We start from the raw sequence: 72,089 nt of genomic DNA, 5'->3' as shown, positions 1-72,089 counted from the left end.
TGCTTCACACTCAAAAGGAGTTAGCTATATTAACAATAGATAAGCCTAATATCAAGGCCAAATTAATATAGATACAGTCTGCCATTACCCCACACATGGAAGTATTGCATAAAGAGATGGCCTATGTAGAGAATGTTTTGAAGAAAGATCCAAATATTTCTACATTAGAAGGCCTAGTACATCTTGTAGTAGAGATAGCCATCTAGCTCAAAGAACTGGAAATAGCAATAGACAATTGGGATGCTTCTCTAAAGATTATTATGGAGGTAAATAAAACCTTTTTGGCTAAGTATTCCATTCATTCTTAAGACCCTTTGACATAAGTATCAAAAAGTGGGAGAAATACATTTTTGAGATGAGAAATAAAGAATGGGAGATATAATAAATTGAAGGAGATACCCAAAGGGGGAGTTAATAAAATTTTGAATTTTGAGGAGAAATAAGGTGATGTATCAAAAGGATACAAAAATTGCAAGGAAGATGTGTGAAAGGGGGAGAAGAAATAGATAAAATAAGCCAAAGATAAAGAGTATCAGATAAACCAGCATGAGACAAATTTAGCTTAAGGAATTTTGAATATAGAAATGCCACATCAACTTTGGGGGAGTTACAAGTTCTTGAGGTATATAGTTTTCTACAAAATTTTGAACAAGTTTTTGAAATCTTGTACATATGCCAAATAAGATGTGTATTATACTCATAGAGATCAAATCCATAATGTTTAGTTAAGGGTTTTTGACACTCAAGTCAAGGGGGGAAATTGTTGGTCTTAGATTGGTTTTCACAATTGAGTGCCAACACACTTAACCAATTTCTAAGATGATGACAAGTATGATATAGATGTTGAGCTATAGTAAGTATTGAGCTAGTAATTCAATAGGTGCCGAGTAAATATCAAGTGCTGAATGATAAGTGATGCCAAGTCACTATAGGTATTGAGTAGAGTATTGATGCCAAGCAAGACAAAGTTACTATAGGAGCTGAGTGAGATAAAAATCTTATATGTGTCGAGCATCAGCAAATAGTAAATGCCAAGTAATAGAGAATTAACATATGAGTTTGTGCTTTCACAAACTCAAATGTAAACTATTTTTGAGCTGACTCAAGATGAATCTCGAAGGATCTTAAAGATAAGATCGAATCTTTTACATTCCCTATGTAATCAGCATGTAACCAATTAGAAAAATGGAGAAAGCATGCACCCAATAGGAAAAGTGAAAGAATTGAGCGAGAAAAGATGGATGAATAATGATTATAGATTCATACCTAACCCTATGTCTTCAAAGCCTTTATAAGGAGATCAAAACCCTATAATTTTTGTGAGTAAGAAAGTTATATGGGAGAATGCTAGAAAAATCCATAGGACTTAGAAAAGGAAGAGCAACATTATAGAATCTAGTTGATCAAAATAGGGCATTAGAACTCTGAGGAGAGACATATCAGATCAGGAAGGATCAGAACAGATTGAGTAGAACAAGGATCTAGAATCAACAATTGAAGATTGTAAGTCATCAAGTCAATACATTCTAATACTCTCTAGCCATTTTATTAGGAATGAAAATCCTATGGAGATAGGTTTGTTTAACAACCATGTTGTAAGCCTTTTATCAAGGTGCTAAATCCTTTAACAGGGTAACATTCCAAGTGAGTGTTTGTAAATCATTTAGACAGGTCACTTTTAACAGAGTGTAAAACCTTTAGTAGGGTAGGCCTTTCATAGGGCAGACCATTGGAAGTGGTCAAAATTTGTAACCTTAAATAGTTACATATTGTTACAGTGATAATTTGTGGGTGTCATCCCCACCCTAGTTTTATCTTCTCATTTTGGAGGGTTTTTGTGTGATCAAATCTTGTGTTATCTATTTTTAGGCATGTCTTTACTTTTATGCTAATTAGATATGGTAGATGCATGTGAATGATCTCAGTTAAAATTTTTAGAGGTTAAAGTTATTTACTTTGGATTCACTCCCGCCTCCCTCCCTCTCAGAAGTAAATCTTCCCACTTGTAAAATTCCAACATTTTACATTTCAAATGTTTACATTCTACAAGTCAGTTATATTAGGACAATGAACTACTAGTTAATATTGTTATTCAAACTATATTAGAGACTAAGTAGTAGCATAGGCAAAACATAAAATTGTGTAAGTGTTTGATTATTTGATTGGAACTAATTGACTTTAACTAATTGACCCTCCCCCCCCAGTTATTCAAAACATTCTAGTTGGGTGAGCCTTTGGCTCTAGTTATCATCCTCCCTTGCATCACACACCAATGATTGTAAGAATTATTTTAGATGAAGAGGTAATATTTTATCTAATGATCATTAGGTATGAAAATCTATTAGTCAAGTCAACTACATAGAATACTAGGAGATGTACAAGTTGCATATGAATTTTTTTCTCTAGGAAAGATGTATGATTTAGTAGAGATGGTAATGAATAAACCATTGGTGAATCTAAGGAGAACCAAACCTTACAAGAAGTAAGAAATGAAATTTGGATCACTATTGGTATGTCTATTTTTCTATTTGTTGATTTGTTTCCCTAGTATTGGTGAAGTAATTTGGAAATTGGATAGACAAATTATATATTATATCATTAAGTACATAAGTAAATTAGGAGGAAATCTCAATTTGGTTATGTAGGGATATGTTAAGGAGTTTCAAGAAAAAATACATAAGAGATATAGGATTTCATCACATTTTATAGAAAAGTAGAGGATGATATATGTTTCTTAGTTGAACCAAATTTATGTATAATCAAGTTTGTAGAGTGAAGAACATCATGGATAACACCACTAGGATATGACACACATGAAGTGAGTTAATTTCAGTCATTGATCAATTTTTAAGTTTATCAAAAGACATGGAAGAAAATAGATTTGGAACATATGAAGAAGTATAAAGAAAGAGTAACAACAAAATTGAAGAAAACAAAAGATGAGAAGAAAAAAATTAAGTTAAAATATAGATATAGGTGAGGGGAGTAATACATAAAGAAGATAGGATTGAATAGTAATCCTTGAGATGTATGCAAAAATGAAATGGAAATTGGACAAACAATGAGCCATTGATAAAGAAGTTGAGGAAATACTTAAAAAGAGGACAAGGTCTATAACTTCCAAAGCTACCACACCCCATGTTGAAAGCAATTGGTTAATTATATATTGTCTTTCATGTTACACAAAATGTCATATATTCACTAGTTAGTATATGCCAAGCTCACTTGGGCATGGAAGATAGTTTCTTGTGTCTGTCGAACATTCAAAAGTTTGCCAAGTTTAGAAGTTAGTGACTATCGAGTTCACTTGGGTGTCAAAGGTAAGTTCGAAGAAAATGAGTGTTAACTAAGCTCACTGAGTCAATGAAGGAAAAATTGGATGGAACCAGTGTTAACCAAGCTCACTCAGTTAGCAAAGGAACTTTGTAAATATGTAGTGTTAACCAAGTTCACTTGGTTAATATAGGAAAATCATTTCTGAGTTAGTGTCTACCAAGCAAGGTTGGCTAACAAAGGATTTTCTTGTTTTGGAATATTGAGTTCAATAGATTTTTTTTTTAGTTCTAGCTGACTGAGGAGATGAATATTAATTATTCTAAGATGTATTCAAGCCAACTTGACAATCCATAAGGTATAAGTATAAGGCCAAGTTGAGGATTGAATATGTGAAAGAGAATTGAAGAATAGAAGATGCTTAGAGGAAGTGAATTAGAAGGATAAGAAGAATATCCTTGTTGAGTTGCAAAGATACATTCAATCAGAAAGGATCAAGTATACAAGCTAGAATTAAGATCTGCAATCAAAAATTTAGTTGCATCATAAATTAGGTCATCTCATTGTTACTCTCTAACCATTGTAGTAGTGATCTAAATCTCTTAATGAAGTTGGCTTAACAACTATTTGTAAATCCTCTAACAAGGTGTCATTTATACTGAAGTGTCTTAAATACCTCTAACAAGGCCACTCCTAAGAGGGTGATTAAATCCTCTAACAAGGTCACACCTAATAGTGTTTTGTAACCTTTAATAGAGTTGGCTCCTAATAGGGCTCACTTCAGGAAAGTGAAAATCAATAACTAGTTGCAATCGGTGGTTTTTCCCAAATCGAGTTTCCACCTTAAGTCTTGGTGTCACTTGTGTTCATGATATTTATTTTATGTGTATGCAAATAAGTCAAGTAAGATTAATCATATATAATATCTTAAGATTTTATGCTAAGAAATTGCCAAGTTATTTTAGTGTTTTCCAAGTTACAACATTTGCTAGTACAAACTGAGTGACTATGTGTGAAGTTTATTCTAACATCTAAGGGATCTGTGTTTTATTTTTGTGGTAAGTAACTCACCCCTCCACTCTTAGTTACTCCTCTTATATTTCCAAAAATTGGTATTAGACTTGTTTGGTGCTTGTAGAGAAAGGTTTTGAGGACCTAAGGTAAAGACCAGGATGTTATAGGAGAGAGATTCCCAAGCTGAGTAGTGATATCTTTAATGATTTAGGTTTGAAATATTTAAACACTACTTTAAAAGCTCCTACTGGTACAATGACTATGGAGGAAACTATTGAAAAGAAAAATTCAAAATATCATGATGATGGACATAGCATCAGCTCTTAACTATGCTAAATTTGATGAGGTCAAAGGATGTGCTAATACTCATTTCATGTGGACCAAACTAAATGATATCTATGGAGATGATGATAATGTGAAAAGAGCAAAGGAAAAAAGATTGAGAGGTCAGTTTGATCAGATGAAGATGAAAAAAGATGAAAACATTGTAAAATATGTTGAAAGAATCAAAGCTAGTGTTAGTGCCATCAACACCTCTGGAGGAACAATTGAAGATGTGACAGTGGTAAGAAAGGTACTCACAACCCTTCTTCCTATATATATAATCAAATTGTCTTCTATTCAATAGATGATATGTGATCCAAATAACAAGATAGAATTGGATACTCTAGTTGGAAGATTGACTACATTTGAACTAGCCAACTATGACATCTATACTCCTAGTTCTAGCAATATTGAGTCTACATTTGAAGCCAAGGTGTCACTCAAGAAGAAAGTTAAAAGATCTAAAAGAAAACAATCTAAAAGTGAAGAGGAAGATAGTTTTTACAATCATCTTGAAACCATTGAAGCATTGCTTGAAAGAAGGCATCTCAAAGGAAAAGGAAAATATAAAGGTAAAATCCCTTTAATCTATTTCTCTTGTGAAGAAGTTGGACACATTTTTGCAAGATGTCCAAAAAAAGAAGACAAAGATGAAGAGAAGCACAACAAGTACAAAGACAAGAAGGATTTCAAGAACTTCAAGGACTACAAGGACAAAGGTAAGAAATTTTGTTTTATGGCTAAAGATTCACATAGTAGTGAAGATGATGAAATGGTTTAAATTGTTGTAAAAGATGAATCTAATGATGAAGGAGATAAATGGAACTTATCTTTCATGTTAGAAAAAATGGTACATGGATTATTGATAGTGGATGCTCACATCATATGACTAGTGACAAAAGAAAGTGTAAACATATGGAACATTATCATGGTGGAAGTGTGAGAGTTGGAAACAATGAACCTTGTTGCATAAAAGAAAAAGGTTGTATCTCACTAACCAATGAACTTAGATGTGATAATTCTTATTTGGTTAAAGGAATAAATCAAAATTTAATGAGTATGGTACAATTGAATAACATTGGATTCGAGGTAGAATTCATGAATGGGAAGGCCAAGCTACTAGATGGAAAAGGAAATCTAGTTGGATCTGGTAAACAAACCAAAGGTAATCTATTCTATCTAGATCTCAGTGAAAGTTCATATTTCATTTCTCAAGTAGAAGAAATTTGGTTATGGCATAAAAGAATATGTCATGTGAACTTTGATAATCTAATCAAGATAAGAAAGAAGAAAAGTGTAAGACAAATTCCTAGTATGAGAAAACCTGATATGGGCCTATGCAAAAAATTCAAATTGGTAAGATGGGAAAGAAAATTTTCAAAAGAAAGGAGTATCATTCGAAGAAGTCTTGGAGCTAGTTCATATAGATTTATGTGGACCTATTGGAATAGGGAGCTACGGTGGAGTTAAGTATTTTATCCTTTTTGTTGATTATTATTCTAGAAAATTTTAAAGCATTTCAAAAGTTTAAATGGAATTTGGCAAGAGTAGAAAAAGAAACTGGAAAGAAGCTGAAGTGTTTGAGGTTAGATAGAGGTGGTGAACTCATCTCTTATAATTTTAGTGAATTTTGCATTGAAATGGGAATTAAGAGACAAGTATCAGCCCTCGATACACCTCAGAAAAATGGTATGGCTGAAAGAAGGAATAGATCCATCATCAAGAACTTTGATGATAGAAAAGAGCATTGCAATCAAATACTAGAAGGAAGAAATCAGTACTACAGTGCATACCTTAAACAGAGTATAGCTAAAGAAATACTCAAATCAAATTCCTTATGAACTATGGTATGGCTACAAACCTAATGTAAGTTACTTGAAAGTATTTGGTAGGAAATTTTATACCTTAAAGGAATATAGGAAAGGTAAATTTGATGTCAAAAGTGATGAATGCATATTCCTAGGATACTCCTAAAGAAGTAAAGCATATAAAATGTTTGAATTTACCAACTCATGAGATCATATAAAGTGCACATGTGAGAATTTATGAGTTTGTAGAAAAGAGTGAAGAAGAGAGAAGTAAAGAACTTGAGGATTATAGAAGGTTTAGTTACTATGAACCTAATACATTTCCAAATCTAATTGAAATTTAGAGGGCCTCACCTTCCAACTCCCCAAAATCTCCAAAAGCTACCAAGTTGCAATCACTACAACCCGAGTCATAGTCAAAAGGATCTAAGTCACAGATAATGGGACCTGAGCTTGATATAGAAGTTCATGGAGAGGCTAGTGGAACAAGTTCTAAATCCAAAGTACATATGTTAGCAAGATGTATCAAAATACACCATACACCTAATCAGATCATGGAGATAAGTTAGATGGAACAATGATAAGAAACAAATTGAAAGGTACATGTTTTCTTGCTAAATTTGAACCTATATTAGTGAAAGATGATTTGGATAATGAAAGTTGGATTGAAGCTATGAATGAAGAGATAGAATAGATAGAGAGGAATATGACTTGGACTCTTGTTCCTAGACCCAAGGATAAAAATGTAATTCGCACAAAGTGGGTTTTCAAAAATAAGCTAAATGAAGATGGAGAAGTTTCTAGAAATAAAGCAATGCTAGTATGAAAAGGTTATTCTCAAGAAAAAGGTACCTTTAAAGGAAAGTTGTCTTCAGACCCTTCATCTAGCTTAGAAGAGGAAAATTTTCATTTAAAAATAAATAAAAGGATCAAATTGCCACTATCACAAAAAGACAAAAGCTTGGTACTTTCTTGCACCCTACAACATAATATCTTTATCAGTTATCAATTTATGGTGGGACCATTTCTGGTGTAGCTTCTTTTTGCTAAGGGGCTTCATTTGATGATTGATCCATTTGTATTTTTCATCCTTCCAACTATGTGAATATATTATTTTCACATGAAGTGTCAGGTTCTAATACCTGGAAATTGATTACAATTGATTGCTCTCCCTCTAGATCATCATGAATGGTCATGTCCACAATTACAATTGGTTGTTGTTTTTTTTGAATCATTAGTTTGAATAACCATCTCTTTTTCTATAGTTAGTTTCTCTTCTTTCCTTTCTTTTGGTGCATCAATTATCTATAACTCATCCAGGTCCACACCATCTTCATCAGTTTCTTTAGATAGCAACTAATTTTCTTGAGCAAGATCTAACATCCACTTGTTGAAAAGTGTATCATCTAGCTAATTGGAGTTAAATATCTCTTGTTGTTTCTTTGGGATATCTTCTCCTAATTTTTCAATTTTACCAAAATCATTTTTGAAATAATCAAATAAAATTTGAAATAGTGTAAGGAAACTTGGCAATAAAGAATATAATCATTTCCACATAACCCATAATAGATTTGAAATAAACATGGAATTAAAATTCACATGCAAGAGAATAGACAACATACCCACAAAATTGTGACACAAGATATACCCTGGGAAACCCTCATTGAGGGAAAAAACTCAGCCTCCAAAAGCATCCATCACCATGTATTATTCAGCAAAAAACACCATTGCCATACAACCATGGAAGTCTTCATGGCCATATCCACAACCGAGCAAACTATGTGAACAAGCTTGAATACACACATCCCATGCCATTCTTCCAACCTTTACAAATGCTCCCTTAGCTAAATTGTCAAGCCTTGTCCTACTTGACTCTTGCCTTTCTCACTCTTACTCTACAACAACTACCCTTGTGGCTACTTATATAGTAGCAAGTCCCACAAAACCACCAAGTGGTATTACATAAATCATGTCCTACCTAACCCACTAACCCCACATTTAATATTGGGAATTTAATTCTTTTCCCTAATATTAAATAATTACATGAAATATTTTCACAATGTTACAATACAACTCATCAATAATATTCTATGGGAATCTTTACATGTTGCACGTCCATCTATGGTAGAACATTACATGATAAAATAAAATAATAAAATATAACAATATTATGAAATGTGTGCAACTCCCATTATCTCAAAAATCTCCCACTTGTTGTATACATTGCATAGGGTCAATCCATAGCCACATAAATGAACAAGGGAACAATCCCTCCTAGTACAGCCACCATCATGGATCAAAGTACACCAATTATTCCATCCTTTTACCCGCAACAAAATAAAAGTATCCACCATCTTAAATATGAATGATCTCACCTCCCATTATGCCATTGTCACTAGACATACATAGAAGCCATCCAAAGGGAAAGCCAACCAACCTGTTGCATTAGAAGATCATAAAATCCTGTACCAATCGAAATTCCAAGCACACAAAAAAAATTGATCCAAAGGTAATCACATGTATCCATAGTTGTCAAAATATCCATAGCTGAAATAGCACCCATAGCAACTGCCAAACCCATCCAACTATCCATACCTCAAAGATATAACAAGTGAATCTCATATCACTGACATATCCAATCTATAACCTGAAATCACAAGCCTCAAGAGCAATACCTACCACATATATACCAAGAAGCTCCCACTGCAAAAGATAATGTCAAATATATAACCAAACCACTCACAACATCTCAAAGAAGTGAATCCATGTAGTATTAAGGACATCCAAAATACATAAACTAATATTCTACAAGAACAACTCTCATAACAAGTCTCCAATGCTCTCCCAACTTCTCCACAACCAACAGAGGAAAGAAATAAAAGAATAACCATGTCATCTCTCACATGACATACATGAGCACAAACTAGTGATCACAATCTCCAACCAATCTCAAATCCAATGTAAGTGAAACTGAACATCCAGGAAGATAACAAAGACCAGAGAAACCATGCAAATTATAACCTGTATCATGTCCTTCTACACACACCTCTAGATGTAAATTGTGCAAGTATGATCTCCTCCATAAAAAAACCCCAACAAGAAGCCTCAACAACACCCAAACCATACCATATAACTAATCATGGATGTAAGCCTCTCACAAGAAGATCAAACTCATAAACCATTCCTAATCCAAGGAATATGCCCAATATAAAAACCATCTCCCAAACTCAACTAGCATACCAACATATGCAAATGGAGATAACTAATGCTAAACCATCTCTCAAATGAACCCTCCAGAACTAACTTATGTACCATAGCTCAAGATCCATATCCATGAAAGACAAGCATAAATAAAATGCAACTGAGAGAAACAATGGGCTATACCTCTCAAGTAGCAAACAGCCAAGTAGACCAAGAGTGGAGAATGAGAATGCTCATCAAGATACCCAAGTCTCCAATCAAGACTCATCTAAGAACAATCTCCTCTCAAGTCCATATTAGGTGACTGCCCCTTAGACTTCTTGCTGAAACTGTCAACTATCCCAACAAATACTTCTCTAATCCAAGAGAAATCAGCATCACCACCGTCTCTAAGTACCCATGAGCACCTAAAACCAATCAATCCATGCCAACTCCAAATGCAACATAGCAATATCATGAAGTATCTAGCTTATGATTAGTGTACTCAATACCAAGAAACTAAACCAAGATCAATGTCCAAGTTCCAACCATGGCCTCAGGAACATAAACATGACAACATGATCTAACCATCTCAACCAAAGAGATAACATGCTCCACATGAACATACCATAACATGTCACAACTCTAAATGCATATCAAGAGTATACCATGACATAATAATAAAACCATCCTCATACCAAGTATAACATGCCAAATAAAAGTATAAACCACACCTTTGCCAAGAACCCTGTCAGTCCTCAAGATGCAACCATCTCCATACACCATGAAGAAAAACATCTCCACATACTATGAAGAACCATCTCCACACAACATGAAGATAACAAGTGCACCATGCAAATCTCAAAGATACTTCTACAACAATAGGATCTAAGACAAACCCCCAACATCTATGAACACTCAATAAATATATCAATGCCAACAACTCTCACTCAACTATGGTACCAAGTCACCCATGGAATCATAAAATTCATCTCCTATATGAAGATCTAAACCAAACCAGGAACTAATCTTGCACTATCACCCCATCACTATCACAAGCTCCTATTAAACCATGTATCCAAGCTAGTCACATTACATCATGATGAAAAAATCCATCCTCTAACCATGAGAATCAACCAAGGTATTAAACCATCAAAGAACTCAAAGTGCACATCATGAGCTCCTTAAAAGAAACCAAATAATCATGATTCTCAACCAAGAAGATATACCACCATAACTGAATAAAAAATCTAAGCTAATAAACATCAAAGATGTACCTATATATCCAATCATGTCATGCCAAAATCTATGACAGCATGATCACATCCATAAACCGAGCAATTAACACTCAATGTGTCCAACCTGTCAACATAAAATAGTCAATCACAATCCTCCACCATGACTATACCTGGTAACAACATCACATCCCTTCTACATAAAGAAAATAGTAAATCATGTGACTTAGGGCATAGACAACCCAAATCCAAGCCACCAATCTGAATATGCATCAATAATGAAAGATCAATGGGCAAAGACAACCCATAACCAAGCCATAAATGTAACCTATAAGTATAGACTGCTTACAACATTGCACAACTTGTAGATCCAACAAGTCATCATACATATCCAAACCAAACATTGATAACCATATCATTATGAGACCAAACAAAATAATGGACTGAGTATACAATGACATCAAAACTTAAATCTCCAATGCGATAAACTCACAATGTTACCATAGTCAAAATATACCTATAAATTGTTTAGATCAATATACACCAAATAAATCATGTCAAACATACACCAAATCTAAACCAATGTGTAGAGCTCTCCAAGAGCTTTCCATTGACTACTTGAAGTCCAAAATCTGACTCTGTATGCCGAAGTTATACCTTAATTCATGCTCAAAATAAACAACATCTACCTTTAGGGCTCTTAAAAATGACCAAAATTTCAAAAGTATAAAACCAAACCTACACCAAGTTGTAGTGCTCTGAATTAGCTTTCCAACACCTATAAGAACTCTAAAATCTAATATTCTGAGAGAAAGTTATGGCCATTTTACTAAGACAGTCTTTTTACCATTTTTCACTGCGATTTTTCACTTTCTTTTTTTTTTTTTTTTTGTGACGAAAATTTTGACGGGATTAAATTTGATAGCCATCATGGGCTAAAACTAAAAAACTCTTTCATTTCTTCTAAACATGGCCAAACTAGGGCATATTATATATTAAAATTTATGAAAATGTCGACCCGGATCCAATGGTGAGGTCTATTTTTACCCAGGAGGTCATTTCTGCAAGCTACCCCACCAAAACCCTCATTTAAATGAAACATCTAAAAAATCATTTTCTCAAACAATTTCACATGTCCAAATCTTTTAACATCCCATCATAATAGCAAACCCAAAGCCATTAGATCTACAATAAATCATTCATATATCGTGCCCTTTCTTTTATCCTCTCATGCATTCCCATGGATTCAATCTAGGGTTACAATAATAAAACTATAACTCCGATACCACTTGTAAGGAAACTTGGCAATAAAGAATATAACCATTTCCACATAACCCATAATAGATTTGAAATAAACATGGAATTAAAATTCACATGCAAGAGAATAGACAATATACCCAGAAAATTGTGACACAAGATATACCTTGGGAAACCCTCATTGAAGGAAAAAACCCAACCTCCAAAAGCATCCATCACCATGTATTATTCAGCAAAAAATACCATTGCCATACAACCATGGAAGCCTTCATGGCCATAGCCACAACCGAGCAAACTATGTGAACAAGCATGAATCCACACATCCCATGCCATGCTTCCAACCTTCACAAATGCTCCCTTAGCTAACCTATCAAGCCTTGTCCTACTTGACTCTTTCCTTTCTCACTCTTACTCTACAACAACTACCCTTGTGGCTGTTTATATAGTAGCAAGTCCCACAAAACTACCAAGTGGTATTACATAAACCATGTGCTAAAACCATGTGCTACCTAACCCATTGACCCCACATTTTATATTGGGCATTTAATTCTTTTCCCCAATATTAAATAATTACATGAAATATTTTCACAATGTTAGAATACAACTCATCAAGAATATTCCATGAGAATATTTACATGTTGCACATCCATCTAGGTGGAATATTACATGATAAAATAAAATAATAAAATATAACAATATTATGCAATGTGTGCAACACCCATTATATCAACAAATAGCACAACTTCCTCAGTTGTCTTGGTGAACCATATGTGATTTTTTTCATTTATAATTTAATCTAATGCACATTGAATCATCCAACTCCTCAGCCAATTCTTCTTTGTCCTTCAATTTATCTAAAACCTTAAGTGTATGAGGGAAAAGCCCAAAATGGTTACCAAGATATTTTGAAAAATAATTGATTATTCTCCTCTATAGCACAATTTCTCATTATCAAAGTTTGAAAGGCCATTAGTCATATCAAATGATTTTTGTACTTGTTCACAAGAAAGACTAATAACTAAACAACATAAAATAGTAATATCACTATCCCTACTATTCCATTTGTTCACAATTGGCTTCAAAGTAGCCTCATTACTTTTTAGTTGATTCCACACATCCATTAATTTTTACAATTGCTCATAAAATATAGGCCAACCTATCATGTTTACCAGATACATAATTATGTCTCTTATTTTGTTTTCATATTGAACACCTAACTCCACATGCATTGACCATAATTTAGTCTTTTCTTCTTCAAGCTCTTTATTTGTATACAATATAGGTTCTTGTGGGGTAGTTGGCATTTCTATAATTGGAATTGTGTTGAAAGGTGCAAATCAAGGAGGAGGAGGAGGATAAGTAATCCTTGGCTAACTAGATTCTTCACCTACCTTTCTTTTCCCTAGTTGTTTCTCCATTTGAGAAATCATACCTTCCATTTGGTGTATTCTCCTTCCTCTTTCTTCATATGCTTCTAAAACTCTTACAAATCTATTATTTAATTCCAAGAATTTTTTCTTACCCTTGGGAATAACTACTACTCCAAAATTCACCACTTATTTGGTCTTCATGGCTACTCTATCACTGACTACCTCATTTTCCTTATAGACCATCAAATTTCCTGAATGCTTAGAATCTGAAACCTCTTGCATTCTGGCCTTATCTTTTTTTGAATAGATCATATTACCAAGGCTTGATGGTCATCACTATATTTTAACCCCTTATGGTCTTGTAAGACTTCTTCCTTAGTCTTAAACTAGGTGTCTTTTGCCTTCCTTAGAGTGTAAAAAATTATGGCATTAGCAATATCCCATTCTAGTAGTAGCATGACTCCTGAGTCTCTCAACAGTTTTCTTCCCCCTTCAAGGATTATCTATACAAAATCCTCAATGAGGCTAGCTTTGACCCATTGATCAATTTCAGAGGCCTGCCTACCAAGTTGCTCTATTTTAAGTTTTTTGCATCTTGCCTTAAAACTATTGATATTAATTCTCCACAAAAATTGGGTAAATGCCCTAGATTTCACAAAACTTTAATCATCTAATAATTTTTTAGATTCTTGTTCCACTACAAGATCTATTTCATTACCTCTGAAATCTCCCATAGTGAGAGCTAATGTTTGCATAAGGGGCTCTTTAGGCACTCTTTCTATGTTTGTTGTGGTTATAACAATATCTTTCTCAACTCCCATTTGTTTTAACTATTCTCTTAAAGAATCTTCTTCATCTATATAGAATGGAGTTTGCATGGGAGAATATTCTTCAATCCTAGAAGAAGATCCTTGTTATAATTTCTATCTTTTTGTAGGAGGCCCAATAGGTGGACTTTCTAAAAGTTATATTTTATAACGAGGTACAGGCAATACACTCTTTGCTACCACATACCTAACTATTCTTTGTAATGTATATTGGCTTGGTTTTATAATTAATCTACTAGCTAACCTATTTTGTACCTCAATGGCCTTGTCTAGATAAGTTTGGGTCAAAATATCCTTCTTTTCATTTAAAGTTTGCATGATCCCAACAAAATTATCCATAAGCATATCTATCTTTGCACCCCATAATTTTTTTCAGTGAGGGGAGTATTTATAAACTCAAGAACCCTGCTATACACTTTCCAATTTTCTTTTCTAGCCTCTTGTTCCTATAATGTAAACTTATTTCTAACTATATCTCCAAGAAAATAAATAATGTGCTTATGTGCTCTAGCTCTTGATCTTTCCCTGAATATTTCATAAAAACCATCTGGGTCTATAAAGCAAGAATGAGATTGGGTCATCTGATATTTGTCTAAAAAAATTTCTATAATTTTTCCATCCCTTCTTGACAAAAAAAAAATTATGAATGAAAGTAATTTGAGGAAGAAAATGTGCCTTTGGATCTATTGAATAATTCACTTTCTTCCAATAATCCTATCCACCATAACAATTCTGCAATTCCTTGTTAGAATTATAATAGGAAAGGTAAACTTCTAAGATAAATGAATTACAACAAAAAAATTCTATCAATGGACTAGTAATTGTATCAATTGTCATGTCTCTCTTGTTCCATATAGCTCTAGTGTTCTTCTTGATCACCTCTTTTGAATCACTTCTTAGTGTCTTAGGCTAATCTAGGGTCGGATAACTAGTAACCCTATGGATTATCCTCTTAGTAATTTTGATAGGTCCATTATCTAGCCATAATGAACTATCATGAATTCAAATGAGCACTATCCTTATCCATTCAATTTTGAATACATTTGGAAAATCTAGGGCTCATGTTAACACTCTCTTCTCTATGATTTTGAATTCTTCCTTCAGTACACCATTATCACATAGTTTGTTGTATGCTTCCTTGATCTCCATATCACCAATGCTACCAATTTTATAGTTATAGCATTTTCTTACATCTTGCACCATTAAAACATTCAGTGGTATCATGGATAACACACTAGAAGGCTCTTTCTTGTAAGCAATATCAAGAATAACTTTGAAAATTGGTTTCTTAACTTCAATACTCACTAATTTAACATTCAAAAGCTCCTTTCCCTCTACATTCTTAGAACTAGATGCCATTGTGTGAAACTAGGGTTTACAAAAATATAAATTGTGTACCTCAACTCTTGATAAAATACCTTATAAGATCTGATGAAATGATGTAGAATCACTACTTAGATCTTTTGCAATTACTTTGGATGAGTTTTTTGATCACCTCTTTTTCTCCTTGCTCTTTCTCAATTTTGAAATGATGAAAAATGAGTAAAAAAATGACCAAATACCCTTTGAAAACCACAAAATAAATGTTGAGTGCTTACATAGCTATAAGCTTGGCATCAACCAATTTTGGGATCACTCAACACCCATTAACATTTTAATCACTCAACAACCACTATGATCTTGACATCAACAAGCTAGTTTGATAGCTTGACATCTTCTAGTATTTCACTTGACACACATAGGAAATATTTTATGCTCGACAATAACATGAAAAACTTAAAGATTTATCTTGGATTTCTAATAACATCTTGCATCTTTATTCATGCTAATTGTAATCTCTTTTGTACTAAGTCCTTTGGAATTAATGTATGATATAACCTTCAAATATCAGTCCCACATGCCTCTTGATTGTATAGTTTGATGAGGTGTGATCACCTGAACTATTGGGTGAAGCGATCCCTTCTCCATTTGATGTACTAGAATAATCCTTTTTCTTCCATGTCTTGTTCATTTCATTTCTAACATTTTCAACATCTACCTTGCCTTTTCCTTTATCAAATTCACAACTTGATGCCTTTGAACTTGTTGAACAATAACAACTAATGCGATCAGTCTTCAAATAGTTGAAACATGTGTTTTAACTCAACCACCTCTTGTAGTCACCTCTAAAGTGTTTCCTAATATAATTCTTAGGAACATGTCCATATTCTTGACAATAATGATAGCTATACCTAGCATTATAATCCTAGTTATAAGAGTTTTCATTGTTTCTTACCTTTTTTTACCTATTTGATGATCACATGGGTTTGGATCTACACTCAAAATCTTTATGCAATACTTTTGATAGTTGTAACAATATCCTTCAAATCTCTAAGTGTGCATGGCCTTGGTTCTACATTCATGTGCCTAATGACCTTGTTTTTTGCACTTGTGATAGTGAACCATGCTCTTATGCTTGAAATTTTGATTTATAGTCTTTTTCTTGCACACATTAGTAGTATTTCCTTTCTTACCATAATTATCAAAATTAGATTTGTAATTCTTATCTTTGTTTTTCCTTTCTTCAGCACTTTTGGACGACTCTTCTTCTTTAGTACTTGTGTATCCTAGTCCAAATGTATCATTATTCGATCTAGGCAATCTCAATAATTTCTTAAAGTATTTGATGGCTTCATTTGGTTTTTTGAAACTTTTAGCAAATTCTTCTTCCCTCTTTAGGTCATTTTTTAGTTGCTCATTCTGTAACTTCAATTTTGTTATCTCAATGTCCTTGACATTCAATTCATAGTTCGCATTCATCATTTGACTTAGAGTATCCAATTGCATGTCAGAAATATCGGTTAGCTTAGTTGACTTCTCTTCTAGTATGTTGGCCAAAACTCTTTTATCTTCTTCAATCATGGTTTTGTCTTCCATGGATTTCTTCTTCTATTTAGTCACCTTACATAGTAGTATGGCTTGTGATTCTTGCTCTAACTTGAGATTTCTGATTTCCTTAGCTTGGGGTCTATTCTTTTCCATTAGATTTGCAATTGTTGTATTAAATTCATTTGAGTCTCCATTAAAAAATACCTTAGTAGTGTCTATCTCTTTGTATTGTGTGTCATTCTCCACAATAGCAATTTCCTTCCTTCTCTTCAAGGATTTCTTTAGTTCTTCTCTTGCTTCACTCAATTGATGTAGAATGAGATGTATTTCAATCTCCTAATTCTCAATAGTCTTTCCCAACTTGTAGACTTCCATTTCAAGATCTTTCTTCAAAGCTACAAATATTCTCTTTTAGAGAACAAGGCTCTGATACCAATTGTTGGAATTACAATAGGAAAGGTAAAATTCTAGGTGGGGGGTGAATCAACAGTTTAAACTTGGACCCATAAAACTTTCACCACAGATCCATCCCATGCATTCAATGTGTAAACTAAAATAACATGTAAAGCATGTACATATAAATCATGTAAGAAAGTAAACATTCATACACATATGACACCAGATATGATTACCTAGATACTCTCCAAGTGAGAAGGTAAAACTTGGGGGAGGGGGGTGGTGGTGTTGCAATGACACCCACAAATCTTCACTATTGTAGTAATAAAGTGTATCTAATGAAGATTACAATATTTTGACCATGAGACATGATCTACCCTATGAAAGGTATGCCTTGTTAAAGGCTTACAAAGATTGTTAGGTCTCACCCTGTTAAAATATTTCAACACTTGATTAGAAGTGTACCTTGTTAAAGGACTTTAACTCACAATTAAGTAAGCACCCTATTAACGGATTTCAATATAGCCTATTAGGACTACTATGTTAAGATATTTTAATTGAAATCACCTATTAAAATGTCTCAACATTGATCCTATGGTTTGGACTTGATTCCCTTATAAAAAATCACCTCTAAACTAATGTCTTCTTGATCCTTCTTGATCAAATGTCTCTTTGTTGTATGCTATCTCCTTTCCTCTATTCTGCTCTAACTAATTCTACATTGCAGTCTCACTTCCTAGCTCCTTAGCCACCATGAATGCTTTGTTTGTGCATGAAAACTTCTCTATACTCCATTTCAACAACTTCCACACTTTCTCATAGAGAGTTTAGGGTTTTTCCTCCTTAAGAAGACTTTCGTGAATTAGGTTCAGGTATGAATCTACAATTGAGATTCATCCATTTTCCACTTAATCCTTCCCATTTTATGATTAGCTGCATGTAATTGCATTGAGAATCTAACTGAAGATTCCTCCTTATCTCAAAAATATCTTAATTCATCCTTAAGTTGGCTCAAAAATGATTTACATAGTTGTTTGTGCCTTTACAAACAAATATGTAAAAATTTTCTTACTCAACATCTAAAGTCTATGATGCTCAGCATACACTGATCTTTCTACTATGACTTGGCATTTGTATTACTTGGTATCCACTATTTTCTTGGCTCTTGAATCACTTGGCATACACTGTCTACTTGGAACTTGAGTGACTTAGCACATGAGTGGCTCAACACTCACTGTGAACTCAACATGCACTATAATATACATGTTGTGCTTGGTATGAAATAAGTATATAAATTAAGTGTGTTGACACTCACTTGTCAAAACCAATCTGAGATCAACATTCCTACCCTCAAGGGTCCTTGATATGGTAACACATGTGGTTTTCCCAAGAAACCATACACTCTGAATACTATGGAAATTGGATATGGCATAATATATCCCCAATTGTGACTTACCTTCAATCCTTTTGCATAATCCTTTGGTCTAATCAGTTCTAATACTGATTGAGGTATTCTAGGAGTATCTCCAACCAATAAAATCCTCATCTTGGAGGAAAAATATATGTCAAATATTACAAAATTGGCATCTATGACCTCCCATGTCATATCAAAAATCTATAGTTGGACTGGTAATCTCTCTCCATCCCTCTCCAATTCCCAACTTCATTTCTTTAGAGAAGAAGGTAACTCCTTTATACAAACATATGTACATTAACATGGAGTAGTAGCAGAATGGTTTATCAACTTTAGCCTTAGCTATACCCATTAATCCATTATGAATTTCTTTTGCTAAAAGAGTATCAAAATAAAAAATAGAGCTCATGCCATATTGAAGTTTTTGAGCAATAATAAGAATAATGGATCCTTGAATGTGATCATGTTCATCCATTCCAAAAATTTTGCAAAGAGAGGAGTACAATGTGTGATCCCTGGGATTGAAAATTTTATTTAGCAATGGCTCTAGGGTAGAAGTAATTACTAATGGAAATGAATCTATCTTGAAAAAATGCTCATGTAATGGTCCTTCTCTTAGGTATACCATCTATTCATCATACCTTTCCTACAAGTCTTCCATATCAATCCTCTCATGAACTATGTGATTAGGTTTTAATTTGAAAATCTCTCTAATTAACTCTAGTGAAACCCTAAAAATATTATCGCTAGCATGATTTTTAACTATCCTTGTTATTGGATCATATTTCTTTGACATCAACACAAGTAGGTCATCATCAAAGAAAACACCTGGGGTGACTGACTTACCAATTTTGAATTCACATACATTGTTTAGAGGAGTATTGAGTTTTCTTTTTGAAAACCATTTGTGGAATAACTCTAAACCTCCAACTAACATTTGAGACTCTCTTAACCAATTTTCCCTATCATAGAAACCCTCACTGACAAACAATCTAGGGTTCTTTTGGATTAATTCTTTTTCTTTATAAATTTCATTGATATATTGTGACATTTGTTCTAGGAAATCATCATGCACAACCCTTAATAGGTAATATACTTCTCCTGAAAAATCTCTTCATGGAGGCATCTTAATTATCTTGTCTTAATATAGCTGTGATTTCTTAATTAACTAGGATTTTTTGATACTTATCCAATTTTCTTGTTTGCTTCACTGAAAAGTTTGTTTGCAACAATTTTTCAATGCTTAGAAATTGCACCTTGAGCTCTGAATATTTCCACTCTCTGAGAATTGTATAACCTTGGTGTTCAATAATGAGAAAATAAGAATTTTATGGTAAATTTAGTCTCACATGAAGTCACATTGATCATAATTAATTTTTGTAACAATCATATTTCATGTCACACCACGAAATTTGAAATCTAGCCATTGATTTATATCAAATCAGACAATTAAGCTTTAAAACATAAAGACTACATTAGACTTTTTGAAACTGAACATGTGTCAAAACCTCGCTTCCCCACTTTGCTTAAAGTTGGTTCAATTTCACAATGTAAGGAAGTGATGACCATCGATCTCCAAATGATCAATGATCATGAAAGATTCATATTATTAATGCATTCACCTTAAGATTTTAGGCCCATTGAGCCAACTCAACATCCACCTCTGCATACACATAATACACCTTAGCTAATCAGGATAAGACATTTGGTATGTACTCCACCTTAGCATTACTTGACAACCTTTGAAACAACTAACCCCACATGTCCACGTGTTGCAATGGTGCTTCCCCACTTTCTTTAAAACTTGATCATCTTCATAATGTAGGGAAGCAACAACCATTGATCTCAAGATGATCAATGGTTCTAGAAGATTACTTTATTTTTTATCTAGTCACCAACTATATCCAATAAGGTAATTTCAATCTACCAACTTGCTTTGAAAATTTTCCAACTATTCTGACATGTTTCCTTTTTGCAGCCCACAAAAGAAATGGCCTCACCAATTGCATGTGGCATCACCAATTCCATGTGGCATCATTGTGCTTCCTTGTTTGGTTAAATTTTGATCAATTTCAAAATTTGGGGAAGTGTCAACCGTTGATCTTCTCAAGATTTGATGGGTAGGAAAATTGCTTGAACTTATAGTACTTCAAAAAGCTAAACGGGACCCATAGGTACAGGTGTCATGACTGTGCTTCCCCACTTTGGTTAAAGTTCCTACATTTTCAAAATGTGGGGATATGCCCATTGTTGATCTTCTTTTGATCAACAGTCAAGAACTAAACCATATAAAGGTTTTAAACCTTTTTAAAATAACACTATGCCAGTTAACTCAAAGTACTACCCATGGTTAAAAAGAAATACACATTGAGGAAAAGAGATTTATGGGGAAGAACTTTAAAAGAAAATGCGTGAAAAATATGAAAAAAGGGTTTTTGAAAGGCATTTAGGGCTTACCAAAATTTTTCCCACACATCTTTTGAAAATTCTAATAAATGCAACCCCATTTCTGAGCTTAGGGCACAAATAACATTAGGAGAACATGAAATTAGAGGTTTTATCTAGGGAAAAAAAATCTAACACACGTAACCCCTAATTTTAGTAAGTCAACTAGATTTTCACCATAAATTGTAGAAATTTTTTGAATGTGAAAAACCAAGCCAACACACACAAGGCCTGATATTCCATTTTTAGTTGGTATGGTGGCAAGATTCTTAGCAAATCCCAAAGAAAATCACATAATGACAATCAAGAGAATCATGAGGTATCTGAAGGGTACTGAAGACTATGGATTATGATACAAAAAAGGAGGCAATTTGGATTTGAAAGCATTCATAGATGTTGATTGGGCTAGAAGTTTTGATGATAGGAAGAACAACATTGATGGAGCATTCTTTCTCAATAAAAGACAAGTATCTTGGACAAGCAAGAAGGATAATTGTATTTCTTAGTCTACAATAGATGTAGAATATGTGGCAACATTAGTTAATTTTTCAAATGTTGTTTGGTTCAACCAACTATTGGTAGGAATGAAGATAGAAATGAAGGATCCATTGGTTATATGTGATAACATCAGTGCAATTAATATATGAAAGAATCTCATGATGCACACCAAAACTAGGCAAATTGCTATAAAATATCATTTTTGGATAGAATTGGTACAAGATAAAGAGGTAAGATTGGAATATGTGAATACTAAAGAAAAAATTGAAAACATATTCACTAAGCCATTACCCAAGTATGCATTTTTGTATCTAAGAGGTAAGTTAGGGGCCATTCCCCTATTTGAAACTCACTAAATAAAGTCTAGTGATGCATCAACCAGAGCATGTTGAAGATCAATCAGTTGATGCAGTATTGAAAATGATAGATTGCATATGAATTAGTACATAAGGTATATTTATATTTATAGAATATTGTATTTGGCATAAGATGTCAAGGAGGGAGAGTTTTCTATCATATAACATAAATTTTATAAAAAGGGAAACTACACATTTTAAAAAAAAATTGTTTAAAGGTGTCTGAGAACATGGTTTGATATCAAATGAGAGTTTTCTATCAGAAGAAGATGTTGAAGACAACATTTTGCTGATAGAGGGAGAAACTGAAGGCAGAGGGATTTCACACTAATAGAGGGATTTCTCATGAATGAAAATCATAATAAAACCAAGGATATGCTCTTTACTTTATTTTGTCTCTAAAATTTCATTGTATTATGACATATTGTATTGCCATCAATGCCAAAGAGGGAGATTGTTGAAAATAATTGGTTAATTGTGTATTGTCTTTGATGTTACACAAAATGCCATTTCTTCACCAGTTAGTATATGTCAATCTCACTTGGGCATTAAAGACAATTTCTTGTGTCTATCAAACATTATATAGTTTGCCAAGTTCATAAGTCAATGACTATTGAGTTCACTCAGGTGTCAAGGGTAATTTCGAAGAAGATGGGTGTTAGTCAGGTTCACTTAGTCAATGAAGGCAAATTTGGATGGAACCAATGTTAACTGAGCTCAATTGGTTACCAAAGGAACTTTGTAAATATGCAGTGCTAACCAAGTTCACTTGGTTAACATAAGAAAATCATTTATGAGTTAGTTTCTACCAAGCAAGGTTGGCTAATGAAGCATTTTCTTGTTTTGGCATATTGAGATCAATAGATTTGTTTTTTGGTTTGAGCCAACTAAGGAGATGAATATTAATTATTCTAAGATGTATTTAATACAACTTGATAATGCATAAGGTATAAGTATAAGGTCAAGTTGAGGATTGAATGTTTGAAAGAGAATTGAAGAATAAAAGATGCTTAGAGGTAGTGAATTAGAAGGATAAGAAGAATATCCTTGTTGGCTGCAAAGATACATTCGATCAGAAAGGATCAAGTATACAAGTTAGAATTAAGATTTTTAATTAGAAATTCAATTGCATTAGAAATCAGGTCATCTCATTGTTACTCTCTAAAAATTATAGCAATAATCTAAATCTCTTAATAGAGTTGGCTTAAGCAAGGTGGCATTTCTATTGAAGTGTCTAAAAGACCTCTAATAAGGCCACTCCTAATAGGGTGATTAAATCCTCTAAGAGGGTCACACCTAATAGTGTGTTTTGTAACCTTTAATAGGGTTGGCTCCTAATAGGGCTTATTTCAAAAAAATGAAAATCAGTAACTAGTTGCAATTGGTGGTTTTTTCCAAATTGGGTTTCCACATTAAATCTTGGTGTCACTTATTTTTGTGCTATTTATTTTATGTGTATGCAACTAAGTTAAGTAATATGAATCATAGATAATATCTTAAAATTTTCATGTTAAGAAGTTGCTTAGTTACAACATTTTCTAGTGTAAATTGAGTGATCATGTGTGAAGTTTATTATGACATCTAAGTGATCTAGGATTTATTTTTGTGGTAACTGATTCACCCCTCCCCTCTTAGTTACTCCTATTATATTTCCAAAAGCCCTAATCTATAATAACAATGAGAACTCAAACAAGAACATTAGCCATTATAGGTAATAGGAAAAACAAAACCAAAATAAGAAAAGGTAAAGAGACTTCCAAAATTCCTAAGATAACTACCAATATTGTCGAAGGCATAAAGAAATGTAGAACTATTAGAGTTATTAGTGACATAAAGTATAGAAGATGGTTTAATGAAGACCAATAAATTATCGAAGTTGAAATCATGTTTAATTTTTATAAATTTGAAAGATTACCTAGTGAACTCAAGCACAATATTCCCAAGGATCTACTTGATAGAATCATGATAAGATGTGAAGAATATATTATACAAGGGAAAGAGAGCATAGAAAGAAAAATACTTATTTGGAAATGAGTGTAGAAGATATTGATGCAGCAATGGAGATATATAAGAATAGTTGTTCTATAGGAGGTAGAACTGCAACGTTATTAGTAAGACTAAATCAAGAAGTTGAAGATGAAGCAATACAAATGTAGAAGTAGATTTTCGGTATTGACATACCACGCAAACCAGAGAGAGATGAATCATTACAAGTTGGAGACATATATGAATTAAGAAATATGATTGGTCATATGAATGTTCACAATGTAAGAGATGAACTACATATTGATATTACATAGGAAGAATATTTTTAAGACTTGAACAAAGTTTCTACATAATCAACTACACCGATTGCAAAAAAACCTTCATTTTGAAGATGAACCACAAGAAGTTAATCCTATTGATATACAATATGATAATGATAATACTAATGCTAATACAATAGAGAACATGGTGAATGAAATAAAAGGATGGGAAGAGAAGCAATTAGAAAAAGAAGAAAAGAAAATCAGAGAAAAAGAAATAGGTACAACCCCTGACATAAAGGATGAATAGATTACTGATCTAAAGAACATGTCCTAGGTACAATCCCTAAAGTATTTGATACTAAATGGAAAAGAGTGAACACAAAGGAAAACAAGGAACACATAGATGAAACACAAGTAATAGGAGAAGCTAGAAATGCAAGCACTTCATAGTCTCTGATTGCAACAACAGATGAAAAGAAAAAAAGAAAAAAGATGATGAATCCAATGACAAAGAAGAGGACATAGATAAAAATATAGAATATTATATATTAAAGTGAAATCCAAATGAATTTAATTATAAATAAAAATACATATATGCAGAAAAGTTCGAAGAGAAAGTAGAAAAGGATAGGTTAACGAAACAAAAACAAAAGAAAATAATTTTAATTAAAGCTATTGATATATTTTAAGAATTACTATTTGGAATATTTTTTGATACGAATGAGAAATTAATAGATCAATTATAGGAATTCATAGATGAAATTGAGATACTAGATCAAGTAATAGAAAATAAATTGAGGATGATAATTGAGAAGAAGTTGTAGAGGAACAAGGATGAGAAGCTATTACAAAAGGTTTCCCACCTTATAAATATATTGTCAGATAAAATACAAGAAACAAAGGAAAATCTAATGGAAGCTAGTAAGATAGATAAGACAATATGTATTGTTATAGACTTTACTGCAAAAATCCATACAAAGATAGAAGAGGTAAATACTAACATTTCTACCATAGTAAATTGAATGGACCCTATGGTTGTACTAACACAAGAGAACACAATAAAAATAAGAGAATTGTTAAGATGTTACAAATCAAGTTACAAATCAACAACAAGTTATAGTGACTATCGAGTCACACCCTATGAATGTGGAGTTGCATTCAGGAACCAAGCTACACTCATATGTTGAGTTACATAATAAAGTGGATGCACATTCTGATTCTAAGATTAGTATACATGAAAGAGATACCAAACTACCTGAAAAATATGCACAATGATTTTGAAGTTGAAAGACAAAATGAAGAAACAAGAGTTGAACCAAAATTGTCTAAGTATGTCAAAATGCATCATCCTATTGCTCAAATAATTGGAGATAAAGATGTTAGACCAATGAAAAGAAATAGATTGATAAGTGAAACATGTTTATTGAGCATGAAGGATCCAAATTAGTGAGAGATGCATTAGAAGATGTTGATTGGTACAAAGCCATGGAAGAAGAGATTGAGCAAATAGAGAAGAACAAAACATGGACTCTAGTTTCTAGACCAAAAGATAAAAATGTGATTGGTACCAAGTGGGTATTTAGAAACAAGCTAGATGAAAATAGTGAAGTCACAAGAAACGAAGCAAGATTAGTTTTTAAGGGATATGCACAAGAAGAAGGAATTGACTATTGAGAGACATTTGCCCTTGTTGCTAGATTAGAAGGAGTAAGAACTCTACTTGCTTATTTTGCATACAAAGGTTTCAAAGTTTATCAAATGGATGTTAAATCTCCATTTTTGAATGGCATATTAGAGGAAGAAGTTTACATATAATAGCCAAAAGGTTTTGTTGATGTTAACAAGAAGAACATCGTATATAGACTACAAAAAGCTCTATATGGTTTGAAACAAGCACATCCCCCCACCCCCCTCTTAGTTATTTAAAGTATTCCATCACATCCCTGCTTCTATCATCTGATGGATCATCCATTTTGCCCTGTGACAAAGAATAAATATAAAAACATCAGAATAATTAAAGGAATAGTTCACATAGCAAAAATACTTATTATTAAAATTTTATATTATATATTAGAGCTCTAATTAGAAGTAATTAGTTTAAGTTTTACATATTTAGTACTTACAAGTCCCATGATAGTAACTTTCTTTGTATCTATGTGATTCAAATTGTAATCTATTAGCAACTCTTCCCCTGAACTTATTGATTTTATCGCACATACAAAAATATTATTTCCCTCACATGCCTTAAAAATTCAATTGGGTCTCTTATTAGTTGACCCAAGATGCCTACTATTTATAAAACCTACAATGTTCCCTATTTCTTTTGGCCTTCCATCAATGTACACAACAAGTCTTTTACTTTGATCATTTTCTTTCCATTGTAGATAATTTGCTGATAGTGCATACCTACACGTATATTTTTTAATTGAACTATCCTCATCCATTTTTTTGTAATTGTAACAAGGTCCTACATACTCCATCAATTTTTTCAAAATTTTATAATTGACCTTTATGCCATCCATGGAAAATAGGCCCAAAACATGTAATGATGATGGAGCTATGTGATATATCCTCTTATTAACACAAAAATCAGTGTTAACTGGAGGTAATTCCTTAGGTACCCATTCTTTCTCAAGATGTGTCTACCTCAAGGGAACCTTGATGTCACCCTTTGTCTCATCATCATAAGAACATGGCCCACCTTGAGCAAGGAAAAATTGCATGCATTTATTGAATTTTCTTCTAATATGTTGCCCTCTAGTTTGTCTCTCTTTTTTCGACCTACTACATGTCTCACTATCCTCTTCTATTCCTACATTTCATAAGTTAAAAGATCTACAAGAATGTGAAAACGATGTACTACAGTCTCAAAAAGAATAAGAGGTTGATAATGAAGAATGTTGGATACAATTGTTAATTGTGTATTGTCTTTCATGTTGCACAAATGTCATATCAGCCAATCAGACAGAGTCTACCAAGCTCAGACGGTTAGCAAAGCATTTTATAGTGACTACCAAGAATTCCTAAACATTACAAAAAAAAGTTAGCTTTTACTGAGTTCACTCGGTAAGAAAAGAAAAGTTAGCTTTTACCGAGCTCACTCGGTAAGCGAAGAAAAGTTAGCTTTTATCGAGCTCACTCGGTAAGCAAAGGAAAGTTAGCTTTTACCAAGCTCACTTGGTAAGCGAAGGAAAGTTAGCTTTCACCGAGCTCACTCAGTAAGCAAAGGAAAGTTAGCTTTTAACCGAGCTCACTCGGTAAGCTAAGAAAGGTCAGTATTCACCAAGTTAACTCGATCTCCGAAGGAAATTGCAAAGTTTGCAGTGTTTACCGAGCTTCACTTGGCTAACACTAGGGAAACCATTCTAGAGTAGTGGTCACCAAGCCGGGTCGGGCAGCGAAGGATTTTATTGTTCCAAAGAATTAAGTTTAACTGTTTTGTGCAACCGACTGATTTTATGTTTTTCAGTTGTTGTAACTTGTAATTGAGCTAACTTGACAAACTATAAGGTATATATGAAAGGTCAAGTTTTGAATTCAAAAAAAAAAGTGTATAAGTGCATAAGAGTGCAAATGAATAAATAAGTGAATGTTGAGGAAGGATTAGATATCCCTATGAAGCTGCAAAGTTGTATTCGATCAATGAGGATCTAGTAAAGCAGAACAGAGATCTGTATTCAGTAAAGATAAGTTGCATATATTTTAGATCACTTCATTGTTGCTTTCTAATAATTGTAACAGTGATTCAAAATCTCTTAACAGAGTTGGTTTAACAGCCATTTTGTAAATCCTCTAACAAGGTGACAATTCAGTTGAATTGTTTCAAAGACCTCTGACAAGGCCACTTCTAACAAGATGATCAAATCCTTTAACAAGGTCACACCTAACAGTGTGTTTTGTAACCTTTAATAGGGTTGGCTCCTAACAAGGCTCACTTCAGAAGAGTGAAAATTGGTAACTAGTTACTTGGTGGTTTTTCCCAAATTGGGTTTCCACGTTAAATCTGGTGTCTCTTGTGTTCATGGTTATTCCTTTATGCATGCATGTTAATCACCTTAAATGCTTAATAAGTTAATAGAATATCTATCAAGTTTCAGCATTTATTTATATGGTTACCGAGTGCCTACAACAATTTTATTTTAAGACATCTAAGGATCTGTGAAAATATTTTGTGGTAACTGATTCACCCCTCCCCTCTCAGTTACTCCATCTCTATTTCCAACAATTGGTATCAGAGCTTTTGGTGCTTGCAGGATAAGATTTCAAGGATCTAAGCCAAAGATCAAGATGTCTTACAAAAGGGAAATCCCAAGACTTAATAAAAATAACTTCTCAGCATGGCAAGGATTGATGAGACTTCACCTAGCATCCATTGGTGATACAGGACTGAAGTACCTTGATGAAAAATATGTAGAACCAACTAGTACACTATCTGTCAATGATATTGTTGAAAAGAAGACTCACAACATTATGATGATAGATATAGCATCTGCTCTAAGTTATGAAGAATTTGATGATATCAAGGACTGCAAACCTGCTTTTGAAATGTGGGAAAAGCTAAAAGAAATCTATGGAGGAGATGATAATGTTAGAAGAGCCAAAGCAAAAATTCTGAGAGGACAATTTGATCAAATGAGGATTAGAGAGGATGAAAACATTGCAAAATATGTTGAAAGAGTTAAAGCATGTGTCAATGCAATCAAAGCTTCTGGGGGAGATATCAATGAAGAGACAATTATAAGTAAAGTTCTCAGAACTCTACTTCCCATTTATGCAATCAGAGTTTCTGCAATTCAGGAAAGAAGATGTCAAGAAAATCATAAGATAAATCTAGAGGCTATAGTTGGAAGATTGACTATATTTGAACTGGACAACTTTGATAACTATGTTCCAGCTTCCAAGAACATTGAATCAGCATTTGAAGCCAAACTTTCACTCAAGGAGAAAGGAAAAAAGAAATCTTAGTTAGAAAGTGAAGATGAATTAGACCAAAGTTCAGATAGTGATCTTGAAGTAATTGAAGCCCTTTTAGCAAGGAAGTATTCTAGAGGCAGAGGAAAATACAAAGGTAAAGTACCCCTAATCTGGTTTTCATGTGAAGAAGTTGGTCATATTGCTGCTAGATGTCCGAACAAGCAAAATAAAAATGAGAAGAAAGATCACAAATGGAATGGTAAGAAAGACTTCAGATCATTCAAGGACAAAGGTAAGAAAACATGTTTTATGGCTAAAGATTCTAATGACTCTAATGATGAAGAAGAAGATGAGATTGTCTACATTACTATGAAAGATAAATCTGATAATGATGAGGAAATGGCACTCATTTCTCATATGTGCAAAAATGATACATGGATTATAGATAGTGGTTGTTCTCATCACATGACTGGTGACAAAACTAAGTTTGAATACTTTGAAGAGTATGATGGTGGTAGTATAAGATTTGGTAACAATGAACCTTGTTGTATAAAAGGAAGAGGAAGAATCTCTCTAACCAAGGAACTTATATGTGATAATGCCTATTGGGTAGAAGGACTAAAGTATAATCTATTAAGTGTGGCACAGCTGCTCAATAATGGAATCAAAGTGGAATTCATGCATGGTAAAGCAAGACTGCTGGATGGGAAAGGAAAGCTGATTGGATCAGGCACTCAAACTAAAGGTAACCTGTTCTATCTTGAACTAGGTGAATGTTCATATTTCATTGCTCAAATTGAAGAAATTTGGTTATGGCATAAAAGGTTGTGTCATGTAAACTTTGATAATCTGGTAAAGATAAGCAAATTCAAGAAAGTAAGAGGCATTCCCAACATAAAAAAACTTGAGGTCGGTTTATGCAAAAATTGTCAGATTGGAAAGATGGGAAAGACTAGTTTTAAAAGTAAAAACTATCAGTCTGAATATATATTAAAAATTGTGCATACTGATTTATGTGGACCCATTGGAATTGAAAGCTATACTAGAGAAAAGTTCTTCATTCTTTTTGTTGATGATTACTCAAGAATGATGATAGTCATGTATCTAAGAAATAAATCAGAAGCATTTGAAAATTTCAAATGGTATTTGGTCAGAGTAGAAAAAGAAACAGGGAAAAGATTAAAATGCTTGAGGTCAGACAGAGGTGGAGAATTCATCTCACATGAATTCAATAACTTTTGCATTGAAAGAGGAATCAAAAGACAGGTATCAACCCTTGGAACACCCCAGCAAAATGGAATAGCTGAAAGAAGAAACAGATCCATCATAGATTGTGCATGAAATTTAATGATTGAAAAGAATATTGTTATCAAATACTGGAAGGAAGCTATCAGCACTGTAGTCTATACCTTGAACCGAGTTCAGCTAAAGAAAGACTCATTCAAAACCCCCTATGAGTTATGGTATGGCTATAAACCTAATGTAAGTTACCTTAAAGTATTTGGAAGTAAATGTTACATTTTGAAAGAATCTAGAAAAGGAAAATTTGATGTAAAAGGTGATGAAGGTATATTCTTTGGATACTCATGCAAAAGTAAGGCATATAGATGTTTGAATTTGTCTACTCACAAAGTCATAGAAAGTGCACATGTGAAAGTTGATGAGTTTCCAGAAAGGGCTGAAGAAGAAAGTAAAAGGGAACCAGAAGATTATAAAAGGTTTGTCTTCAGTGAACTTGATACAATACCAGTTACATCAGACAATCAGGAAACTTCTACTCCCGAGTCATCTGTAACCGAGTTGCAAGAAGTTCAAACCGAGCCACAGCAAACCGAGTTAAATTCAGTGTCTACCGAGCAAGTATCTACTGAGCAAACATCTACCGAGCAAATATCTACCGAGCTAGAACAGACAGAGCCTGAAGTTGAAATGCAAGAAGATAATAATGAAATCCATTCAAAAGGCAATGAACCTGTATTAGCTAAGTATGTTAGGAGACATCATTCAGCAGATCAGATCATTGGAGATAAATTTGAAGGAACCATGACAAGAAATAAGCTGAAAGGTACTTGTTTACTTGCTGATTTTGAACCTAGAAATATCAAAGATGCATTGGTAAATGATAGTTGGATTGAAGCTATGAATGAAGAAATAGATCAAATAGAGAAAAACAAGACATGGACTCTTATACCCAGACCTAAAGACAAAAATGTGATTGCAACTAAATGGGTATTCAGAAATAAGTTGGATGAAGATAGTAAGGTATCAAGAAACAAAGCTAGACTAGTATGCAAAGGATATGCTCAAGAAGAAGGAATAGACTATGGAGAAACTTTTGCTCCTGTTGCAAGATTGGAAGGAGTCAGAACTTTACTAGCATATGTTTCTCACAAAGGATTCAAAGTTTATCAGATGGATGTCAAGTCAGCATTCCTTAATGGTATACTGGATGAAGAGGTTTACATTGAACAACATGAAGGTTTTGTTAATCTAGATAAAAGGAACATGGTCTGCAAATTACACAAGGCATTGTATGATCTGAAACAAGCCCCTACTAGCTTATTCAGATTGGTTTTCAAAGAACTAATGATAACAGTAGCTTGTATATTAAAGAAGGACTAGATAATAAGATTGTCTTGGCAGAAATATTTGTAGATGATATTGTTTTCATAGGGAATGATGATCTGTGCAAAGAATTCTCAGAAAAAATGAACAAGGAATTTGAAATTTTTATGTTTGGTGAGATCAAATTCTTTGTTGGTCTTCAAATTCAACAGAATAAAAATGGTATCTACATCACTCAATCAAAGTACATCAAGGAGATATTGAAAAAGTTTGGAATGGAAGATTGTAAACCAGTTGGGACTCCTATGTGTACCAAATTAAAACTTACCAAGGATGATGAATTAAAATAAGTAGATCAAACATTTTATAGATCTGTGATTGGAAAATTGCAAAATGTAGTTCATACAAGACCAGATATTGCCCTTGCAGTTGGTATTGTAGCAAGATTTTCAGCAAAACCAAGTGAAAATCACATGATGGCAATCAAAAGAGTAATGAGATATTTGAAAGGAACTAAAGAGTATGGGTTATGGTATAAGTTTGGAGGAAATTTGGATTTGAAACCGTTTACTAATGCTAATTGGGCAGGAAACCTTGATGATAGAAAAAGTACAAGTGGAGGTGCATTCTTTCTTGGAAAAAGGTTGGTTTCTTGGACAAGCAAAAAGCAAAATTGCACATCTCAATCAACAGCCGAGGTAGAGTATGTTGCTGCAACAGTAAACTGTTCTAACATTGTTTGGTTTAAACAATTGTTGGAAGGCATGAAGATGGAAATCAAAGAACCAGTTGTTATGTTCTGTGATAATACAAGTGCAATCAACATATCTAAGAATCCAGTGATGCATTCTAAAACCAAGCACATTGCAATAAAATATCATTTTGTCAGAGAATTGGTGTAAGATAAGGAGATTAGATTGGAATATGTTCATACAAAGGACCAAATTGCTGACATATTCACAAAACCATTACCTAAGGATGCATTCTTGTATCTAAGAGGTAAGTTAGGGGTCACTCCCCTATCTGAAGTTCACTAAAATAAAGTTTTAGTGATGCATCAACTCATACCAGATTGAAGATCTATCAATTGATGCAGCATAACCAGGAAATAGTGCATATGAATCAGTACTTAAGGTACATTGAAATTCACTTGAGTTAAGCTGTCTTTGGCATGTGTTGTCAAAGAGGGAGAGTTTTACTGTCATATCTCTCTAAAATTTGTTTAAGATATAGAGTTTACTATGTAATTCCTTCATAGAGGGAGATTACTGTAAGAGGGAGAGTTTTCAATCTTAGAGGGAGAATTTTTATATTGACATGTTGTGTTGCCATATAAGTGAAAGACTTGTTTTCAAATTTCATTTCTGTTATGACATGTTGTCTTGCCATCAATGCCAAAGAGGGAGATTGTTGGATACAATTGTTAATTGTGTATTGTCTTTGATGTTACACAAATGTCATATCAGCCAATCAGACAGAGTCTACTGAGCTCGGACGGTTAGCAAAGCATTTTATAGTGACTACCAAGAATTCTTGAACATTACAAAAAAAGTTAGCTTTTACCGAGTTCACTCGGTAAGAAAAGAAAAGTTAGCTTTTATCAAGCTCACTTGTTAAGCGAAGAAAAGTTAGCTTTTACCGAGCTCACTCGGTAAGCAAAGGAAAGTTAGCTTTTACCAAGCTCACTCAGTAAGCAAAGGAATGTTAGCTTTCACCGAGCTCACTTGGTAAGCGAAGGAAAGTTAGATTTTAACCGAGCTCACTCGGTAATATAAGAAAGGTCAGTATTCACCGAGTTATCTCGATCTCCGAAGGAAATTACAAAGTTCGTAGTGTTTACCGAGCTTCACTTGGCTAACACTGGGGAAACCATTCTGGAGCAGTGGTCACCGAGCTGGTTTGGGCAGCGAAGGATTTTATTGTTCCAAAGAATTAAGTTTTGTGCAACCGACTGATTTTATGTTTTTCAGTTGTTGTAACTTGTAATTGAGCCAACTTGACAAACTGTAAGGTATATATGAAAGGTCAAGTTGTGAATTCAAAAAAAAAAGTGTATAAGTGCATAAGAGTGCAAATGAATAAATAAGTGAATGTTGAGGAAGGATTAGATATCCCTATGAAGCTGCAAACTTGTATTCAATCAGTGAAGATCCAGTAAAGCAGAACATAGATATGTATTCAGCAAAGATAAGTTGCATATATTTCAGATCACTTCATTGTTGATTTCTAATCATTGTAACAGTGATTCAAAATCTCTTAATAGAGTTGGTTTAACAGCCATTTTGTAAATCCTCTAACAAGGTGACAGTTCAGTTGAATTTTTTCAAAGACCTCTGACAAGGCCACTTCTAACAAGGTGATCAAATCCTTTAACAAAGTCACACCTAACAGTGTGTTTTGTAACCTTTAATAGGGTTGGCTCCTAACAGGGCTCACTTCAGAAGAGTGAAAATTGGTAACTAGTTACTTGGTGGTTTTTCCCAAATTGGGTTTCCACATTAAATCTAGTGTCTCTTGTGTTCATGATTATTCCTTTATGCATGCATGTTAATCAACTTAAATGCTTAATAAGTTAACAAAATATCTATCAAGTTTCAGCATTTATTTATATGGTTACCGAGTGCCTGTAGCAATTTTATTTTAAGACATCTAAGGATCTGTGAAAATATTTTGTGGTAACTGATTCACCCCTCCCCTCTCAGTTACTCCATCTCTATTTCCAACAAAGAATGCTCAGAAACATCACCTAATTGTGTGTCTAGAAACTACTCAACAATTGAATAAAAAATAAGTCCAAAAAGTAATAGTCTAACCTAAAGAAAACAAAATATATTTGAAAAAAATACATTAGAGCAATGCTAGAGAGCTTGAGTGTTTGAAGGATGAAATATCAATGAAACCCCTCTCTATTCTTGAGGTAAAATTTTTAAACTTTGAAATCCTTGATGATCACATCAACACTCAAGAACTCATAAATAGAGATAGCAAAGCTTGCAAGAATATTTTTATTCACTTGATATAAAAGTTTGCAATTTTAAAGAGGTGAATAAATCATCTTCACACTTAATAATCTACAACTAGTCCATCAAAGAATTTTTTTTTAATAATTAAAACTAATAGTGATGACAAAGCGAAGCTATAAATTGGTAGGGATTCTGCTCTTTTTAAAACTGCAATTAAAGAAATAAAATCTAAAGAAATCTTGCACCAAGATGATCACACGACTAAAGTACCACATTTATTTGAATCATATATCATCAATTTGGACAATGCTCTTCTCTGCCAAGAGGAAATTATACACTAGTTTTTGTCTTATATCAATCAACAAAAACCCTCTATGTATAACCTAGGTACTAATTTAATCCAAGCTTTAAAATGGGGTTCTAGTTGGAGATTCTCTATTTTAGTCCTTTGAATTTATTATTACTGAAAATGAAGTTCAAAATTATGAAATCTAATAAAAAAATAAGTAGAATTCTTGGTGTGTTTAATGATGCTATCTTGGGTGATCATTTGGGTGTGAAGGTAGATATAATACCTGATATACTTAAAAGTGATCCACCAAGGATATCAAGGATCACTAGTAAGGAGTGTATGATATCAGTGAGTTTTATACTAAGACACACACACACACACACACACACACACACACACACACACAAAACAATAAAACAATAAAACATATTTATATACCCTTATAGTTACATTCCTAATGCCATATATTTATACACAATCTTTAAATGATAGTTCGTATACCAATATATTCATGTTATTGGAGCTTAATGTTTAGTCAGCTATTATCATCACCTAATCTAAATTTCACTATTATGTATTATCAGTTTGAGTTACTACACTAACTATAATCCCACATGATTTTGTTTCCCTTATTCTTGGATTTAACATATGTGTTGGTTTAGTTATTATCCACAATAGCATTGGTTTAATTATGGGTTTCATGCATTTTTTTCTCCATACCCCTTTACTGGTTACTTTACCTTCTTATGAGCTCATGCCTCCATTTTTTAGTACATACAACATTCTAAATTTGATTGGTTCAAGAAAATTGAGGCATACACATAGGTGTAATTCACAATATAGGTAACAATTAATTCCAAAAATAGAACACGTATGAATTCTAACAGTTTTTGTAAGTTATAAATTATCATACATTATTAAGTCAAGAACTTCTTAATAACAATCTCCACAATTTTTATGGATAGAAGGACATTGATCCAAGGTATAAGTGAGAATTCAATTTTCACAGTAGCTTGGACTTATTCAAACCAAAATCTTTGAAATTTTTGCATGCCAATAAATATGACTAAAAAAACTACACAACTGAATCATCATAGAAATATCACAACGATTTCATGTCTTTCAATATGTCTAGCTACAAACTATTTTAAGTAACAAAATCTAAAACTAAGACCCTACATTTACTCCTAAAGTGTTATAACTAACCTCCCTTTAATTAGTCCATTGTCAATCCAAATGTAAGTCCTAACATAAATTTTGAGAAAATATTGAAAGACAATGAACCATTAAAACATGCTTTTGAAATTAGCCCCTAGAAAGTTTTATGAAAATCCTAGTGAATTACATTCTATTCCTTGAGTTTGAAGTGTTCTTAAGCATGGTATCTTACTTGGGAGAGTCTATAATCTCTGACAAATCTTATATCAAATAAGCTCTAAATTTTTGAAAGAAAATAAGTTGGAGAAAGATTGAAACATGCCACTAGTGAAGGGAAAAAATGTATCTATGGGAACTGTATAGATGATTTTTAGAGTAAAATGCCAAGTTTTGGGTCTGCTTTGACATATGTGGAATTTGGATTTTTTGAAATTTTCATTTGGGGGAGCTTCTCACAACTGTAAAAGTATTAAACTCATGGTTTTTAGAGGCCATGAATTGGGTTATATCCCAAAGATACCTCAAAACTCACATGAGATATTGAGTCTATTTTTTTCTTTACAAAACTACTGCAAATTTTTGTCAGCTTGAGCTTAAAATGTTGATACATAATCTAATGTAATTGAATCATTGTTTCCATATATTTTTTGACCATGCATCTATCAATTTTTTGAAGTTCTAGTTTGTTGTTCTCTTGAAAATGAATTAATGGAACCTAATGTAGCATCTTATCAAATATGTTAGTGGGGATTTGTAGGTCATTGTGCATTAGGGTATTTTCTAATTCTTTCCCTCCAACATTTTGACAAAATGACACTAACAACTAACTCATAGCAAAAAACTTGTAGATGCACGATAAATGCAGAGCCCTAATTAATAAGAATGCACAACACATTGGTTGGGGTGAGGTTTGCATAAATTTTCATAAATTTTCTAGGGTCATGCAAAATTTGTGAATAGGAAATGATCCACAAATATAGTAGCTTCCTCTGATAGTATATAAACTCTAGCAGTGGCAAAAAGAAGGGTTTTGTTTAAACAATATGCAATTACTTGTCAATTCGAATTGAAACATCTCAAGACAATAAAATATTTCTAGAAAAGCATTGACTTATCTCAGGTTGTTTAGAAAACCCTTACCTTCAATGGTGATGTAAAACTCTTCCTAAAGCCTCCCTTCTATGTGCCTGCACTTTTTCGCATGAATAAATGAAGTTTCACTTTTCTTTTTCTTTTTTTTTATATCCCTGACAACATTGAAATTTTGATGCTAAACTTAACTGTCATCAAAATTTTGACATTATCGGGATCATTTTTTAAAAAATGATTTTGACAAGCCAAATTGGCTTGTCATAAAAAATTTAGGTCAAAAATGGCCCCCAAATGTACTAGTGAAAAATAGATTTATTTATTTTTTACTACAATTGTAGAAACTTTATAACTCAGTGTGTATCTCTAACAACAACAAATTCTTCAATATCTTCAACATTTCTCCCCCTTAGGAAATAATCTCTTCTATAACAACTTACTCTTGGTATGTTCTCTCTTTATTGTTTCTCTTTTGATTATCTTTCTCTACTTTATCTTCTCTCCCTTTTACAATCTCTACTCTTACTCATTCTCTTCCCTTTCTCTTTTCTGAGTATATACTCCCCCTTTAACAATACTTCCAAAGGTCATTATGAATTTCATCACAAAACATTTTAAACCTTGTAGTTATCCTTGTATCTTGCATTTAGTTGTAATCACAAAAAAATGGTCATCTAGACTATTATTCCCCTTCTTAGCATTTTGGATAAATTATTTAATCATTTACCTAAGCCAAATTGCTAAAAATCAATTTATTTGATTCTAACCTATAGTTTGACTGTATTATCCTAAGTCCATATCTAATTAAAAGAAAATGTCCCCTTTTAATAAAATAAAATCCCCCATTCTTCTAACCCACTCAATGTGCACACATAAACTCCTTTTTCTATTTTACAAATCAAAAGAAAAGGCTTTTGTCTCACTTGAAAAGTCAACTCATCTTCATTGGTTGACTTGCTCTTACACATGGATCATGCCAAAAGTAAGCCCCCACCCTTGATTATCAATATCTTGATCTTGATCTCAACCATCCATCTACCTTTAAAAGAGAGAGTTCTCTCCTTCTCAAAGGATCCCCAATTTTGAGCTATTGTTATGCTACAAGTTTCTCAATAGAATTCTTAGAGCTTTGTGGAGAACTCCTACTTCTTGTCTAAATTCTCTCATCATCATCCTCATATTAGCTTAGTTTCATTTGCAAGTAGTTTAGTTCATTTAGTAATAGCTTAAATCATTCAGTTTAACTAGCATGTCTTGGTAACATTATCATATTGTTAACATAATTTCATTGTTCATCTCATTTTAGTATAGACCATACATGCATTGCATACTTGAGGAATCCTTTTGGACACTTACATTCTTGTTCTTGTCTAATGAAGCTTTCATTTCATGGTTTTCTAGCAAGGGTTGCATCTCTAAGGCTCATTTGAGAGCTCATTTCATACTTGTCTTATGCCCCTTGTACTCCATGGATAGGGAGCTCTAGGTCACCATTCAAGAATTCCAATTGATAGGATATCTTGGATATAATGGTTTACAAGAGTGCACTTTTTGAATGTATAGTACTAATTACATCTATTTTATCATAATCACTTTCACAACTTCATAAATACTCCTAAAGTGTGAACACTTTTGCATCAACTCCATAAAGATTTTACAATTCATCCATGAATTGATGTAGCATGCATCTTCACCTAGTGAACTTTAGATAGGGAAAGGACCCCTGGTTTACCTCTTAGATACTAAAAATCATCCTTAGGTAGTTTCTTAGTAAATATATTAGCAATTTGTTCCTTAGATTTCACATATTCAAGCCTCATTGGTTTCTCTTTAACTTGCTCTCTTAAATAAAGATATTTGATTGATATGTGCTTTGTTCTTCCATACATCATTGGGTTTTTGGAAATATTTATGGAACTTGTGTTATCACAATAAATATTGACAAGCTCAATTACCTCTTCTTGCATTTCTTCTAACAACTAGTTAATCCATATAATATTCAAGAATAATTAATCACAACAATAACATATTCAAATTTAGTAATAGATTGTGAAATACAACATTGTTCTTGCTTATCCATATTATCAATCTTTCTCCTCGAAACAAAGCTTTGTGGTTTTTATGTCATCAACATTACTAGCCCAATAAACATCATTTTATACTTTAAGATTAAATTCATCCTCTTGTTTATAGCATAGGCCATAATCTTTAGTTCCTTTGAGATATTAATTTGAATATCATTTTCATAATTATTCATATGTGTTTCCCTTGGATTAGATGAAAACCTTGCAACAATTCCAATAACTAGGGTAATATCCAATCTACTATTTACAACATATTGTAGCTTTCAAATCATAGACCTGTATTCTGTTTGATCAACCTCACTAGTAGTGTCTTATTTTGATGTTTTTACTCCAATACCATAGTTGTACTAAATGTCTTAGACTCAACCATCCCAAATTTATTCAAGATTTCTTTCACATACTTAGAATGAGTAACATAGATACCTTTCTTTGTTTGGTAGAATTGCAATGTAATGAAATTTTTTAATCTTTTCCAAACATTGACATTTCAAATTTAGTATGCATTTGTTCAAAAAAATGTCATAACGTGTCATTTCTTCCAAATATTATGTCATACACATATATTTAAGCAATCAACACCATATCTTCAAATTCACTCTTCAAATACAAATTTTTTTTTTCACTTGTTCAATCAAATTCAATCTTAATAAGATAAGAGTGTAATCTTTCATACCATTCTCTTGGGTCTTGTTTTAGTCTATAGAGTGCCTTGTTCAACTTGTAGACCATGTTCTTCTTTTCAGGTTTAATGAAACCTTTAGGTTGTTAAATGTAGACTTCTTCTTCAAGTATTAGATTCAACAATGCATATTTTACATCCATTTGATATACATTGAACTTCTGGTATGTAGCATAAGACAACAATGTTCTTACTACTTCTAATCTTTCTATAGGTGCAAAATTTTCACCATAATCAATTCATTATTTTTGTGTATATCCTTTGCCAACTAATATTGCCTTATTTCTAACCACTTCTCCATTCTCATTCATCCTTTTTCTAAAAATCCATTTTTTTCCAATCACTTTTTTGTCTATAGGCCTCAGTACTATTTTCTAGGTATTTTTCTTCTTGATTTGATCAATCTCCTCATTCATAATATTATCCCAAAATTCATCATCTGATGCATCTTTTACCATTCTTGGTTCAAAATTAGTTATGAAGCATGTACCTTCTCTTATCTTGCTTGTTTTTTATACTCCAACACTTTCATCTCTAATTATTTATTGAAGTAAATGGTTTTTCATCACATATTTGGCCAATATAGGTTTGATTCTCTAATTCTCAACATTTCCTTCACTTGATAGAGGTTTAGCTTCCTACTCAAGTTGGACTGTCTAGTGCCACTAGTACGTTTGACCCCATTTTTTGACCAATATTGGTCAAAATTTTGACCTATGTTGGTCAAAATTTGGACCAACCAATTTGTCAAAGTTTTTCCCGTTGAAATTTTGACCTTCCTACTGGTTGGTCAAATTTTCAACCAATACATTGGTTGAAGATATCCTAGAGTCCTAGCGTAGTCCACACTAGGTGTTGGACAAATTTTGATGCAGGAGCATCTAGAGGTGTAAGGGCAATCCTGTGTCAACCAAAAAAAATGTACTTAGACTTAGTTTCTATTTCATGTGTTTTCATTTATGGATACCCATTTGGGTCAAATAAAGGTTCCAACTCTCACAGTTCCACTATTAGTGTTCTAGGATAGATTATTTGAACACCTTGGGATATGTGTAAATGCCAACAAAATAGGAGCATGTAATTGAGCCATCATTTTGGTGAACTAGAATGTATAAATTGTTTGAAGGAATTTAATTTTAATTTAGAGCATTCCAGAAAAAGAACCAGATCAAAAGGCCCCACGATTTGAAAGTTATTGCAGTTTTTCAGTTTCTAGAGACCTCTTAAGAATGCTTCAAAGTCAGGTTAGGGGCATTAAATGACCTCTAATAGGGCCAAAAAATGGGGGACAAGAAAATCTTGTCCATAGAGCTATAGAGAGCTTCAAGAGCTTTCTGAAAATGTAAACGATTTGTCAATCGGAGCTACGGTTCAAAAGTTATGCCTCCTGAAAGTTCGGTTACCGTTTCTAGATTCTTCTAGTTTTGTGTCAGTTTCTAACGTAGCTTCTAGAGCCTTCTATTTGGTTAGTAGATGCCTACTAGCACTTTCTATAATGTATTCCTAATCCTTAACCCTTCAGGGTCTATTTAAGGACATTTTTGGCATTGTAAAAGGCAGTTCGGAGTGGAGTTTGAGAGGAGGTACTAAAAGGAGAAATTATCTCCAAATTTATGCTATTGTAAGCCCATAGGGCATTTTTTGAAGTATATTTTCTCTCTACTAAATGTATTAGCTTATTTACAAAGTTAATAAAATTTCCCTTTCCTGTTGTGTCCATTCTGTGCTTGGGTTGTGTCCCCATCAAATTTTCAACCAACACTTGGTCAAAAACTACAAATAGTGGTCAAAACTTTTGACCAATACCTGGTAGAAAAATTTTAGGTATTGTTCAAAATTTTGACCAATGCCTAGTAGACAACTTTTAGGTATTGGTCAAAATTTTGACCAATGCCTAATAGAAAAATTTTGGGTATTGGTCAAAATTTTGACCACTGTCTGTTAGAAACCTTTTAGGTATTGGTCAAAATTTTGACCAATGCCTAGTTGAAAAGTAGTAGCCAATGGTCAAAATTTTGACCAATTCCTGGTAGAAAAATTTCAAGTATTGGTCAAAATTTTGACCAATGTTTGGTCAATTTTTTTTGAGGCATTGTATAAAATAGTTCACATGCCTTGCCTATGATTTGATATTTTGCATGCATCCTACACTCTCTCATCCTAATTATGGATTACAGAGAGTGATTTAAAATGATGATGCTAAAAAATGCACACAATCAAATCCAAAATGAACTTGCATTGCAAATGGATTATAGAAATCTAATATTTTTAATTTTGCATGCATGTCTACCAGGACAATTACAAGTATATATGTTTAAGTTGTGATTGTCTTGGTAGACATGCATGCAAAATTAACAATATCAGATTTCCACAATCCATTTGTAATGCAAGTCATTTTGGATTTGATTGTGTGTATTTTTTAGCATCATCATTTTAGATCATTCTTTGTAATCCATCATCGAGATGAGAGAGTGCATGATGCATGTAAAATGTCAAATCATAGGCAAGGCATGTGAACTATTTTATAGAATGCCTCAAAGAAGCTAAGAATATTGAAATACTTACAAGGGACTATTCTGTTGCTCTAAATATTATAGGTTTTTTTGTCTTCCAATCATAAGGATATTTATGTTTGTATGCTTCTTCCATGATAAGACATGAATGTTCATCTAAGATCTTGACAATTGTCACATTTAAGTCATGGGACCCTCCTCAGCTTTCACAATTTTGGGTAGGTACAAGTACCTTCCTAAGTATCAAGGCATGTTGGACATTGTTGGTTATAATTTTTTTCATTAACAATATAATGTTATCACTCTTAGCTATATTCAAGATACTCAGGTACTACTAGGAAAATCCTTTATAACTACAAACTGCCTACATACCCTATATCTCCAAAAAAATTGTTCACGAAAAATGCCAACTCATATTTAGTGCACATGTTTAAAAACTTCTGGATGTTTTGATTAAAAGGAAAACACATGTTGAAACAGATTTGGATCTTGGGTTTTTTCTACCCAATTAGTAGATTTTAGAGAGGAGGAGAAAAAGAGAGAGTTTGACAAATTAATAAATTGCATGAATGACAGCAATACAGGAAGGAGATACTAGAAATCAAAGAAACAAACCTAGATCTATATACATGTTACATGTTTTCAGATTGGCAAGAAACACTATATACATATCTAGGGATGGTCAAAAAATAATTATTGCAAATCAATACTAACTTACAAGAATCCTCCAAGAGGAAGGCTACAAGTACATAGTTGAATTGAATTCCTAGATGAATAGTTCAATTGAATCCTCCTCCTGGAGGAAGGCTACAACAAATACATAGTTCAATTGAATGGTCTATAGATACCATCAGGACTAGTATTTTGAACAATCCATGGATGTTGTAAAAGCTTGTGTAAAGGTAGCTTCTTTGAGGAATCTTTCTACAGTAGATGCATAACCATGATAAAGTGTTACCATGATAATTAAAAATTTATATAAGTAGTGAGACAGACATATCTAACAAAATTGTCTTCAGAATATCAAGGAAACATATACTAACTTGAGATATTAGATATTTAGTTGCAACAAAAACAAGTGACTTTAAAGGAAATTTAAAATCCACTTTCACGATCCTACATAAAAAAGCTAGCCATGGTCAAATCCATGCTTGAAATAAGAAAATATAAGAACCCTTCAAATATAAGGCCTAAAACAAACAAAAAAAATACTAAGAACTTAAACATAGTATGGCTTCTCAAACCTTTTGCAAGTGTCTAAATGCTCCTTTGCTTCAAAATGAGGAACCCCATAAATAAACTCATTACATAAGATCCCAAAACTCATATGTCTACCCAAGAATCATGCTCCCTATTTTCCACTAGAATAGACATTTACAAATATGTAAATAATCTAGAAGGAAAAAATGAAGAGAAAAGTAAATATTACACACTAACATACCCATTTCAAGAGGTAAGTAATCCAAGGTTCCACACATTGTTTGCCTTCTATCAAAAGTGTGCATAGACCAACGAAAATTGGCAATTTTCAGCTCACCCTGACAAGTGAATTTGTTAAAATTGTAATGATTAGAAAGAAATCCTTGCAAGTTTAAACTAAACATCATTAAAAATATATTCATCCTTGGCACTTACTTGTATTCCCATTAACAAGTTCTCTGGCTCGATATCCTGGTGTATGACACGCTTTTCATGGCAATATATCAAAGTTTTTGCAAGAGATGCAATGTACTATACAAAAAAAGAGTTAATAGTTTCTAGACTAAAAAAAGAAAAGTAGATTATAAGCCATTTCCAATTGTACTTACAGTAGTTGACCACCTTTCACTGAAGCATTTACAACATTGAAGCTCTTTATAGAGCTCACCTTTTGCAACATATTCAAGAATAAGATAGACCCTACTCTGAATAAATTGATGAATCAAAGAATCAATTAAAGAAATACCAAGGAAGGCTTTGATGAAAAGTAAATTTCATCCAAAATATTAGAACATTGTAGGATATGCACCTGATCATAAAAACATCCAAACAATCAAAGTATATTTGGATGGCAAAATTTCAATCTGCCTACGCAACTGGTGCTCTACCTGTGACTATTGGAGCTAGTTCTTGAATAGAACTTTTAAAGCCACAACAAATTTGCTTTGTTCACACAAGTGAAAATAGTTGGTGAATCATTAAGTGATAGTCCTTCACTAAAAAAAATTATGCCATTCAAAATCTTACTTCTCTTACCATATGATAAATGGGAATCATACATTAAACTTATCATGTCCCTTGGTTGTAAATGAGAATCTCACTATTTATGATAAAATCAAATATAAGAAACATTTTTTATGGATACAAGAGATAAAATATAACCCTAGGGCTGGGATCTAAGCTATAGGGATGTCAGTGTCATGCTATGGAGCACTCCTCGGGCATATTTCTAGAAGCATTTTTTTTACAAACTAGGATCCAAGCTACAAGGATGTCACCATGGATTGAGAGTTATGTGTTAACCCAAGCCCCATTCTAATAATATGGCCATGATCAGCTCATTAAAAAAATCTAAAGCCACTAAGGCTAAGGCTAGGTTTGAAACTCAGTTTCTGTTGATTTCAACATGTATATGGAATTGAGTTTTAGTTATGTGATAGCCTATACTGATTAAGATGGCCATGATCAACTTTTTAGGTAGAATCTTAAACCAATGAGCCTACTCAATTTCAAAGTAGCATTCCCCATATAATCACAAAAACAATAAAAGACACTGGCCAATTTTACCATTGGATTTGGGATTTGGATAATGTAGTCCAATTGATTGGATGTCAACACAAAAATGCATTGACAATAATTGAAAACTAAAAGTGAGCTAAAAATTTGACTATGGTTGAATCAATGAATTCGACAAAGAGATTCAAACTTTCATTGACATTGCAATTTCACCCATAGAAATAACTTGTTAGATAAAATCTAAAACCAATGATGTCATGTTTAAAACTCCATGCAATTTGCCTTTTCTTTTGTCAATGTCTACCTGGGCAGGGATTGAGTTATTGTTGGCATTAAGTTATTATTTCCATTAGTGACAACACTTATCTATATCAGTATAGCCACCGAGCTTCACAATTTACACCAAACTTCACAGTTTACATTGAGCATCTCAGTATCTATCGAGTAGTTAGACTGTGTCATGGGAATCTAGTGTAAACTGAGCATTGGAAGTTGAAATATTTACCAAGTGATGAAAGTGTAATGTTTACCAATTGATGAAAGTGTAATGTTTACTGAGTGATGGAAGTGTAATGTTTATCAAGTGATGAAAGTGTAGTGTCTACCAAGTGAAATCAAGGTAAATGAAGGATTCAGTTCCTACTAAGTAAACCTATATCTACCAAGTAACACTACATCTACCAAGTCACTAGTGGTTACCAAGTTCAGAACTACATTGAGTGATTAGTATGGACTGAGCCTTCACTTCTATCGAGTGCATGATGATGTCGAGTAATGTATTGGACATCGAGTATCAAAAGGTCATCGAGTCAATTCAATGAAGTCAAGTTATTTACGATTGGGCTAAATCAGTAATGTTTTGTTCACTTGTGTTTTAGCTAACCTTGTAATTATAATTATTGGAATGATATATATGTAATGTATTATATCACTTACAATGTATGCATGAGAGTATCAAGGAATGGACATGTAATGCTTTGAGAAGAATAAATGTGAATTAGCACCAGAATAGAATATTTAGCAAGGTCTACAAGGAGCAGTAAAGATTCATTAATCACAAGAGGTGATCTATACTTCAAGGATCTAATTAGCAATCAAGTTTGTAAGTAGATCCACTATTTCATCCTAACAAGTGAATCTGTTTTGTAAATCCTTTAACAAGGTAGACTTAACAGTCTTTGTATAAATCTCTTAATAGAGTGCATACTTCAGTGTATGTTTGTAAATCCTCTAACAAGGTGGACTTAGCAGTCCTCTGTGCTCCTAACAGGGCAAATCACCAGAAGTGGTCAATGTAAGCCTTAACAGGCCAACTTTATACTGCAGAATTGAAGTTTTGTGGGTATCATCCCCACCCCAATTTTACTTTCTATTTGGAAGGTTTCTGGGTTACCAGATCACTATGTACATGTGTTATAGATGTTTGATCTCTCATATATGTAGTAGATTAGATGAATGAATGGTGAATAGTATATATGATTAAAGTGTTGAATTGTTTTAAAGTTTTGAAGTTACTGATTCACCCCTCCCCTCTTAGTAACCTGTCATATCTTGAATATTTTCAAAAATTGGTATCAGAGCTTTGTGGTTCTCAAACTAAAGTTTGATAGCTTGAGCAAAGATCTAAAGGACAAATGGAGATATTTAGACTTGACAAGGCAATTGAAAATGAAAAGCTAGATCTGGAAATGGCCATGGCTCAACTAAAAGAAGCAAAGGAGCATCTTTCCCAATCCCTAAAAAGAAGGAAGGAACTTGCAAGACAAATGAATGACCATCAGTATGTTGAAGAAAAGGTTAAAGACCTTTTACCATCAAGTGGTTCAGATGAAGCTAATGATGCAATCAAGGAACTCCTAGGAAAGAACAGTTATTTGCAGGAAGAAGTAAGAAAGCTTAAAAGAGAACAAGAAATCCAATCAATTAGGCTATATGAAGTTTTGGAATAGAGAAACAAGGCAAATGAAGACTTGGAGGCAAGAAATAATCAATCCAATCAGCATGAAGATCTTATAGATCAACTATCTAATGCAAATAAAGAAATTATGAATCTGAGATTTGAAAATGAAAGCCTGAGGAATGATTTAATCACTAAAAGACAAATCAATGAAAGTTTACAAAGTGATTTAAGATCTAAAAGATAAATCAATGAAAGTTTGGAAAATGATTTAATCACTGAAAATAAAATCATTGAAAGAATGATGAAGTCTCAAGAATATATGAATCAATTAAACCAACAAAATGAGCAGAATCTTCATAGACAAAAGGGTAAAGTAGGACTTGGATATAATGAAGAAGGTGAATCTTCCAAACAAGGTGCTCAAAGGAATCAAAAACCTACTTGCAATCACTATGGTAAGTTAGGTCATACATCAAACAAATGTTGGAGCAATGGAAAAGGTAAATTCAATGGTAAATGCTACAATTGCAGTCAGCATGGTCATAAAGCTAATGAATGCAAGGAAAACTAAAATTTGAAGGCAAATGTCACAAATGCAAGAAGCATGGTCACAAGGCATTCCAATGTAGATCCAAATCATTCAATCCAGCTGAACAACTTGTTAAAGAAATATTTGGATGGGACTAGAATACTTGGTGCAGATGTCATTATTGTGGAGAATATGGACATATTCGTATAAACTATGCAAGATATCACCTAAGGAAGAAGGAAACTATTGTGAGGTGCTATACATGCATAGAACTCAGTCATATAGCCAAGAATTGCATGAATATAGAAAGAATTGAAGATGAAAAGAAAGCTAAAGTTGATAACATTTAGAAATAGATGAGACAATAATGGATTCCTAAATCTACCGAACGGAATAGATCAAATAATGGCCATGTCACTCAAGAAATGGGTGACTCCACCATTTCTAATTAGATTCATAAAAGAGGATCTAGAACTGTATCATCAAGCTATATTTGAAGCAATTCCAAATGAAAGAAAGGAAAAGATCCAATCAGTATTTTAGATACAAAGGGTCTCAAGAAATTAGGTCATATCGAGCAAAGTTAGTCTCAGACTCAACCGAGCTAGGTCGGGAGTAACTAAAGTTTTGTTCAATCACCGAGTTGCAAGCTTCTATCAAGCAAGTGAATGACAGCCTATCAAGCACTATATCATCTTAGCTACTTTCGTACTAAGCATTAATGACAAAAAAAATCATCAAAAAGGCAGAATTTGATTTCATTCTTCATCGTGATTACAGAGCTAAGAGATTTCTAGGTGCACTCAAGAAAATTCCAAGCAATTTCAAGCAATTTTCAAGCAGAGAATTTGTTCAAAAATTTTCTTACACCTACCGAGTAGTGATGGCATCTGGGAGCAGCAACAACAACAAGGCAAAGAAGGGTTTGGAGATGTTGCTAAAGGGTGCAGAATGGAAAGCGCCTAACTTCAAAATTGTTCTGGCCATTGCAGAATCTCTTGACCCTAATGGAGCTCAATCCCAAATTCCACCAAAGGTACTCCTCATAAATGATATTCATACACATTTTAAATGTTCTATTCAAGAGATTGGAAACCTAGAAATGGACAATTCCCTAGGAGAAATGAGTGTTGATGGCTCTTTAAAACATGAGCATAAGCATCTAGAGACCAAAGGATTAACCCATATCTTGCATATGCCAAGAAGTTTCCAAATTAAGTGGATCAGGTACATACTCAGTCATGTTCACAATGGGCAACTATGGTTAGAGCAGCCAGTGTTAATCACCAAGAAGATGATTCATAAGATTACTGGTCTCCCCATACTTAGCAAAGCCAAATCTACCAAAACCCTAGGTCAGGAGGAGTTACAAAAGAAAACCCTAGCTGAATGGGACGGTAGAGGTTTGAAGGTTAGCACTGTTATTGATGTTGAATTAAGGTTTGGAATTCACGTCATTGCTCACAGGATTTATAGCTCTAGTCATTCGAACAATGTGCCCTGTGAGGCCATGGATTTGACATTCAAGATGGTGAAGAAAAATCTAGAATTTGACCTATCAAAATTGTTGTTGAAACAATTGAACAAAGATATGGACAAAATAAGGACCTCAAAGAATAATCCCTACAAATTTGGCTCCCTGTTAACTTGCTTATTTTTCTATGTTCAAAAATTCTTTCCATCAAAGGGCTCAGTTGTATGGAGAAAAGATACCCCAATTCTATATCAGATTAATGAGTTTATTGCTGACATGGGTGAAAACTTTGAGAAGGTTATGGATAATTATTTTGAAGATTTCAAGGAAAGAATGAATAATAGGATCTAAATTCCACCAAAATTGGTTGAAGATTACAAAGATGATGTATGCTTCATGGTTGACTATGATAAGGTATACATTCAAGCAATCAGACCCCGAGTTGCATGGGTGAAACCTCTTCCTTATGAGGTAAATATTGATGAGACCAGGGACATTATTGAAGCACTAGTGAATGAGCCTATAGATCCTAAGATTCCTACCTTTGGCACTTATGATGAAGCCAAGACTAGAATTGAGCTTGAAATCAAGCTACCCCAGGCTATAAGCAAAGGAAAGAGGAAAATAACCAAATTGAAAATTGCATCTAGCCCTCTTATGCTTACTTAAGGTAAAGGAGAGGATGAAGATAAAGATGATGATGATGATGATGATGATGAAGAAGAAGAAGAAGGCAAAAAAGAAGAATGTGAAAAAGAAGAGGAACCGCCAAAGAAGAAAGGGAAGGTGTTTATCACCAAACCTAAGAAGCAGCCAACTACAATATTCTCTAGAAGAACCAGAAAAGGCAAGAAGGAACTTGTACTTGTCAGGCCTCCACTCACATTTGAGGAAAGCCTAAAACAATTAAGGACTGCAGTAGGCATCAGCAATTTTAAAGCTCTCAAATATGAAACTTAGACTTTAGCAGAGAAAAAGGAGATTGAAGAATTGGTAATGGAAAAGTTAGGAACTTGAAAATTCTCTCCTGATCAATTTGCATCTCAAATTCTAGGAGTACTTCTTGAAAAAATAAAACTTAGATGGGAGAACACGGTACAAATTGTCAAAGATATATTTGAGCAAAAATTGAAGGAATTAATACCTAGTCTGACAGATGCAGAAGTCAAAACGGCATTGAAAGATCATGAAGGAAGAATGAATAAGAGATTCAATACTTGCCTCATATTATTAAAAGACATTGAATCAGTTGTCAAAAATGCTATAGATATTTGGAATGATGCATATCATCTCAAGAAGCCATCAGATGATCTTGTTGAAATTAAAGATGATGATAGTAGTGACAATGATGACTTTGATAACAATCCATCTATCATGGTTACACCAAGAGAGCTACATACACTAATCGAAGAAAAAGAGGAAGAAGACAAGGAGGAAGAAGCACTTGAGGAAGAAAAAGATGAAGAAGATATAGTCAAAATTGCAGTAGAAGTTATTGCATCCCTTCCTCACTCTCCACCAAAGACTGTTACATCTACTATAGAGACAACTTCTGCAAGTGAGACTATGAGCACAATTGCCGCATCAATTGCTCAATCTTCACTAGCCACCTCCTAGCTCTAGGTATCTGAAATAGAAGTGCCAAGCACTTTATCTACCGAGTTGCTTGTCACTTCTTCAACTACCGAGTCAGCTTCCTTAGCTCTTTCACCATTAGTTAGTACAACAGTAAGTTCTACAATTTTGTCTTCATCAATTCCAATAAGTTCTACAATTTTTTTTCATCAACATTATCTATATCCACTTTGACTCCAATCAGTTTAGATACTACTATGGGTACTCTACTGAGTGTGATACCATTTTTGGGAAGTGTTTTAGTTTTTGATCCGATTAGTACTTCTATTGGTATTCAATCCTTGAGTCCTATCCTAGTTTTTACTGCTAACCCTTCTATCTCCACTATCATGTCTATTCCAAAGGTCAAACCAGTAATCTCAGAAGTAAAAAAAAAGCATCCATTAAAACTTCTGATCAATGGAGAAGAAATTGAAGAAGACATTGACTTAGACACAAAGATAGTGATACCAAAGATTGACTTTGACACTGCTACCATTGAAGAGATGAGGTTAGCCAATCAACTCATAGAGATGAAAGCTATGCAGAAGCAGTTAAGGTCTGAAAGGGACAAGGTGTACAAAATAATTGAGAATGAAAAGGATATAAGTATAGAAGCTATAGGTGTTGAAGTAGATTCCACTCAACACATTTTGATTCAATTAGAAGAGGTAGTATAGAAATTTAATGAAGATCCTTCTAGACAAGAGAAACTGATTGAAAAGGCTGAAAAGAAATTCGATGACAAGGTGCTAGAGCATATTGCTCAACAAATAGCAATCAAGCAAGTTGAATTGTCCACACTTTTGGGAAATTTTGAAAATTCTTTTAATAATGCAGCATCACTTTTTGCCAAACTTTGTGATGTTTCTAGTTTTACTAAAGAAATAAAGGATAAGCTAAATAAGATTGACATTGATATGCAATCAAGTGCATCTAAGCTAAAGTTGGACTCCTCCACAATCTCTCATCACACCAAAATCAGATATCTGGCAGACGTGTAGGCAGAACTATTGAGAGAGGAAGCAAGGATCCGGTCTACACTAATAGACATCTAGAACATGATCCTTCCTATCATGGATACAATGTAGAAACATATTGCTCATTTTAAAATATTGATCCAAGATTAGAACTTCTTAGTGGCAGATCACATGATCCAATTATCAACAATAGTTCAAATTGCTCTCTCCACCTATCAAATTTTGCAGTAGATTTGGAATAGTACTTTTGCCACCATCCTCAAGGTACATCAAGATTTTCTATCTCACTTTGGTGTAGTCATATAAACTATATATGTAGTCCTTTGGAATTATTGTCAAAAAGGGGGAGAGATTTAGCATAATAAATGAGGAGAGTTATCAGTATAAGTGAAAGGGGGAGCTAGCACTCAATAGAGTTGGCATGTGTAAATAAGTATATAAATAGAAATGTATATGCAGTAGTTCTACAAAGATCAATTTTGAAAAACCAAAATTCAATGAGTCAGGTTATGTACATATGTTTTGGCTTATAAATGTTTTGTCACTAATCCCAAAAGGGGAGATTGTTGGCATTAAGTTATTATTGGTATTAGTGACAAAACTTATCTATATCAGTATAGCCATCGAGCTTTACAGTTTACACTGACCTTCACAACTTACATCGAGCATCTCAATATCTACCGAGCAGTTAGACTGTGTCATGGGAATCTAGTGTAAATAGAGCGTTGGAAGTTATAATGTTTATCAAGTGATGAAAGTGTAATTTTTACTGAGTGATGAAAGTGTAATGTTTACTGAGTGATGGAAGTGTAATGTTTACTGAGTGATGAAATTGTAGTGTCTACCAAGTGAAATCAAGGTAAACGAAGGATTCAATTCCTACCAAATAACACTATATCTACCGAGTAACACTACATCTACTGAGTCACTAGTGGTTACCGAGTTTAGAACTACATCAAGTGATTAGTATGGACCAAGCCTTCACTTCTGTCGAGTGCATGACGATGTTGAGTAATGCAGTGGACGTTGAGTATTAGAAGGTCACCAACTCAAATCAATGAACCCGAGTTATTTACTATTGAGCTGACTCAGTAATGTTTTATTCACTTGTGTTTTAGCCGACCTTGCAATTATTATTATAGGAATGATATATATGTAATGTATTATATCATTTACAATGTATTTATGAGAGTATCAAGGAATGGACATGTAATTCTTTGAGAAGAATAAATGTGAATCAACAGCAGAGTAGAATATTTAGCAAGGTCTACAAGGAACAATAAAGATTCATTAGTCACAAGAGGTGATCTATACTTCAAGGATCTAATCAGCAATCAAGTTTGTAAGTAGATCCACTATTTCATCCCAATAGGTGAATCATATTTGTAAATCCTTTAACAAGGTAGACTTAACAGTCTTTGTATAAATCTCCTAACAGAGTGCATACTTCAGTGTATGTTTGTAAATCCTCTAACAAGGTGGACCTAGTAGTCCTTTGTGCTCCTAATAGGGAAAATCACTAGAAGTGGTCAATGTAAGCCTTAACAAGCCAACTTTATATTATAGTATTGAAGTTTTGTGGGTATCATCCCCACCCCACAAAAGACCGAAACATTAAAATTCCTTCATATCTCAGCTGCCACAAGCTCTTTGTAGATAGAATTTTAAATTTTTTCTTCGGCTAGGCAAGATAATATTGGCATAAACAATAGATAGATGTGAAGACCAATACATGGATCTGTTTGCACTATGCACTTGTTACAACAAAGATCATAAATAGATGTGAGAAATTATATTTACATAATATAATTGTTAACATTAGTGGATCACTGCACAACCCTGTTTGCATTGTGATACTTGCTACAATATAGATCATTTGTAAGGTATTTGACATCACTAACAATTGAAAGCACTATTACATGAATATCTTATGTTTCAACTAAGAGTTTATTTGTATAGTGAGTGCACAAGCATATTCTTTACAATGCATGGTGGTCTTTAACTATTATATTTTGAAATGAATGTGCCAAAATTTGGTGTTAAATACATTTTTATATTCATATCATCTTTTGTAATGTGCTCTTTAAGTTCCTGTCATAGAACTATATGCAAGAGACTTTTAGTATTTAACTTGTTACTAGAAATTACTTTTCTAAAAAATCATATATAAGATATTTGTCCCATTTCAAAGTTTTTTGACTTAATTTATAATCTCTGAGCTAACCAAGCCTACTCAACCATACTCTTGAGCCAAGTCTCACCAAATCTTGGAGAGTACCTAGTTAAGTCCTGCTCCAAAACTTTTGAGTCGTAGGGTTGTCCTAAGCCTTGAGATTGGACAATTCTAATACTTGAACATAATAGCCCTAGTGATTGAAATTTCAAATCTTGAGAGTTAAGGGTCATACGATATGAGTAAGATTTTAATTATATGACAAATTGATAGTCAAATTGGATTTTTATGTTCTCTAAATACTTTGATTTCATTTTTGTGCTTAATTATAGGGTTTTTGTTTTGTTGATTCAGTGCTAAGTTTTTATATCAATTCTATGTTGTGTCCTAAGTTTGAGTCAAAAATTTGGAATGCCAATCAAGTCTGAGTCCACATCTTTGAACTATGTCTTCTTGTGCATTTCAAATACCAAGATAATTTACATATTTGATATTGAACAAAGATCTACTAATTTTTACCTCAAAATCTGTGGTTCAATCATGACTATGTCATGAGATAGTTTTACATATAGGTTCCAATAAAAATACTTGAGACAAATTGATGGAACCAAATTTCTTCATGTATTGACAATAAGGTGACTTAATGAAGAGAAGACGAATTTTATCATTATGTTTGATAAAAAGACAACTAGTCAACAAACTTCCAATTGTTTTCAAGACAAGAATTATAAGAAATAGAAGTTCTAAATAATGCATTTTTCTTTAACTAACAATCTATGAAAGTCACATTTCTTTGAAATGAACACAACACGGAGGAATGAATTTGCACAAAGCAGATATGGGAATCATATTTAAATTGGAAATAAAACACATTTTAGGCTTACGAATAAGGGATGCGTCTTCAACATTGTTATCATTTTGATCCAACTATGACCTTGATAGCAATGTCTTGTTTTTAGCCCAGAAATGTAGTATGCATCACAACAACTGTTGTTGTTACAGAACACTGGGTTATTGCTTCCTAATGTATACTACTCTACCAGGAACATAACTCATTTTACCAAATAGTTGATCAAGTCTATTTATTTATTATATTTATTTTTAATTTATAAATTTGAAAAATGGCTAAGAGATTCTTTCCTAAAATCTTACAAGAATACCATGTTGCTCATTGATGAGGGTAGAATTAAACTGAAATATTTAATAAGTCACCCATTAAGTCTGAATACTATGGGGAAGTTCAATGAATTGAGAGCAATGAGAAAAACATCCCAATTGTTTGCAAATTTTATAAATTCAAGAAGGAAGTAAATGCTGATTTTTTTAAATAAGAAACATAAAAAGAAGTGTACTCTTATAATAATTGTATTTTAGGAAGCATTCATGTATTATATGAAAAAACAAGATTTTTTGCATTGCCAATTGAGATAAAACATTTGGTTGCCTTTGTGCCATGAATCCCATAATCCCTTGTCGGGCTATTGATACCTAAATATCAAGAGTAACAAAATGATCTTATAGATAATCTAAATAAAACTATGATAATTTGCCTCAAGAGTTTCCTTAGTTCTTAAGGCACCTTAGAACATAAGATTATACACCAACATTGATTTATTACAAAACAAAGTATAAAGAATTTGAATCAAATGCAACACTTGGTATCCACTTGATTATTTTTTTGTAGCTCCATCATGATTTTGTGTCCTTTTTGGTAGTCATTTTGGTTATGGGATTTTTTTTGCCAAATACCTAGACCACTTATTGTTTCCACATAAAAGATCACCTAAACAAATACAATTATAAAACAACTACTCAGCTAAATCATATTTCAAGCCCTGTAAACTACAACTCACTAAGACTAGCAACTCACTAGTCAATCAATCACCTATTATCCTATACTTCTAACTAGTAATTGGGGATTTTAAGCTTATTAAGACCACAAAAAGTTAGTTAGACTTGTGTTCTCAAAAAAAAAAAATGAAATGTAACTAAAAATAGCTTTGGAGGGAGAGAAGGAATATCAAGACAGAGAGAATTCAAATGACCAAGGTCAAAAGAGTAGACACAAATGAATAGACACATAAAATAGAAGAAAGAAGGATATTGTGTACAAGGGAAAGAGGGGGGCACTAGATTAGATATTTTTTAGCTAGAACAAAATGGAACTGACTGTTAATGTGAAGCCCACTCCCAAAATGAACAGTCAACAAGTAGTTGTGCAAGATCAATCCATTAAATTGTGGTCTCATTTATAAGAAAACGGCTCAAGGAAAGTTGAATCTAGCTCATAAATGTTACAATTTAAGATGCATACCTACTTATTCAATGATCTTCCTCTTGATTGCCACAAAAATATGCACCTCTTTTAATTAGGAGCTAAGCACAGTCCACAACAACACACTAGTTTCCCCAGTTTGAAGAAACAACCTGAACAACAAACAACAAAATAACTATTAAATTCAAATCTTAACTGCTTATTACTCAAATTTAAGTCTAAAAGCTCAGAAAATCCCTAAGATAACTAAATCAATTGCCCAAATTACTAATTCAAATTTTTGGCAAAGGAATTGTACTTATTGCAGAATGATTTCAACTTGACTCACCTCGACTTGAAATAGGTGATGAAGATTGAGTTGAAATCTTACAATCTTCTTTCTTGCTACTATTTTTTACTTGTTGAAACTTTTTCTTGTGATGGGTTCTCCAAAAATTCTTGATTGTATTTTCTGTCCTACTTGGTAAAAATTTTGTTATTCGAGACCACCTGAGCTTTGAGAAAGAGATGTATAAAATCATTCAGTAATTTTATTAGAGGTCAAAATTAAGATTAATTATTATTATTTATTAAATTCAAATAGACTAGAGTCCAAGACCTTTCATATAAGAAACTCTCAAATTGAGATTGTATTATAAACTAAAATGCAACTCTTAAATGTTATACATTAAGAAATAAATTAAATTTGAAAAATAAATTAATAAACATAAGAAAAAATATTGAAACAGTTACCAGCAATTTTAATGAGTTAAGTTAATACATGTTTCCCCATTGAGCATGAAGGTCAAGAACCAAACATTCTTTCTATGGAGTTATATTGGTGTGGTTCAAATCAAGGTGAAGATAGTTAAGCCATCTTAGTCTACAACTCCTCCCACTTCTATTCAGACCTACCTCATTCTCTAAGAGATTAGATAAGAAAAATTCAAAGGGATATTGAAGAAATTTAAACAAAGACAAAAAAAAAATCTTCAATATCATGCAATTCCATGCAAATAAGGAACTCCTAGTTTTATCCTTATACATTAATACCATAGGACGTGGGAAGAATTACAATAATACTCAAAGAGATATAGATAGATAAGATTATGGCTTCACTTTACATACCTGAAGCTTTGGCTAGAAAGTGCAACTCCCTTCACCATGAAGAGAGATATAAGAAATTAGACGAATTTGCTCCTCAAAATTCTAGGGTCCTCTCTTTCTTTCATCTTTCATCAACCCACCACCACTTTTTTTGGCCATTATACTCTGATTTTCTGCATATTTCACCAAATTAAAATTCATCTTTGCTGCTAATAAAGTTAAAATGACAATATTAAATTAAAAAAATTATATATAAAATTAATATCTATATCCATCTATCAGCAACAAAAAAAATGCATGATTACAAGATTAAATGGTTCACAATATTTATATTTTAAAAGCAAATCATTTGCTGGAAAACAAAGTTGATGTAATGTATATTAGTTTCTGCATTGTTTTCTTTATTTATTTTTTGTCCAGTCACACTCTATGATTTGTCATCACTATGATTTTTCAATTCATTTTAATGATGGATTACATGGTGTAATAAACAAAAAAATTTATGCAAAGAAAACTACAATTAAATCCTTCAAAGTTTTGTCATAATATACCTGCTCTACTGTATGGTATGTCTAGGGAGAATTATGTATTGAGTAGGGTTGGAGCCTTGAACATTGTAGACTTGTTGCTGGAGTTGTTTGAGTTGGTAATCATGTAAGATTGTGTAAGTTCATACTTGTGGTGTATAAGAGGTGGAGTTCGCAAAGAGAGGGGTTGTCGCTCCTTAGGGTTGAAGCCCTTAAAAGTTTAATTGGATTGAAGATTTGTGAGACTAGATTAGGATAGTAGATTGTAGCAACTATTATCATCATTCATTTATCCCTCATTGGGTTTCCACATCACATTATTTCATTTTGTGCTTATTGATTTCATAGGGTAATTTTCTATTGTTATGGTTAGTGATCTAGAGTATACAATTGATTAAAGTGAAGAAGCTTGAATTTGATTATAAAGTTTGTTCACTACTAATTAACCCTCCTCCACAAGTGCCACCCCACACCCCCCCCCCCCAACACACACACAAACACTCTCTCTTAGTAGTGAGCCTATCTTCTAGGAGACTAGTAGAGCAATCTGTGAGTTGCTTTTCATCTACTGTACACCAATGGAAGTGAGGGTGAGTCTCTTATGACATGGATGATAAAAAAAAATTATAGCCTTACCATAGCATTACAACTCTACAAAATCAGAGCTCGGAATCCTTCAATAACCCATTTCTTGAGATGGAAGTTGAGCAGTCATACCATTATATGAGATAGGTGGAATATCACTTGGTTCTAGCATTGCATTTAAAAGAGAATACATGGTATTAGCTTGGATAGATGACTCAGGCCATGGGTTGAAACATGATTGCGAACTTGAGAGTGATACCATTTGACATCATGAGATGATTAGTTACTCTCCAAGGACACCATTACTTGTGATATATGCAAATGAAGAGGTAGACTAAGAGTGCATTATGCATGTTATGGCACTTGGGAATGTAGTTTCCTCATGTGATTCATTGGTCTTGGGGATCAATCTTGGTTGGGTGTCAATGTTGGGATTTCTCAACAAGAAGTAATGGAACTGGTTGGGATTCATTGGAGTGACCTTGGAAGATATAAGGATGAAAGTTTCAAATGTTTAGGTGTTATTCACCATTTTACTAGTCACTTTGTGTCCCTATTTCATCTAGAGATTGATTAGGACAAGATTCTCAATAAGGATTGGAGCATTGATCAAATTGGTACACTTGAGATTGTTGCTTGGCAATCCTTGGTAAAGGAGGGCTCATTCCTTTAATTGTGAGCTTATTGGTTGGTTGTAGACCAGCCACAGCACTCTGTGGTTTAGCCTAATACTAGAGAGTTGGAAAGTTCTTCTTGGCCAAGGTAGGGAGAGTTCATAGTCTTAGACTCGTGTAGGCTTCTTCCAGCCACTTTTGAGGCAATATGGACTGAGGCATTACTCAAAACTCATGCTAAGACTATAGGCCACTCCTATGCTTTGAATAGAGTGTTGAAATTTGTGATATAAGAATTTATTTCACAAATTCATGTTATGGGTAGCACTAGTCCCAAATCATTTTAGACCTACCACATGCAAAGTGTCCATTTTATGTTAGTTTGAGCTTCACTTGGTTTCAAGAATACTATAATATTCTCTACTTAACAAGGTTAACCATGTGAAGGTGGAAGCTCATTTGGCCTCACCCCCCTCCCCCTAACATCAATTTAAATTACCCATTATCATCTAATTACATACTTCATTCATTCATTCATCCATTTATGAACTATAACATTCAATCAATGCAATCACATAACATTCATTAATGTGATATAAAATTCATTAATATACAATACTAATCAAGAATTCATTAACAAATAATAGTATTCATTAACATTAAAAAAAAATCAGTGTTAATACGCATCATTCATAGATAATTACTTAAAACAAATTCCTTTCATTATCCAATAAGGTTTATCAAAGAGCATTTTTAAAACATCATTTCTTCTTTTTGTTTTTCTTAGCTCTCTTAAGAAAAGTGCTCATAGGAGCATCCATATCTGCATCATTCTCCTCCTCTTCTGGCATGTGTAATGTCAAATTATGATGGCTCCTTCTCTTTGGAGGAGTAGGAGACTGTTGCACTAATGGGGGCTCTATTGCAAGAACAAGTAAATGGGATAAATTGGCATACTCTTTTTCTTTTTTAATTGTTACAAGTCTATAATTAAGTACTAGTACAAGATAACATGCATTTTTCTTACCTGACAATGCCACATCATGTACATTAACATTTTGATCCACCACCACATCAACATGTTGAACACTTGGAACATGCTCCACTCCTTTAGCATTATGTTCAAAATGCTCTGAAATATTCAAAAAAAGGATACAAATCAAATTGCAATTGAAGATGTTAAATTGTATTCATAATTGCATAATTAATTTCCAATAGAAAATTAATACCTCCACCACTATAATGTATTTTATGGCCTTTGGCACGAGCAGGTTTTGTGGTAGGATATGAAGGCTGTAGTAAAATGTTATGCAGTCAATTTATGTTCAAAACTAATACCAAAAAAGAATCTTCTCAACTATTCAATTTCATTTACTTTTCATCTGACCAATTTACCTATGAGATATCATTTGGTGCACTGGATTCTTGGGCAAGGCATTCAAATTCTTTATCTAGGCATGTAGCCACAACTTTATAGCCTTCCTTCAAGGCAATTTTTCTATCTTCATCTGTGAGCTCCACATTGAATTCTGTGCCATGTATTTTTTTCTTAATATCGTCAGTTTTCCATGTATGGTTTCATCAAAAAAAAAAATTTGGAACATTATATAAAAATATAAATATGAAATTTCATTGATCCTACTTACAAGTTGAGACTGGAGATTCATATAGCCACCAGAGCCAAGTTTGTGTTGGCCAAACTTTTTTAGTCTCACTTTTGTAGCCATAGATGTGTCCTACAATCTATGAACAATTTCAAACAACTTAGATTATATATTTACAAATATCAATAATTAGTGCATGATTATAATGTACTTAATACTATCATGACATACCTTTTTTTGATCAGTGCTGCTTCATTTACTCTATTTTCACATAGCCTTTTCTCCTTTGCATCTTCTATTATTTCATTCCACTCCATCGGTGGAATCATAGGAGGATAGTTGTACTTTGGGTTATCCTTAAGAGCCCTTCTATATTGATCCCTCACAGTCTTTATATGCTTTGATGCTCTTTTGAGAAGTAGGCTAGTGTCAAAAATATTTTTTCCAAATTTCTCCTCAAAAGATGCAATCAGCTAATTTTTTAATTCCACAACTTGTAAATTCCACCTTTAAAAAAAAAAGATTGTTACATCAATAACTTTAATATATTACAATAAATGGAAGAAAAGAATAATTATGTAGCAATGATATGAAACTATGTACCTTTTACGTATGGTGGGTCCAAATAGTCTCAATGTCATATGAAAAAGATGATCAAAGAAAGAATTATTACCTACAAAAACATAAAGGGTTTATTAGTCCAAAATGAGTAATGTAAAAGTAAACTAAATTTACACTTTAAATAATAACAATTTTAAAGCACCTAGAAGCTTTTGTTCTTTTAACAGAAACATAGTTTTCTTGTTCAGCAACAATGTCGCTTCATATGAACCAGTACTAATCACATAGACTTCTCCAGGAAATGGATTAGCTTCAGAAGTACTGCTCTCTATTTCTCTATCAACTAAAACATCATGACAATTAAAGAAGACACCAAATCAAATGAAAGATAGAGAGACGCCACTAGTCACACTTTTATCAAAATTACAATCTAGATGTACTAAATGATGAATTTTATTTTTTATTGCATTCATAGTAGAAAAGAACATCTATTGAGCAATAGAGAACACGTATGTGAAAGAAAAGAAATAACATTACAACAATAATAATCAACATCTGTGTCATGGAAAGAATCATAAGTTTAGTGCAACAATTAATGTTCAACATTCACAACAATAATGAATACAAGTAAAAACAAACGTATGTAGTGAATATCATGAAATTGAATGGGGCTACTGATGTTCATTTTGATTGTGAGGACTAATTTTCAAAGTTCACAAAGACTTTATTTTCAATGCTTTATTCATATAATTTTTTAATCACAACTAGTATAGTTAGGAAATTTTGTAATAAGGAGAGTGTTAGTTATCCAATGAGTCACCATCTTTAAAATCTTTCCTTAATTTTTTGCCCATCCAGCTATCAAAGTCCTTCTTCTATCACTCCCTGTATTTTTCATCATTCAAAGTGTCATTTAAATTTCTCGAACACTCCCCGTCGTCATCTCTTCATTTGAACCACTTTAAACCACTTTGAACTTTGGTTCAAAGTAGTTCAAATTAGTTCAATCAAAAGATTTTTTCTCTAATGATTATCTTGCAAGAAATGCACATCAAATAGTGAGGTGTTCTTTTGAATCACTTTGAACTACTTTGAACCTTCGTTCAAAGTACTTCAAAGCCATTCAACGATAAAGGCTTTTCGGAAAAAGTGGATCATGTGGTACAATTGAGCCATCATCTCACAAGGAATTGATTGCAGTGTTAAAGATTAATAATTTAAAATGATGTTTTAATTTCCAATGTGAAGAATCATCATTATGATTAAAAGTGGAAAATCTTTCACCGAAAAGGGGATTGGATGTCATAACAAGGCCAATTATTATTAGTATAGCTGTAAAGGGAATTATTAAATGATATGGTTATGTTAAAAGACCTTCAAACATGTGAACCTTAATGAGAAGTGATTTGTCATAAATGCCTCATAATGAGGCTTTACTTTCACACGTAAGTACTGTTTCCTTCTTAAAATAAGCTTGGCTTTAATTTTTTGTTTTTTGTGCAAAGAATTAAGAGTCTAAAGAAGAAGTTGTTAAGGAGGGAAGAAAAGAAAACCAATTTTTTTGGGTAGGTTACAGGTGAGGAACATAGAAACTCTTATTTTTGTTCTGTAATCTCTATGTTTTAGAAGATAATTAGTTCAAAGCCTTGTTGTATTTGATCTAAAGATGAAATTTGTGTTGTATTTCTTTGGTAACATTTAAAGTTTGGAGTATAAATGGCCTATCATATGTGATGCCAACCTAAAGGCTGTTAAGTTGGAGAAATTGCAAACAAATTTTCTTGAGCATGTTGTTGAATCAAATTGGTGTATGGAAATTCTAACTAGTGGTTTAGTTGAAGCTGTAGCTTTTCCCCCAGCCCTTCTGAGTCTTGAATTACTTCAAATTTGTATTGATCACTATAATGTAAGAAGTAAAAGTATTGTAAACAAGGATGGTGAACCAATGTTGTCAATTTCAAGGGAAACCATTACTTTTGTACTGTGATTACCAGACAATATATTTGCTGCATTTTCTCCTGTTCAAGCCCTAGCTGAATATCGAGAAACTCCAAACCAATTCCACAATACCCTAGCTAGGAAATAGATTGAAGCTATGTATGGTGGAGGTTCTAGGTTACCTAAGATAGTCACCAAGGATCATCTTAAGCCTCATATTCATGACCTTGTAGTGTTGTTACATCAAGTCAAAGGTTCAGACGGTGTTTACCTCTTTGAGGACTAGATGTACTATTATATAGAAATAATATTGAAAGGAGAGCAATGGATAGACTGGGCTGAGATTATTGCTAATTCATTGAGGACCCAGCTAAGACATGCCAAAGAATCTAGGGAAAGTTTCTACATGGCCTCATATTTGACATATTGCATTGCCTACATTAGTGATCTTTCTCCTCTCCTCCATGAAGTCTAGAATGAAGAAATAATAGTATATCAATATTGCCCCTTACTGCAAAAAGATAGAGTACTGGAGAATTTTAGAAATGTTCATGATGTACTAATTGAGAATGTGCATGTATCTTTAAAGAAAACACCCATGGCTAGGATGTCTCCTGAAGCTCAGAGATTGATTCAATAATACAAAAGCTATTTCATACATTTTCCCAAGTTCACCTATTTGAGAATAGGTGAGTTCAAAGAGGAACCCATAAAGCTTCCACGATATGCATTGGATTGTTTTGTTTTGGCTGAAATTTGTAGATAGTTATTCTCTATTATTAAAGATAACACACCATAGGAGAATTGGGAAACATTTTTCCCTATCAAACTCAGTTCCTTGGTTTGCAGTAGTATGATCAATGCCTCTATTATAGGCAATAATCTACTTGGATTTAGTTTTGATTCTTTCCAAGGCAGAATAAATTTTGATAGTAAGGGCTTTGTAACTCAAACTCTTAGTTTTAAAGGTCACTCTTCAACAACTTCACAATTAGAAGATCTATGGTAGGACTGCAGGGATGAAGAAGAGGTTTTGAGAAGAGATCACTCTAGATTGACATTGCAACAAATCAATTCCCTAAGATTGAAATATCAAACTGAAGGGATAATTGAGGATGGCCCAAACATGATTGAACCAAGCTGGGAAGAATCAAATGAATTGAAATCACTGGAAGTAGATTGGAATTAGGACGAGGAAGAGGATATCAATCTAAGGGCTAGATCTATACTCACTTACACTGATGATTGGCTAAAGAAACAAAGCAAGAAAATTGTCAATGAACCCTCTCCAAGGGTAGTTTCTTTTCCTAAACCATTGACATTTGACACTCAAGTTTTGTCTTCTGTTGCAGGTAGTGTGTTGGTTCAAGGTAAGCAGAAGAAGATGCCAATCCACATACAAAATATGACTCCTAGAACTAGATCTAAAGATAAATCTGAGGCCCTTAAGCAACACAAGGTTCAAAAAGAAAGGATATCAATTCAAGGACAAGATTCAACCGATCATCTCAATCTCTCAAATGGCACTGATGGTGATGTGCAATTCATTGAAGCTCCCAAGGTGGATCAGCCAAGGTTTATGACTCCCACTAGAGATGCTTAGGAAATCTCTGTAAACCCTACTATCCCATCCCAGTTATCCAATACAATTAGTAAGAAAAGAAATTTATAGCCGGTTTCAACACCTGTAAAGGATATTATAACCAAGTATGTTATTTGGGGTTCAAAAGTTAAGAAATTGAAAATGGATGCTCATTTAACTAAGGACCTAGTGACCAAAAAAATCGTAGCTGAAATAGCCACTTATAAGTAGAAAATAGAGTTAGGGGAGATTATAAATGAAAATTTCAAAGTCACTTTAGTTGAGCTGGGAACCATAAATTGGAGCATAGGCAACCATTTCTTCAAGTTTTCTACCAACCACATGTTAACCCAATCTAAAAAGGATAGCAAGGAGAAAAAGGAGCTTAAGGGAATGGTGATGACTATGGCCACTTATATTGATTCTTTGATGAATCTTGGAGCTCTCTTGGTTGTTCAAGCCTCTCAACCCTTCAACTCAAACTCTATAGATAGCCAGTAGCTAGTAAAGCAAATGCAAAGGGGGAAAATGCTATCAAATGCAGTGAAAGAGTGGGTGAATACTACTATCAAAGAAGGTAATAAATTCATTCTAGAATTCACCAATGTGTATGCAAAAAGAGAAATGTTGTTGGGAGAAATTCAAACTTTGACACCAGGGTGGGAAACTGAGTAGAGCTAGTGCCAGGCGGTCGTGTTCCAGATACCTAAAGTTGAGAAATTTGGAGTTCTTAAGTTTCTAAATGAAAATCCAATGAAAAATGTAGACCTCTATATGTTGTTCATCATGAAAAACAACATGAGTTGGAAAGAATCAGTTTATAAGGAGGCAATCAAAGAAATGCAAGCCATTGAGAGAAAAATTGTTGGGATGCATGAGGAACTCCTTAAGGACATGAATATAGTGAACTCTATAGGGATTCTCTAGTTTGAGGATGGAAGTATGGATTCAAAAACATTGACTAAAAGATTCATTGAAGCCATCAAGAAAATCAGGGATAATGAATTGCCTACTACTAATGATTTCACTATGGTGGCAAATATTGAATCCATGCTATGCCTTAACAAAAACCTCATGCCACGTCAAAGCCTAAAGATCAAGGAGTTCATATGAAAAAAGGATGTGTGTAGGGCTAGGATGTTGAGTTTAAAGAATTTGCATTCCCACAATGCAGGAGTTCATGAACACTTTCAGAAGCTGGAAGTTCGTACGATAGACCATGGGAGAAGAAGAGAAAATTGACGACGAGGCTTGAACTTGATAGTTATTTTCAGTTACTTTTTTACAGCTATTTTCTACAACTATTTTCTTGTTTATAACTGTTGCTTTTTTAAATTGAAACAACTAGGTTTTGATGGAGGCCTTTTAGATCTATAATGAAACTATAAATGCTAGGGCATTGAACTTATTAAGGGTTAGAAAATAGATAGCTAGAAATTTTGATAGATAGATACTTTGAAAATAGTAATTGAAAGATAGTATATATATATATATTTACTTTTTGAATGACTATGTGCATGAAGGAAGTTTAATATATATGTATATCATCTTGGATTTGGCTTGGAAACTTTGTGTTTGAAGTATATAAATCATTGTTACTTTGTGAACTCTAATTTATCAGTTCAAGATATCTATTATTGTTCCTACTGTAAGTTCATTTAAATTAGGATTGTTGAGTGGTTAATATCAAGTTGTGGTATTATTCATTTCTTTGAAATAGATGTTCTATGGAAGCAGAGATTGATAAATTTCCTTTTTTGTTATTTGAATGAATTCTTACCTCATTATCTAAGAGTATGTGAGAGAACCTTATGCACTTTTTGGTAAAAGTGTGAAGATAATCTTTGAATTCATTGAAATTTCTATAAGGAAGTTGTACCTTTAAAATACAGAGAGAAAACCAAATAATATGAAGTTTTCTAAACTGTTGTGAGCAGTTTGTGTTTTCCAATACCATTGGGTGTAGAGTGAATTTGTAAAATATTTGAAAAGACAATTTGTTCAACAATAAAGAGAAATGAAAAAAAAACCTTGGTGGAGGATATTTGTATTCATTTTGTTGAGCAATCCTCCATGCACCCTAACAATACTCTTGTTCATTTTAACATTGAGGGCATCAAGGCAGCCACGAAGAATCTTCATAGAGATAATATTATTGGTGTTGGGGGGTATGGGAATGTTTACAAGGAGTTTTTGTCAGATGGATCATTTGTTCCTATGAAGAGGTCCAACAACCTTATTTTCATGTTTTCTTCAAATCTTCTTGTGGTTTTTATGGATGATTAGCATTGACCTAATTTTCCAGGTGTTGATGGATAAGAATCTTGTTTTATTGTAGGATATTTAAGAATATTTGATTTTACAAAAGAATAGTTGATATGTGGGGGTAAAAGCTATTATGGTGCACTTCTATGTTGTGCTTGGAGGTAAAAAAAATTGTTAAAATGAAATAGATACAATAAACTAGCATTAATCTAAATATCAACATGAAAAGATTCTAAATTAATTACTAAAAATTTGATTTTTTGTAATAAGAATTCTTTTGTGATCAGTGTTGATATTAAATTTTAGCAATATATGTCAAACACTATTTGGGGTTTGAGAGAAAACAATATTATAATAACATGGATTTTGTTTTAATTTGGATTGGAAGTCTGCTCTAGTTGTTCAAAGTGACTATTGTAGTGATTCATTTTAGATGGAATATTTGGCATAGAGTAGATCAAGATTTGGAAGGGCCATCTTCTATATATTAATTCTCTAGAGCTTGAGTGGAACAAAAGGGAGAGGGTGGCATATGTTGCCTCATGCAAACACAATGAGTAGTGTATCCTCTCACTGAGCCTTTTAGGATGTCCTTGTATTGTGAGATCTTCTTCTTTTTCTTATTAATTGTCATAGAATGCTCTACACTAGTCTTACTTTAATCATAAAATTCCTTTGGGGTTATCATTCAATTTTTATTATCATAATTTAAAAGGTTTGATTGGTTGGAGTTGAATGGTTATGGCCTATCTCATTTGTGTCTATTTTTCAAGATATGACCATGAATGGATGCTCTGCATTAGTCTTCCTTTAATCATAAAATTCCTTTGGGCTTATCATTCAAGTTTGAGACTCATAATTTAGAAGGTGTGATTGGTGGGAGTTGAATTGGTATGGCTTGTCTCATTTGTGTCTCTCTATCAAAATATGACTAGTAATAGATTTTAGCATAGTCACCTTGTCTTAAAATTGCCAGTGTCATGTTCATGATTTGGCTAGGAAAATAAGTGTCATTTAAGTAAGAGGATAAAGTTAACTATGGAGCTAAAAATAGAGGTTCCAGGAAGAAGTTGTGTCAAAAGGGAGACTAGCCACCGGTTATCATTTGAAAAGCTACCAAGAGAGTATCCAATAATCATCTAGAATATTTTGAATCAACAGTTTGCAACCCAAAGAAGGAATAAGGCTCAAATATTCAACATGATTCTATTAAACGTCTTTCCACATGACCTCTAGGAGCAACATCCAAGAGCAATAGGGTAGGAAAATGGTAAGTCAAGGCATAAGAAAGACATACAGGCCAATAAAATGAGGAAGAAATGGAAAATTTGTTAGAAATTTATCTTTAGGTGTAAAATTTTGCAGGAGCCATGGAATGCTTTATGTCAACTTTGTACCTAGAAGAAAACATGGTGTAAGTCTTGCAACACACATTTCATAAATTTAGGAAATGGTAATCCATGTTTGGCAACATCTGATATATGCAACCAAGTTGCCTATGTTCCTATGTGGTTGGCATGCGTGCTTCTGTAGACATCATTTAACCACTGATATGTTAGTTTGTTGTTCATCAACTTGAAGAAATACCTCTCTACCTATCTCCATGTCTCTCTATGTGTGAGTATATATATGTATGTATGTATGTGTATGTATGTATGTATGTATGTGTGTGTGTGTGTGTGTGTGTGTGTGGTGTGTGTATGCATGTGTTTGTATGTATGCAAACTTCTATAGACATCATTTAAGCATTGATATGCTACCTCTCTAGTCATCAAATTGTAGAAATACATTACAAAATATAGAAAAACAAGGTTTTACCAGTTCTAGTGGGCATAGACAAGGATGTTTGCATGGTCCTTGTTGCCGATAATGTACTAGGCAATACTAGACTGCCAATCAAAGGAGGAGTCTGTACTTCATCATGAGTTGAAGAATACAATATTGTTAGCAAAGAAATTTGCAATGGATAAATATCAAATTGGATACTAGCTAGAAGTGTCCACACAAAAAAAAAGGTAAGTGTTATAATGTTGATGAAAACAAACAAACAAAGTGTTACATGAAGTTTGTGCATGACAACCCTCACCATGTTCACCATGTGATGTTGTAACTAGCACATATGTCTATATAGGAACACATAAAATTAGAGATCATGATCCACAAGATACCATAAAATATTAACATCTATTGAAATTCTATTATTGCTTTAGTTTAATTACTGCTTACCTTCAAAGATTGGATTCTACGGTCCAATTCTTTTCTTAGTGCCTCTTTCTCCTCGCTTGTGTCACCCTAGATGATAATGTTAACAAGTTCATCATTGTATCTTTTTTTAATTTACTACGTGATGAACACAGGATTAGCACTAAGGGCAATGTCATGTAGAAATGATGCCCATATTTTAGATCACATTTGATTAGCTATCATTCTAGCTTTTTCCTATCATTTGTGACATCAAATATCAATAAAATTTCATCAAAATAACTCCAAATCCATAAATAAAAGAACATAATAACACAAAATTTGCTTCTATATTAACATTAAAAATTACAATAATTAATTTTTACCTCCACTGAAGTTGTCTCAGATGGTGCATCCATGTCGCCCTATGAAAAAAATTAGCAAGTCTTAGAAATCAGTAGCAAAATTAAAGTAATAGACTTACCAAAAAAAATATTAATAATAAAGTAGATTGTATATGTAAATCATTTGTCTTAAGTTAGCCAAAAATTTGGTGTAACTAATGTGTATATGTAAAAAATTATTTGACATGTTCTACTTGATGTTTATATCTGCACATATGGTTTGGAAAGAAAAATTTGGTCATACATGACCCCATCATAGTTGACATTGATCCTACCTAGAAATTTCATTGATCATCATGATCTTCATCCATGTCATCATCATCATCATCATCATCATCACCACCATCATCGTACTTGTCACTTTGATCATCGTCCTCACCACCATCTTCATCTTTATCACCATCATCACCATGATCATCACCATCTTCATCACCATGATCATGATCATCATCAGAATCATCATCATCATTATCACCATTATCATTAGCATGACCAAAATCATCACCATATTCTTCTTCTTCATCACTGGGTAACATCATTCCTGATAATCATTTACTTCATCTTGTACTTCTTCAATATCTTCTTCTTCCATCACATTATACTTTATCGACCTTCCTCTTGGGTCATGTCTAACAACAAATAACCAACCTAGTTTGTGTGGAACACCAAAGTAAAACACTTGCTTAGATTGGCTTGGAAAAACATAGGGCTCATCTCTGACTAGCTCAAATGACCTTGTATTAATTATAGTAAATCCACTATCATGTTCAATAATAGTCCTATCAAGATCATTTCGATTCAGTTGTAACCTAAACCATTTGATGAAAAATAGAACTATTTTGAATGAATTAAATTCACACTCAAGTATATCATCCAAAATTCCATAGTATCAATTTTCAAATTGTTGATGATGTATGTCAGTTTTAGATGAAATGTTGGTAACTGCAAAGACATCACTTATCCTAGAATCACACGTCTTCTTTGTCTCGTCTAACTTTTTTGTGCAAAATTTATAGACATGGTAGTACATGGCTTTGTGTTGTTTGACTTGCAATTAATCAAACATGTCAAGATTATTTACATCAATCTGTGATTTGATATTAAACTTATGTCTCATGATTAGTAATCTTATGTGTACCTTTGTATCTCTTAAGCCATATATTAGATCAAGCACCATTAGCGTAACATTGGGATCTCCATTATGATGAGCTTCTTTAACCAATGATGCAACACCATCCCATGTTAATGAGTGACCATTTTCTTGAGACTGTTCAATCCATACTATCATTTAATCAAGATTGTTTGCAATATACAAATGTAGTGCATCCCACTCATGACCAACTATAAAGAAGATAATTACACCAGTTAGAAAAAACTTATATATATTGATGATGGCTAAGAATTATTAAACTACAAAAAAATTAACTTATAATTACCTCTCACCCTCCTCAATCTACCTTTCCCTGTCAGGCACTCCCCTTCAAATTTTTCATTAGAGTTGGGATCCCAAATGCAATCTACATGGATATCTGCTACAAACTTTGGAACATATTCACTAATGTACACCATGGTTTGGTATATCATATATCCCTCTATCATAGAACCCTCAAGATGTGATCTTTTTCAAACCAAGCCCTTCATAAATTTTAGGTGCCTCTAAACCATCCACATTGACCTAGTTTGTATAGGTCCACACAATTCAATCTCCTCAACTTGATATATGAGGTAGTTTTCTTAAGCATTGAAAAAGGTTGAAGGTAAACACTTTTGCATTTCACACATAAGCTGTGGAATTTTTCTCTTCCAATATTTTATATCTTTTTAATCAATTTCTTTAGATGATAACCACCCAAAAGAGATTCAACATGCAAAAACACATAAACAAAATTTCAAATAAAATTATACAATAGATTTCAGATAAAAGCCTACAAATCTAAGAAAAAACACTTCTAACCTCATGTATTTTCCAAGATCATATATAACTTGTTTAATATTGTTGTCAAACTAGTGTGAAAGGGATAGAGGTAGGACGTACTGCAATCATTAAAAATGATCATTTCAATATATTATTAAATAATGCATTAGGTAGTACATTCAATTTTAAAAATATACTGTAAATAGAGAACTTGACTTACCTTGATGAAGGTATGCCAATCATGTGTTTTCAACCCTTGCCCAAAATCACCTTTCTTTGATAGAAGAGTGCTTATATTTGTAGTGAATCCTGTTGAAATTTTTTCTTTTTTTATGACTTCTTTTAATGCATCACTTTGTTGCTCCATTAATAACCAAGGAAGGGCACTTGTATTTA

Source organism: Cupressus sempervirens, chromosome 5 (assembly GCF_028749045.1).
Source record: "Cupressus sempervirens isolate cs-2001-9-10 chromosome 5, ASM2874904v1, whole genome shotgun sequence".
In the NCBI taxonomy this organism is placed as follows: Eukaryota; Viridiplantae; Streptophyta; class Pinopsida; order Cupressales; family Cupressaceae; genus Cupressus; species Cupressus sempervirens.
Note: the sequence above shows the minus strand (reverse complement) of the source record.